Raw genomic sequence first — 72,089 nt, forward strand, 5'->3', positions numbered from 1 at the left:
TTGCCATCCACCAGGATTGTGCATTAGAAAAAAGGAAAGGCTGCTTGGATTTAGGCCTGCTCCTGGAAACTACAGGGCCTTGAACAGCGAGCCCGGGCTTGACACAGAGCTATTTCACTCTGGTTATGACCACTTTGGGGCAACTGTGGTATCCAAAGCAAGGAGAGCAAGTAAAGTACAACCTCCGTGGATGGCTGTGTCTCATCTGCCCTGGACTGAGTCTCTCTTGGTTCACCTACATGACTGATGAATCATGGCTGGAACGTACTTGAAGATTTGACCTTACAATTTGGCCGCGGACCCGGAGTTGGTACCCAGACCTGTCTCCAGGTGGAGGTCTGAGGGAGCTGAACTGCTACCTCAGAATCCACAATTCTCCCTTCCAGGTACTGCTGGGCTGGGGCTGGAAGGAGATTTATCTTCCTTGTGCTAGTTACCGGGATGATCTACGGAGCCTGTCACTTCTGCAGCCTGACTATTGACCTCTCGATACTCGGGCAACAAAGAAAGGTGTTTGCCACTTCATCAGGAACCATAAATCAATGCTAGCCCAAAAGACGAGGCTGCAACAGGATAACCCACCAGCACCGCATTCCTTACAAAGAAAACCTGCCTGAAGAACATGAAGGGCAGAGGCACCAAAGTGCAAACATCAAGCTAATGCCTGATGCCTTCATTCAGGCACAATATTCATCTCAGCCAGAAATTTTGCCTGGATGAAACTGAGTAAAGGATTAAGGATCTGGAATAACTGAGATGCTGTGCATACCCCTATACCCATCACACAGGGTGGGTATAGTGAGGCACAGAGATATCAGCAGTTGCCAAAGTTTCAAAGTGAGTCAATGAAACCAGAAATGTCCCTTCCCAGTTCAGTACTTGGATCACAGGGGCCACAGCCCCTTCTCTGATCAACCAGGTGTTGGCAGCCTCCGCTTTGAAGCCGTGATTCCTATTTAAAACCCAGCCCGTGCCACAGAAAAGAGTTTTTTCCTGATGCCTTCCTTACAAACAGGGCACGACGGCATGCCCTTCACAGGAGGTCAGGACCCCCACAAATTACAGTGCAGCTTGTAAGTTAAAATCCCAGCCCAGCTATTGAAATTCATACTCGTGGCTTCACGTTGCTGAAATACAATAAAAAGTTAATTGAATATCTCCTTCAAGGGCAGACCTCCTCGAGTTAATGTCAGCTTCTCTGAATGACCCTTTCGAACCACAGTTTTTCTTTTTTATTATGGCATGCCAAAGCCACTCTGTTGGAAAAAGGAGACGGCATGTGCCATGGAAAAGGAGAACTTAACATTCATTGAGAGAGACAGTGCCTTAGTGGAGCACAACTGGTAAATGTTACATTGCCACAGATGGCAGATTTATATTCCTTTCCCCCCACGGTCCTTTCTTGACATCTTAGGGGATCTAGACGTGCATGTCTGAAGAGAGACTTATATTTTTGGTGCAGGCTGGGATGAAGTTGTAGGTAGTTTTCAAATGTAGGCACCGTCAATTGGAAACTCAGCCCTTAGGGTGCTCAGGAACATGTTTTTAGGCACATGGAGGACGATTGCTTGGTACATTACAATGCCTTAAAGAAAAGATCTACACAACTTCTTCTCCGGGCACTACTTCCTTGGGGACATAATTACTACCGGTGCATTAGAGGCATGGTAGGCTCAAGGTAGCAGATGCCTGAAGGTAGCTAATCAAAGAGAGTATCCTCCAAAACTGGAAAGATTGATTGCATTACATGTTGTACCAAGGTGAGGCCAGAAAAGACCATGCACTCGATATGAGTATAAACAGAGACAGCTCCGAACCCGAACACTAGCTCTCATGCCATTTTATGGCTTTGGACACTGCCTGCAAATTCCCAACCTCCTGGTTCCCTCCACTGAAGGGTACTGAGCACACGTCTCTGCCTTTTGTCCCAACCTGCCATGGACAATTCTGCCGCAAATAATTTACTTAATTTCCCCATGGCAGCAATTTTTTTTCTTTCAGTTCTTTTTTTTTTACTTTTTCGGACAGAGTTGCTTAAAAAAAACCAGCAAGGGGAATATAAATGACATGTTCAATACAGATCAGCTCGTGGCTTTACAACATCCCAACGAATGTAGGGATTATCAAAAGTCCTTAGCACTGGCTGAGAACAAAAGCCCAGGGCACGCACTGTGAATGAGCTGATGTCTGTCATCTTCACGGAGCTTTCTTTCTTTCCAAAGCCGCTTCTATCAGTTTTTCCGCCTAGGTGATGACTTGATTCTGGATATGGTTTCTGGATACAATAGCCCCTTAGCAGCAAGGTCTTCAAGTCTGGCCTCGGGGACCACTTTTCAGGGAGAGAGTTATTCATGTGGGTACCAGGGATCCCACACAGTGGGCTTGCCACACACTGGGCGCATGTACACATGCAATGAATGCTATTTGGCTTATTATTTAAGTTGGTCTAATAAAAGATATCAAATTCACCCAAAGAACCTTGTCTGCCATTTGGCTATTTGGCATATACAGGTAGTAAATTTGCTGTGCAGTACACTGGACTAATATACTGCGTGGTATGCTTCTGCATGTATAGATGGTGATGCTTTACTGAGCAGTAGATTAGTCTACTGCGCAGTAAAGCATCTCATGTAGACACAGCCACTGATGACAGGCTGGATTTCACGTCCATTAGAGTCAGTGGAAAATTGTCATCAGTTGGAGTCATTGGCTTTGAATGGCTTCCTTGGTAGGGATGCCCACATTGATCTGGTTGTCGTGTGTGCAACACACCTGAGCTAGTCTTAAACCATTTAGGTTGCTCACCAATGACACTGAAGCCTGTGGCAGCCTGAGGCTCACTGTTTGCTGCAAAAACCCACAGGAGCTTGAAGAAGGGATAAATTAAAACAAAGGAGCAGGGAATACTTTAGTTTTAGGAGCCCACTGGCTTCTCAGTGCATGTGTTTCAGGAACAATACGTCAGAAAAAGAGGTGAAAGTAGTTAGCATGGTATTTAGCTGAGAACAAGGGATTTAACCTCCAACACAACAACTGCATGATTTCCTGCGAGTCCAAAGGAGTCTAGAGGGAGTCTAAATGGCAAGAACAAGAGTGCTGAGGAAACCAGAAGAAGAAAGTATTCCCTCATCTTCTGCTTCTTCCTAGACATGGCTGGATTCACCTCTGGGTTTAACACCTGACACCAAGAGTCATTGCAGGATCATCAGGTGACCTCGTCATTCCCAATAACCTGCCATATTTTTAGAGGATGTGTAGAGAAATGCCTCCTTCCCCACTGAGACAGAAGATCATTTGTTGTTCAAAAACACTGAAGTGGGTTAGGAGCCTACGTCCTATTTTCAAAAGCAAGCTAGATACATAGGTACCACATCTAGCCTTTGACAGTAGTCTTTAACTTTTGATAGCAGCCTTCTCCTCCCTGCAGGGGGTTGCGAAGAGGACGGAGCTGGACTGTCCTCAGTGGGGGCAGATGACAGGACAAAGAGCAATGGGCTCAAGCTGCAGCAAGGAAGGTTAAGCTTGGATATTAGGAAAAACTTTCTAGCTAGGAGGGTGGTGAAGCACTGGAGCAGGCTCCCCAGAGGTGGGGGTGTCTCTATCCCTGGAGGGTTTTAAGACCTGGCTCAACAAAGCCCTGGCTGGGATGATGGAGTTGGGGCTGGTCCTGATGTGAGTAGGGGGTTGGACTGGATGTGACCTCCTGAGGTCCCTTCCAACCCTCATTGGGCACATCTACACATCACTGTATGGGGATGTTATCACTGCACCATACTTTAGTGCTTCCTTTTGAAAGTACTAAACTACAGTGCAATAACCGCCCATCCTGCACTGTACGGGCGGCACATGCTTAGATCTCCCCTCTGCGTCGTTGTAGCAATGCACTATAAGCGGGGAGCACACCATTACAGCGATGTAGCTAGTGATCACGTGTAGACCCGTGTGATTGTTTTGTCACCATAGCGCACCATACAGCAACACAGTGCATTGCTGCATTGCTTTAGGGTGACGTGCTGGTGTGCCCATTGAGTATGATTCTGCGATCCTCAAAGGTATTTAGGCACTGATTTCCCATGGAAATCACATGAATACTTTTGGAGAACTGGGACCTTAGGCATTACTTTTCTTTGCAAGTCACTGGCAAACTGGCTTATAAGGTGCTTTTGAAAATGCTACCCAACATTTTGTTATCTAAGTTCAACTTAGCGACGTTACAGTGACTGCAGCAAGGCATACTTACGCACCGATGATTTTCTTCCCTTTTCTACCAGCCAGTGTATTAACGCAGGTAATAGAAATTTCAGGGAAATTAGGATGTGTATGTGTGTTTTATTGCTTTGTAGAAAGGCTCTATTTTTCTTTTGCATTTAGTATCTTTTTGCTCCACTTCCTCAGCCAGCAGCTTGTGCAACGCAGTGACTATAATCCATACCCATCTAGCTGTTATTAATTTATGAAGAGCCTAGCTCTGTGGTGTACCGTTCCCCGATTTGGAGGTGCTGGGTAGTCTCATCTCCCAGTGCCTTTAACTTGAACCATGGGCACTCAAAAGCTAAGATGGCTTTGTAGGAGCACGTCTATAGTGACTTAATATAGCAAAGGATGCAAAGATTTGTTTTTACCATGCTGTAAAAGTAGAGTTATTAAGAAATCAGCTTATAATTGCCCTCTTAATGATGCCTAGTCTTCTGCACTCACTCAAAGAGACACATTGCTATTGTACCTGGTAGAAAAAGAGCAGTCTCATTGACATACTTTATGACTTTATTAAAACTATGGATTTTATATTAATAACTATACCATCCAAAGCCATATTTTCCCAGTGAAGGAAATGTGTGCGTTGGTCTAGTTCCAAGATAATTTGTAAACATAAAGTATTAAAAGGCTCAACAATTCGAAAAGTTTTAATTGGAAACCCAACAAATTGCCTTGCAACATCTTTATGCTTCAATATGGAACTCTCAGATAATGAGGAGCTAATTAAGAGGCCAGGATTCCTTTTTTTTTAATGATATCTGTCTCCATATGGGCTCCTCAATTGCTCCTTGCAGAACTAATGAAGGTTGTGCAAGTAACAGCAAAGAAAGGAAAGGGATTTTCTTTAGCTTTAAGTATAATGATAAATCTCAGCAACAATCCTGGTGTTACGAGACAACCCCTCTGGGGCAGGTGCCTGAATGAATTTTGCTGAAGTTGATGGGGGCTACTTGCATGGATAGCTCCTCTTCAGCCTAGGGGGAGCAGTCGCCTCCTATATACACGTGTTTGAGGCAGTGTGTGTGTTTAATACGCCATCGTTAATGCACGTAGACTTTGAAATTCATGAGCCAAATTATCAGCTTTGACTCCTGACTATGTCTGCCTGTCTATGACTGAGCCTGTAAAACTGTGCTTGCTCCCCTGGGTATATAAAAGTCACCATCTGCACACACTGCCGTGTAGTTTAGAGTCAGTGCAGTCTTTGCAATTTCAGCGGGAGTCAGACACGTAAATAGGGATGAATACCTCCATAGCTCTCACCCAAAGCTCCTGGCTGTATTTCCAGGTGCTGGGGTAGTTTAGCCCCGCATTTTTCTGCACTTTACAAGGACAGGGGCTGCCTGTGAAAGGCACCAACGAGCTGATCTGAGACTGCAAACATTGCCCAATTATATAGCTTTGCTTCACAGATGTTAGGATCAGAAGGGACCTATTAGATCATTGAGTCTGACCCCCTGCCCTGGGCAGGAAGCTGGGGTCAGATATTCAGGCACGGTGCCTGCATCCACTGCTGGAACAAGCTCGTTGCATCACCCAACCTGGGTGACTATTTGTTGAAAGGAAAGACAGTCTCAGGAAATGCAGGTAATTCTTGTTCATGTCCCACTCCATGTTTCTAAGGCACTAAACTGCCCAATTTGTGGCTATCGCAGATCTGCAGCAATGCTTTTCCGTCCTCGGTGCTGAGAGGAGGGCTCTGCAATGCAATGTGCAGCATGCAGCGGGCGAGCAGTGCTGGAGAAGTATTCTGCCATGCATCTCGGGCAACAGTCGTGACTCACAACTATAGAGATTGGATGGGCTGGCATTTTGTTCGAAGGATGAGGTAGGGGGGAATGAGGAGGATGTTGAAGTGAACGAGCAGATTGGGGGACGAAGGCAAAAAGAAGCAGGAAGGGAAAAAATGGAGGAGAAACGTGTACAGAGACACGAGTTGGGAAAGAATGAGGCGTGGGAAGAAGAGAAAGGTGAACCTAAAGAAGGCAAGGCGAAAGACGGGTGCAAGATGGAAAGAGTCTGAGGAGAGCCTGTGTAATGGAGAAGAGATCATGAGAAGAGGAGGTGAAATGGGTAGACACAAGAGAGGAGACCGAGCGGATCTCCTCTCCTTAGCTAATAAGCATTAGGAGCTTTCTTAAGAACGAGCAGAGGGGAAGGAAGGCATCCCTAAATAGGTACTTTTCTTCTTCTGCCTCACTCAGCTGAGGGCAAAGTGCCTTCAAAACCTGGTGAAAAAAGGATGCCAATGTGGGCTTTCCCCACGTGGGAGGAGGAGTGATAGACACCCTCCATGCCCAAGTGCTTTGCCCCCTGGAAGACTATGGGGTAACGTGGTGGGGCACCATGGGAAACAGCTGTAGCAAAGGCAGGGAGGCCTCAAAACTCATGGAAGAGGTGATGTCTTTTATTAGACCAACTAGATACTTGCCATTTATGTGCATGAAAGGCAGGAAAGCATCTTTACCTTGCCAAGACCGAAAGAGGGAAGCGCTCTGCTGGGCTATTGCTCTTCCTTCTGATAAGGCGAAAAGCTCTTCTTTCGATGAAGGGCCATACATTCCCAACTCCCTAGAGGTGAGTGGGCCAGATGCATCGAAAGATGCAGGTAAACCAAGTATGGATGTCAAAAGTGGGCAAAATTGATGCAGCTTAATCAGTTATTCAGCTACAGAGCGGGGCCTGGAAATGGCTGGTATAGCCAAATGCATTGACTAGGCTCTGGAGCCTGCTTAGCACAAGGCACTCTCTTCACATCAGGTTGAAGCCTACAGGAATATTTAGCAAGGTGCTTTTAAATGAACCCGTGGCAAAAAGTTAACGTGAGAGGCTGGTTTCTCCACTGATGCAATTCACTGTCTGCCTAGGAGTCATGCCAGCAGTGAATACAACTCAACGTGCCTCATACACCGAACAGCGAAGTCACTTGTGGACAGACTGTAATCCTTCTGGGACCCACTTACCTTGAAATAGCTCATCAACTTGAGAAATAATGCACATCATCAAGTATATGGCCATATGGCATCTACTTCTAGAAGAGGCACAACAGGTAACAGGACAAAGATGCAATGCCGTTGACCACTTTTCTCATCACATTGACTTTGGGTGTGCAAAATGAAGAAAGGTATTCAGTCTTTGTAATGCTCAAGGACATTAAATGGATGCAGCTATTAAATGGACCACGCTAGCAAAAAGGATCAAGATGTGGTGTAGAGGCCAAAGTAAGGCATTGTGTAGCACACAGCGAGTGAGCTGTGCGAGTGAAGTATTCCCATACACACCTCAGGCAAGAATTGTAATTCAAAACTATAAAGTGAATGAGAAAGATGAAGAAAGAGATGTTCTGATCAACATGAACAATTGTGCAGTGGATGCATTTTTGCACTGAAGCATTGAGCAGGGATCACCTGTTAGTGCCAAGAGGGCAAATCCTTAATCTTTTTTGCAGTGATGACATGTTGCACGTGTTCAGTTGCCCGTGACTAGAGGCCTCCAGCTGTCTAAACCAGCAGCCAGCACCATCTCCCATGGCAAACCCTTTCCAGAGTTCCCTGCTAGACAGTTAAACAACGTGAAAGCAATGTATTGGCATCCACCTTACTTAACTGGGATGTTACATTGGTGACAAACCAAGCCATTTAACTGTTTCTCTCTGCTTCCTTTTTCAAAGAATGTAAACTTATTAGAGTAGAAACATTTCCTAGTCCTGCAGGCCCAGTCAAAGATCAGTACGGTCAAGGCACACCAACTTCTGTAGCCAATGCCACCAAGGGATACGAAGTGGCTAGTGTCACATATGACTATCTGGCTCCCCAGGCTGAACTACTAGGTTCCTATTTACAATTAAAGGTACATATATGAATGTATAGAAAGGACCCTTAACCCCTTTGGCCCTGGGACTCGTACTTAAACTAAGAGCTTTGAATGCCACAGGGCTCACAGATTCATTGCTGTGAGGGGCTGGAAGGGACCTCACGAGATGATCAGGTCCAGCCCCTCTCGCACTGTGAGTTCAGTTAATAGCAAAACAGAAATGCTTACAGTTTCTGAGCAGAATTTAAGTGTGCACATGACCCCCATTACTCTAGCAGCAGAGTATCTTCCAATCACCAGTGCAATTTATCTTCCCTGTAAGGCAGGGGAATATTATCATCTCCATTTAACAGGCAGAGAATTGACCGAGAAAGTGGATCAACCTGACTTGCCCAAACTGAGGGATAAAGTCAGTGGCTGATCTGGGATCCAAACCCAAGTGTCTTAAATCCTGGTGAAGTAACAAGTCCAGTAGGGTCCTGACATGAGTAAAAAAGAAATCCATTGGCCATTTCATTGTGACAAGAAGCATCCTCAACCTCTTCCCAGACTACCTTTCAAGGCTTCCAGAAGGGGTGTAGCACTCCAGCGTATAGCTTTTCCTTCTCCTTAACTAAGCTGCAGTAAATTGAATGATAGCTGCTGGTCACCAGAGACCCTGGAGAGTGTATTGCCGCACGGCTCTATGTCTCGTGGCACAATGAATCAGCTGAGCAGTGATCAAAATCAGCAGAGGACAAGGTAGGTTTTGGGCATCTGGAAAGGTTCTGCATCAGTTGGGGAAGAGCAGATTAGGGTGTTTGAGGAGCATAGAAAGGATCTGTTTAAAGACAATTCAAGAGCACTTAGTGGGCATGTCTACACTTCTATTAATGCACCTTAGATCCTGTTCAAAGGATGTAATAACTAATAATAAAGTTCAAATAAAGTTCAAAATAAGTTCAAATAAGGTACTAACTAAATGCACAGTACCTAGAGTTACTGCGCAGTAGCACCAGTGCACATTTTTTTAGTGACGCTTACTGCACATTAGCCTAATAACACTAATGCAGCGGGCAATTAGCAGAGTTTTTGCCATGACAAGCAACATCAAATGGAGCAGAGGGGCTGTGATATGCTCGGGGGCAATTGGAGTCAACCATGGGCCGTGAAGAGCATTGGGGCACCCTGGATTCAAGGCCTAAGAACAGTTTTACTGTTTTAAGCTTGTAGAAAAACAGTCAAATAAACACTAGACGGGGGTATGGAAACAGTACAGTCTCAGTCTTGAAGGTATTGTGTTTTAATCCCTGATGAATGTGATGGGCAAAGGGGCTTCTCCCACTGGTAAATTCAAATTAAGTGATATTTTTATTGTCTTGGTTCGGTTTGTTTTTCCCCAGGATACTGAACAGGATAGGCTCGGCGCTGTTGGGAACAAAAAAGTCCATATTTGCTGGCAGTGAATCGATACAGCATCAGCGAAGCTTTCTTTGCTGCCTCTTGTAGTAGAGACTGTATATATGAATTAAACCGAGGAGTTAACTCCTTCAAGCAATATCTACAGAGAAGGCTTGTGGCAGACTATACCCCAGGGGCTGAGCACAAGGCAGGGATGCATCTCCAAGGACTCATGAACAGTGATGAATACCGCATAACCTAAAACCAGAAATGAGTTGTGCAATCGGATAGAGCATCAACCTGATTTTCTTTTCTACATCGCTCAAACAAACAAGCATCTGAAATCCCCGATGCAGCTACCCAGAGCCAGCTATTATACCCAGTAGACCAATTTTTCCTATAGTTACAACCTTGGAACTACCATGTAAATCAAGCCAGTTGCACAGATATAACCGGGAAAAGAATTAGACACAATAATTTTCTGAAATTACACACGCGCGCACGCACGCACACACACAGAATACACAACAAATAAAGCAAGGAAGTCTCCTAATATTTTTATTGTTCCTTAGATAACTGTGGATAGTACAAAGTTTTCCTCTTAAAAAAATTAATTTCCTTCACACTTCCATATTCAGAAAGCTTCATGTGGGAATCCAACGCCACAGAATTTCCACGGAAGCTGTAACCATCAACCATAATGCTATGTATATATTATAACAGTAAGAGATTTTTTTTTTTAATTGTCAACATGAAATTGGTTACCTGTGTATAAGGGTGAACACTGATTTTTTTCTCTTTTCAGCAACAAAACCATCATTTATTAGTCCAAACTACGTCATTGCATTTACAACATCCATTGCATAAACTGGACATACAAAGTTTTGCCACCTCTGGTAAATAACAGACATACATTATACAATATATTTGCTGAATACATAAGTTCAAACAATATGGGTACAACAACTTGTTCATAATACATACTTAAACCATCGTGTTTAATAGTTACTAAGACACATATCCATGAGCTACTTTGGGTCTCAGCACAGTTAATCTAAGTGACAAAAACACAATTGAGAGACAGTAGCTGCAATGAGATGCAAGTAAAACTAACCAGTGTTAGTCTTAACCAGACACCAAGATAGCTCCTCATGGGTCAGCTTTTCCACTTAGAAATACAAATCACACATCCATCACAGCTGACCATGATATAGGAAAATGTCCATGCAACCCACACACAGAGAGAGAGAGAGAAAGAGAGAGAGTCCCCAATGATAAGCTTCCAACAGTCATTGCCTTACTTCTTTAGTATGTACTATAGCTTTTCTATTGGAACAAAAAAACAAAACAAAACCCAAAACTTAAGTGTATCTTCAAGTGCAGTTCCAGCTGCAATTACTCTTATTATTCTTAAGTCTATAACACAGGATTGGACTTCTAGAAATGTAGAGGTAATGCTGATCTGTCATATTTATGCTGTAGAATCAATCCTCCGTGAAGTTGTTCTTTATTTTGGCAGCTGTTTGTTTATTTGATTTATTTTTAAATAAGTGTGTTTCCTCGATATTAGTAATTTTGTTTGTTTGTTTGAAATCAGTTTCTAGACAAGACGGGACTACAATTCGTCAGACCTGATGACATGGAAGAGGGTGACATTGTAAAGTATTTGATGCCCGTTGTTCCAGGCATAGAGGGCGCGATCCTTGGGGTTGTAATCCAACATGGAAATGTGCGAGTATTTGTTTTGGAAGGGGATGTCGATGTACTCGTATGTGGAGGCGTTGGTCTGGTACGCGTAGTGCACCTTGGTTCCTCCCGAGTACCCGTTGGTGACATAGAGCGTGCCGCAGATGATGAAGGCCTCCCCGGCGCTGCGTTTTGGGTAACTGGTGTTCCAGGTCTGGAGGCTCTGCAGGGTGTTGGGGTCCAGCTTGCTGATAACAATGTTCCCCGCGTTCTGGTTGGTGGCGTAGACGGCCCACAACCCATTTTCATCCACCATGAGGTCAATGTCAGAGTGCCCACCCCAGGCGTAGTGGTACATGTTGTTGTAACCAGCATAATCCAGGCTACGAGTCTTGAGGATGGTTTCTGTTTTCAAGTCAAACCTGATGATTATGTGGCTTTGGTATTTGTTGAAATAGATAGAGCCATTATAGACCACTTGACCAGTGCCAGACCAAGGGTGAGGGAGTCGGTGAGAGGTGAAATTGTCTGTGTTCATAAAATCCGCCATGGATTTGTACTCTCGGACAAAACGGTTGTTGTGGTAGCTATCCATGTACCAGACCTAGGTGAACAAAGGAAACATGCGCTGTTATAAACAGACCAAGAACCATCATTATAAGTAAGCGGGGGGGATCTTTTTTTCCACCCCCCGTGCAAAGAGAGGTGGGGTTACAGGTCTGCAAATTTGCCAAAGAAAGGGAGAGCGATGCTAAAAGATAATGATCTGGAGGCAAAACTAGGGAAGCTTGTCTCAGAGAAAAGACTAGTTTTTCCCCTTCTGTGTCTTGCCACACTTGTGAGGAAGGGGGGCCAATGTGTGAAACGACTCTTGCTGGCTTCCCTTGTTCGAGGAGCATAGCCGGCTAGCTCAGCAACAGAGCACGCATCCTGCTTATTCAGAGAGCGGCGTAGAGGCCGGCAGTTATTGCTACAGCATCTTCTTGCAGAGACACCAAGTGTCCACAGGAATGCAAAGAAAATTGCAAAGGGGAAGGGCTTTCACTGGAAAGGGGTTGCATCTGGAGTGTGCCACCAATGATTAACACCCAAAAACCCCAGGCCCACCATCTAAAAACCAACTCAAGGAATTAATTTGTGTGCAAAGGCTTCCCAAGATGGCTTATATCTTCCCAGCAGCCTCGCAGTTTAAGCTGTTGCCTTGAAGTACCAGGTGGTTGTCACTGTCCTTTGAAAGGGCAATTAACATCTGACTGGATAAAAACCAGTATATTAGGCTGATGCCGCCTTTGCTTCCTGTAGGCCTCATCATGGCCGCATTTATTAAATAATATCATCTGTTGTGTGGAACTCCATTAATTTGGCATGCAGAAGAATATGAATGCGATCGCTCATTGTCACAGAAACGGATTGGGAAGTCCACATCGGTTTAAAAACCATGCATTCCTGCACGAAGAGCTCACAGCCAGGCTGCTGGTATACAACAGACACAGACATCAAAACCTCACTATTGTTAGGTTATTGCTGGACGGTGAAGATATTTTAAATTATTGCTTAAATGCCAGTGCACTAGGGACACCGTCTAGACTCTTTACAAAAGGCTTTAGTCATTTGCAACCAATGTTGAAGCAAATTACAAAGCAATATAGTTAGTGTGGAAAAGAGAGATCTGTCCTGTTAATGACATTTTCCATGCATCTGCCTAACAATAACACAGCTGCTTGCTACATCAGGAATCATATGAGCGGGAGGCGAGAAAAGAAATTAAATAGCAGTGAGCATGCATTTTTAGGGCACGGATTTGTATGCGTCCTTCAACAAATGTAACTTTGTACCGCCCGTCCTTTTGTGAGAAACCTGAGAAAAATCAAGTCAACAGTACCACTGTTTCCACGGTTATAATATGTCATCCATTAGGCAACAGATGCTGCACTGGGTGCAAAGACACATATACTCTGTGTGGCTGCTTATTTTAGAGTAGCAAATTAATATGAGATGTCTACAAAATGCTTGCGCAGCTCTTTCGACTTCCTGGAGCAGAGCCCAGCTGTGAAGTAGTCTTTGATCATGGGTAGAGGATACATGCATAGCTCTGATCCTCAATACACCTCTCCTGGAAGACCTGGGAAAGACGCTAGGAGGTCCCAGAAAGAGCAAGATCTTGATCTCCTGGCTGGCAGGAGGAAGCCTCAGGAAAACAGGCATCGAGTTTCCTCTTCCCAGGTGGAAACTACTGAGTTAGGGCTTCCATTCTTTGGATTAAAGAAAACCCTACATGCAACTGAATGTCCTTGGAAAGTATAGTAAGCCTGAAACAAAACTGAAACCCGAGTTGTGTTATTGCTCTGCTGCTCCTATTTCATTATTGGTCATTAAAAAATACTATGCACCAAACTCTGTCGGCGTTTTTTAACTGTAAAAGCAAAAGCAAAAACACTTGCTAATGCTAGCATTTGGAAGTGGCTGGATCTGATGAGATTTCATCCTCTGGCAAATGAGAGATCGAGAGATTGGTAGCATTGCCTCATGCCAGACACAGTGCAAGCGGACTTTAAGGAGGCTTCTCCCACACGTGGCTTCGCCCGTACATCTCTCCCCCAGACTTAAATCCACCTGCCGCTTCATTGGTGGGCTTCTCCCAGTACTCCCAGTCATCCCCTATTGTGTTCAATGATTTTACATTGGAGAGAAACAACTGACCATTTAGGGACCAGGGCAGAAGCAGCACACCAAAAACTCATTATACTTCGTGGCATAATCCAGATCTGACCTACAGTTCAGCCACCACTTGTTATCAGATTCACACTGTGCCACACAACCCTTGAATTCTCAGATTTATAGGCTTTAAATTAAATCAACTGTAAACTATATACACGATTTTTGCATGTTTATAGGCTTTAAATTGAATCAATTGTAAACGATATACATAATTATTGTGCATGTGTGTGTGGGCACATGCATATGTGTGTGCATGCATTTGTGTGCGCACATGCGCACACACATGTATCATCTGCTGTATGGACCTCCAATAATTTAGCATGGAGAAAAATATGAAGGCAATTGCTCACTATCAAGAAAATGTATTGGCAAGTCGGTATCAGTTCAAATGACTCGCTTCTGTTTCCAAGTTAGGTTACTACAACAGAACAAATGCCTTAAGATCTCACTTACTACTGGATGGTGAAGCCGTTTTAGATCATTCTGTAGCTATACGTTATGCATTTCTCAATTTATATTTATTTCTAGATATATTTAAATTTATCAATTTTGCGCTGCAGTCCACAGAAAAACCTTGTCCCTCTGCTAATTATGCTGAAGAAATACCTGCTGGGGAAAATTACCTGCAACAGCTATTGAAGAAGTTATTTAAGACCAATAACTTTGAGAAGTTGCTAGGAGGAGCAGAAGGCCCTCAGGTGGGGATCAGGCAAGTGATGGGAAAGGTAAAAGGCCTGATTCTCCTTGCATGGTAATGAGAAACAGGAGGAACTCCCCTCGTGTCCGTGGGCTGGGTGAACATCTCAAATGATAGCCCATGCAGCGAAGGCTGCATTCACCTGGGAGCGAAAGGAGAAGTGACGTGGGCAGAAAGTGCTAATCCTGCTCCACAGTTATGGTGTCCAGGAGGTTAAAGACGTGATACTCAACGCAACATGGATCCTGCATCATCCCATCCACTTACTGATTGCAGGCTCACAAGCCACTTCGAGTCGACCTGGCAAGTCATAGGCTGCAAATTTGAAAAAAATGCCAGCACATTTTAGCATTAGCGGGACCCAGGCGGGCCACAAAATAAAACAGGCCTGTTCTCAGAGCCTAAGAGCAGGTGAATAAAGAGCAGCGAGATACTGTCCTTCCACGGCACACATCCCCAGATCAGATCAAGCGATTAAATCTGTGTCGATTATACGGTACAAGAACATAGCGTCACAGGCTCACCGTCTCCGGCTTTAAATACACCTTGCAGCTTCACCTTGATGTTTATGCCGTGACAGGAGACCATTAACCGATGAAGGTCCTGTCCTGTTCGGCAGTCTCTCTCGTCACGTCCTAAGGTTGGTCCCAGCGATGCTTGTAACATGGGTGCCTGGGACCGAAATGAATTCCCGTCCGTGAAAACTCTGGATTTCAAGGCTGACTCAAACTCTCGGGGGTATGGCAACTAAGGAGCTTGTGTGGGCAGCAGGAAAGGGTCTGGAGTTGTTGGAGAGAGGGAGAGACAGACCATCTGCCTGTTGCCTGGGTGTGGAGCAAGGAAACGTCTCTGAAACGAGGCCAGCTTTGGCATCCCCTGGAAGGATCATCAGCCCACGGTCAGCCGCAAAACCCAACCAAAACGCCAACCGGCCAATGAGTTGGCTCTCACTCCTTGTTTTCGCTCTGCCTGTTCCCCCCGCTCTGCTTTTAACTGCTGCATTAATAATAGCGGATTTCCATTTAGCCAAGCTTTTTGTTGTTGTTGTCTTGGACCATTGTTTGCTTTGCCTCTTAGAAAGCCCTCGGCAAAAGCCTTGAGATATTTTCCATTCCATCAGTCATGGGAAGCCTAGATTGATTTTCAGCGAGTGGCTGGCCTCCTGCCTCCCTGGAATCGAAATTGAATGGTCTGAATAGAAAAGACCCAGGCAAACCAGAAACCTCTCTTGATGCAGCCCGTTAATTCTTCACAAAATTGAAGGTGGAGGAAGGAAGGGGACGAGAGACACGGGTTGGCCAAATGACATCATCGGCGGCGTAGGCAGCAAGATAATAGAAATTAATAGGACTTGTCAAACATCTTCTTCCCTTGGTTAGTAACAGCGGGCCCGATTCTCTTCAGCTGGGGTCTTCAGTCATCATAATACATCAATGCACAGGTCAACCATTTCCCCCCAAATGAAAAGCAAACCTAGACTGGAAGCATAAACCAGATATTGGGTCCTCCCTTCCATCACTTGCGTGGAGGTCATATATTTGCTTGCCACACATTAGAAAACGAGGGCGACTCAGATAAGGAGGGATTTTTTCCCCCACCCTTTTATTTAAAGGAATGTCAATTTTCACCCAAGCACTACAGAGCTGGCTCTTGCCATTAACTAGCTAAACAGAAATTCAAAATCATCAAAACAAACAGCAAATGGATTTTAAATCAAAGCTCCCGCTGAGAAGTCCTAGAGTGCTTTTGTGCTTGTAACACGCCTGCAAGTTTGCATTCAGGTATCCAGCCTGAAATAAAATTTATGGCCCCGCCGAGCCCTCTACAAAGGTGCTTTATAGGTTAATAAAGAAACTTACGGCTGCAGAGAATGAGTTTGATGGGTCTCAAGCCCATTGCTAGTGCCCAAGCATCCTCATCACTAACAATGCTGCGACAAGCGGCGCTAACCGGCGTACTTGTTTGACATTCTCAGTAGAGAGGACCAGGATTGAATAAACCACGGAAAATAACCTCTCCCCTCCCCGCTTGGGAACCATGCCTCTACATTCGAGGTGAAGCATCAGTGGTCAGATGTCTGATCCGTCTCTACCAAAGACCACACAGCAACGCTGGACAGACAGGACTCCCAGCACAGGGGTGTGCCAATCTGGACCATTTTCACATGCAATAAAATTTGCAGGAAAAAAACCTCAAAACGACTAAAGGAATAAATAAGCAAACCTGCCTTGCTGGAAGCAGAACAACCGCCTACAGAAATACAGAGACGCACAGCTTGCGGGAATGTTACCGTGCATGCCTTCTCTGATACCTGGGCTAAACCCCCTCTAGCACCTTGCTGGGGGACCAGCCAAAGAGGAACCTGCCCCGATATGATCCAGACACACAGTCCAGCACATGCTAGGAGAGGACCTTGTGCGTGTAATCGGTGCGGTGCAGATAGGCCTGCAGTGCTGGCATGGCCAGTAAAGCTCAGGGAGACATTATCTCTTTCCATCGTCTCCACTGGACATTGCCCTGGAGGACTAGCCAGGGCTTCAAAGAGTAACATCAGACATAACAAGCATGTGGTGGGAAGCAGAGGGTGGAGATGACAGCCTTACCTTGTTTTCACCTTCTGGAGCTAGAGGGTCTGTCATCCATGAGCCGAACCTTGATCCCGAGGTTTTTATCGTGATTGGGTCGCTTATTCCCGTCAGTTTTCCACAAGCTGTAAAATAGTGCAATGTTGGTGAGCAAGGCATTGAAGGAGCAACTGGGGTCTCGCACGCGCTTGTATTTACTGCAGAAACCATGTTGAGAAGGACCCAGGAGCTCTGAGGAGCAACACCAGCAATGGCACTGAGACTCGCTCATGTTGATGTGGCATCACCTCTCTCCAACTGATGGGCAGCTCCGTTTTAATTGAATTAAAGACAATTAGACCCAAAACAACGGTCAGATGCCCGTGTGTGTTGTCATTCCTCTTAATAACAATTTTCCTTATCATGTTTCCCCCAAGAAAACAAGCTTTCCTGAAAACGGCCCTGCTGCAGAATAGCAAATGAGGAGCAGAGCTGGCCAGGGTCAAGCAGCCAGGTGGAGAAATTAGCTGAATAACTACTGCTCATTTTTGCTATAATAGAGCTGCTAGAGCCGATGGGAGCAGAGAGGGAAGGCAGCTGCCTATTTCCAAATCAAGCCTTTTTCCAAGGAAGAGAGGGTGGAGATCTATGAACTATATCTACATAAATCATTCTCCCCCAGCAAAATACATGCATCGGTACATGTCTTCTATCCTCTCTGGTGCTCACCATCACCATATCTGAGGAGGCATATCCCTGAGAGCTTGGGAATTAACAGGTTTTTCTTGTTTTTTTATAGATGGGGACTTGAAATACAGTGAGAAGACAGGCACGAGGTCTGGTGGGGTTGCACTCCCAATCGGCTCCCCTTGACTTCAGTAGTGGGGGTCCAGTGCCCTAATCAGGACGTAAGTGACTTGTCCAAGGTCATGCAAGGAGCCTGTGGGAAGCCAGGAATCGTCTCCATGCCTCTCAATTCCTTGCCTCGTGTTACAACCACAAGGCCATTTTCCTTGCTTGAACTTGCAAGTTTGCCAGCACAGAGATGTTGCCAATCTGAACATGCACCGGTTGGACTTACAGTCTGTGGGCCAGGTTTTTAAGGATGCCTTAAGAGAGAGGTGTTTAACCACACGCTTAGTCACCTTGGGGGGGATTTTCCAAAGGAAAAAAAAAAAAAAATCGCTTAAACCCACTGAATGGGAATTAGCATGTCACCATTTCTGAAAATCCAGCGAGACATACACCTGCGTCCTTAAACGCCTACGTCATGCTCAAAAGCCCAGCCCTAATGCCTGTTCTGCTTCCTGCTTCTGTTCCTTGCATCCACCAGCCCCTGCCATGCTTCCCTACGCAGACTTAAAACCGTGTCCTCCTCCTCACAATTCACATGTCTGCAGTGCTACATTCTTAGCATCAGAGCTTGGCCAGATGGCAATTTATATTTACACTAATACCCAGAAGTTTCAGTAATGCTGCCACTCCGGTCTGTTGAAATCCCAGCATTTTAGCATATGTGCACACAACAATGACAAATGGGAAGACAAAGTAAGATGCAGCAGAAAGAAGTGCACGCTGAAGCTGAACGGACGGCTGCCACGGGAGCCATCCTGCAGTCGTGCAAAGCAGCTCGTGCAATAGCATCCTGGCGAGAAGCCAGGAGAAGGGAATATGGAAGGTGTGGTTCCCATTGAGCTTTCGAGTCCGTCCCCTGGCTCTTATCTTCAGGTGTTTCGAACCTCAGGTGCTTTAACTGAAAGGGGAAAGGCTGAATAATGAATTCAAGCATTTGCTTTTTCTCAACAGATTTTGAAGCTTGAGTTGAACCTGCATTGCAGTAGAAAGCCCCTGGTGAGTCAAGCGCAGTAATCTGGGCCTGGGTCTATAGATGGGAGTTGCCTGCAGTTCCTCAAAGAGTAATAGTAACATTTAATAAATAGCGCTGTTCTGGTTTTCATCAGATCAGGATCAGGCCCATTATTAGAGTAGATGTCTACAGTTTCTGGGATATCTGTTCTGTGCACGAACTGCTCCTTAGTGCAGTCTATGTAGCCACTGCTGCCTCCTTAGATATTCCCTAAAAGATATTAGGGATATCTCCCCAGCACAAGATATTCCCAAGGATACAAACGTGGAGCAAGATGTTTGACTTGATTTCAGCCTCTTTACACGGATAAAAGCACCCTAAAAAAGCCCTTGTTCTGGCTAGGAAAAGACACCCTTCTCAGCAGAGACACTGGGGATTGCAATGATAATGCCGCTGTCTCCAGACCCACTCCTAAGCTCTGACAGAAGAGAGATGCTAGTCAAAGATGGGAGAGGCTTAGGCCACATTTATGGAAATTCAAGGCAGTTTTTAACAGACTGGTCACAAAGGTTAGCTAAATTTCAAGAGAGCCCCTTGTACAAAGCAGGCACCAAGATGGGGCAAAGTTGTTTGAGCTTTCTTCCTCCCACTTCTCTTGGCTTGGGAGGTAAGGGCTGCACCTTTTACCCCTGGGACTCTCTGAAGCCCCTGTGAATGAACTTGAAGTTTTTCTTAATAAAGTAAACTGGTGGGGAACTGCATTAAATACCACCCTCCGCCTCTCCATCACCTGAACTCAAACGAGCAGCATGGGTGTGGGAATAGCTACGCTGACACAGCCCACACCATCCTTTTCCCACCTCCCTCACTCTTCCTCCTTGGCTACGTCTTCACAGACACAAAAGGCTGCATCCTTACCCCAGGATAACAAATGCACAGCAGCCATTCGGACCCAGACGCATGGTGGAGACAAAGCAGGGCAGTGCAATGCCCAGGTGAAGAGTAGGAGGTCAATCATTGGAGGGAAGATGGTGGTATTGTCCTGACCTGGCTACTAGAAACGCTAGCCCCGTAACTACTGAGTGCTGCTTAATGACTTGCTATTTAGGGAAAAAAACACAACACCATAATGCCCACGGGGAAAAAGCCAGGACAATACAACATTTTTGAGGCAGAACACAAGACTGGAAGAGGCCTCTTGGGCTATCATGCCCAGCCCCCTGCATTCACAGGCAACTGTTGAACCAAAGGGGCCACAAATCCTATCCATTCGGGCCCCACAGCTACCAAGCACTCAATGAAGAAGATAATAAGAGAGACAAGGGCACCCCCAGTTTATCGTTATTGAAGGTACCCTGTATCACCTCACCCCCCAGCAGAGGTGGGAGAGGAATGAGACTGAGCACATCCAGCGAGCCTAACACCCATCCAGCTAAAAAAGCACCTTAAAAAAAATCCAATGCCCCCTTAAATGAGAACAAAGTTTCCCCTCCTGCCTGTCTGTTAGGCTAGAAACTTCCCACCCACCGCCGAGGCAGAAGAATGCAAAGAGTTAAGCTAATAAGCACATAATCTCTAGCAAATTTCCCCGCGCAAGCCGGCATTTCTCTAATCGTAGATCTTGCAAACGCTCCCTTCCTGTATCAGACCACTACATTGCTGTTGCTTTATCTCTTCCTTTCTATTTCCCTGGAGAGAAGAGTTGTATAAAACCCATTGATTAAAAAAAAAAAAAGCTGATAAGCGTAAACTGGTGTTGTTTGCAACTAGCTAGGCTACAGCTCACTACACATTTAGCTGGAGGCACATTTATAACAGCTTCCCAGTGGGGCACTAGGGCATCTCTTATTCCAGGGCAACGTATTTCTTTCATGGCTTAAATGCGTCATGTGCCTCAGGTACAAATGGACAATGTCTAAACGGGATCCTGGAGCTAAATTGTCAAGGCTTCACTTCAGTTAAGACAACATCTGTCATTAGGTGTTATTGGTCTGGATGCACAGCTACAATCCTGGCATTATATGGGAGGATTTAAATGCCTTTTTTTCATTCTGGTGGAGATGCGTGCTACATTCATTATGCAACAAGCCTTTTTTTTGGGGGGGTTTTTTTTTTTGCTGTTTTTGCTCTGCGCTTGTAGTAGTCGACATCCATCCGTCTCGCAGGACAACAGTCGACGCCGAGTGAGACATCAGCTCGCTGAACGTAATCTGTGCTTGCAAGTGTTGGATAGAAACCAGGAGGTGTTTCTATGGAAGAGAGGGGAGAGAGGGGCAAGGACTTCCTCCACTGTTGGGTGCCTTCTCCCTAAGCACAGAAATGCCCTCAAGAGTGCAAGTTTAGCACTTCACACAATAGGATTCTTCAATGTCCCTTCCACTATAAAGAAATACTAAAGCAATCACGTATAATTCGTACTGCTACAGCCTCTTGTCTACTTCCTGGCTGCCTTTCACCACTATCCAACACGGCCTCTCCTCTACCGCTTTGCTAAGCCCCTCGTTTAAGGGGACTTCTCTTTGGCGTGCCGAACAGCTGTGTCATAACGATCCAAGGGAGGAGATCAGTTATACAAGATGCTGAGTGTTTGCCTACATAGCACGTTCAGCCCTGCTGGGCTCCAAGCAGCTGAATATCAGGGATCTGAAATATTCATAGAGCATCTTGGCCAACTGGGCCCTAATGCAGCTAATAAATAAATAAGCACCAGCAGCATTGTATGTTCAGGACCCCATCATCGTTATGTTTATGCTTCTCTGCATTCGCACTGATGTCTTTTGGACTGCGTATCACAATATTTGATTAAACCTGAATAGCCCCAGACAACCCAGCTCTCTCAGGGAGCCATTTATGGAGCTTAAACAACAGTAGGTCAGCCCTTCACAGGCTACTGAAATTACCATAAGGAGGACTTGATTCGGCCTCCACTAGCAATTCCTTGAAACGGGGAAGACAAAAGGTCTGAGAAAGAAATATAACCTCACACGCAGCGTGGCCTGGATTTATTCCAGTTTGGACTGATTATGGCTACTCCAATGTTTTTGGGTTCCTGCAGCCGTTCGCTTTACAGGAACGCTTCCAGATTCATGCCTTTGACCACCAACCTGACTCAACAAATCATGGTTTAAGGTTGATCTGAAGGGTTTCTCAGGGGATGAAATATCACTCTCATGTCTAAAAGGAGCCCTTCCATTAGCAATGTCTCTGCATGGGAGGACTAGGGCTTACCTCCACTTAGTCCTCAACAACAGCTCCCTTGTCTAGGTTTGTAACACGGATCACTTGCTATGAGCTAGCTTATACACCCAGTGATTCTGCTTGGCTGTACTAATGCCAACCAAGTTACAGCCCTGCCCATCTCCTAGGGATAGGATCTCCCCCGGGCCCTCCCATGCACACCAGGGTATCATGAGTCCCATAGTAGGGACTGGAAATCGTTTCATTCATATCCTGAAGGGTGACATTTCCTGGATACAGTAGCTGAGGGTGCGGAGATGTAGACAGTGAGCACAGAAGTACTCAGATCCTGCAGTGAACACTACGCAGTGTGCTGCTCACCTCTGCTTGGAGGCAGCAATGTGCATTCACCCAGCATGGTCTACTAGAGGCCAAGGGCCTGGAAGAGGTGGCAAGATACCAGCTAGGCCTCACTGAGCCAGAGAGTGATCATGGGATATCTCAAGACCACCCCACCAAAAAGCCAGTCAGACTTTGGATGTGAGCCTGTAAACCTAAAATCTTGACATACCTGGAAATAGGATAGGTCAACTTCAGCAAGACTGTACACTCTCTCCACCCACTTCCAACACAAATGCCTTTAGCACACAAGCAGTTAGAGCTGCCCTCTTCCTTTGCCATATAAGGCTGAGCATGGAAACTGGCTTCTGTTTAGCAACTAAAACAGCTCTGAACTGATTTTGCCTTAGTCTCCTGGCTGGGAGCCCTCTCACCTGAGTGATCACTAATCAACTTGCAGCTGGTCTGGCTGGGAGTTTGTGTGTGCAGGGAGGGTAAGGGACTGCACTCCCTTTTTCTGCCTTGCCCTAAATTGCACCTCAGCTGTATCTTCTTCTTTTTTTTCATCCTGAGACCAGTGCTCTGCTCTGCATTGAATCCCATTGCATGTGGGGTTGTGCATATTCTACTTTATCCCCTTTAAAGGGAGCATCAATCAATGCTAAAAGGGAAAGCATGGGTGGCGGGGGAGAAACCTAAACCAGCTAAAAGCAGTTGCTATGTCAGGCTCACCCTCCAGTTCAAGGAGCAACTCTTAAGTGATATTCTCTTGACTGCTGCAAGAGATCGCTTAGGAACATTAATGGAAACCTTAAAATCCCCACATAAATTGTGATCTTTAAAAATGTAAACAGAACAACAAACTGAATCTGCCACTATTGATTTGTTTTATATATATATGTTACATACACCCTCCCCCCCCAGGGTCAGGAAATGTTCTCAGCATCGATCCTTCAATAAAGCTTAGGAAACCAAAAAATTGAGAGGGAAAGGAACCCTGTCTAAAGCAAAAGGCATTGCTGCATGATGGTGCTTTAGGGCAGCATGGGAGAAGAAAATGGTGTTAAGCAGGAAATAGGAAGGGTTTTGTGAATCAAGGTCAGATGTCTGTATCTAGTGCATTCAAGCTGGCAGTCAGCATAGATCAGGTGTTTGGTAGAGTCTTAATAAAGCTGTACTGCAGCTACCATCCAGGTTGCAAGCTCTTTAAAGGAGGGCTTTATTTGTACCTCCCCTTCCCAAAAAGGGATAGCTATGATCCTTCCCTAGGGTTCAGATACAGCTAAGTAGCATTTGTAGAGCTGAGCAAATAACTCCTAGCAACTCATTCAGTAACTCTGGCCTCATTTTGTGCTGATGGAGTACCTGTGAATGTGTTACCTGAACCTAATCCATCACAATCTCTATTTCCACACTCTCTGCAGTGGGGAGGAGTGTTAGAAACTTGATCCATGAGACCTAACTGCAGGTGGGCCACAAGGGAGCATTTCTGGGGCAAATGCCTGCATGCACACATTTTAAAGTCTCTTTTTACCCTGCTTGCTTATTCAGTTGTGAAATTCCCTTCCCTGCAAACCCGAGCCAGTGCAACTCAACTGCAATGAAGTTCACCACCAATGCACAAGGGAGTGAATATGGGCCAAAGCAAACCCATCTAAGACACCAAGGACTCTTTGCACAGAACTGTCTGTGTAATTTACCTTGTCCTGCTTTTACAGGATTTTTTCATCCCAAAGGATCCTATGAACTGGTAGGTTTTCTTACCAGCCTAGGAAGCCACCAATGCCATACCAAAATCTGCAACAGGCTTTGAGGTGGTAGATGGGTCAAGTAAAAAGCTTAGGAATACCACCACAAATAACGCAATCCCCCTCACCTGCCCTAAAAATACATTCCCCAACCCATCCTCTCCCACCCCATCTTCTCAACCCCTTATCTTCAGCTCACCTCCCCAAAAGCCACACCTTTCCCTTAAATGCCTAGCTGAGTCATGAGACAGCCCTTAACCCTTGCCTGGATGATCTAGCCCATCACAAATTGCCAAAATATTTATAAATTAAAATGTACATTCAGGCATCACTTCAGCCACTACTGAGACATAACCAGCTTGGAGATGGCACATGAAATCAGTGGAGTAATGATGGCATACACCTGATGTGACATAGTGGGGCAGGGGCTATAGACAAGGAGGGGGACTATACCCAAACAAATGCTTTCTTAGCCCAACTGTATAGACCTAATAAGCAGCATGGCCTGCTTATTCCTAAGGGCCAGACTACATTGCAATCCCTGATTCAGTGCAATGGAAGGTGCAATAGGTGGTCAGCAAGAGCAAATGTTATCTTTTCCCCTGAACTCAGGCCCTCAGCTTTGGGAAGCCCTAGCTCTGGAAGATGCTTGATGGCTCTGGAGCTTCCCGGTTCTTCCCTCACATTGCAAAGAAAGTCACTTAGTCCCCCTACATCTGACGGAGTCACCTTGGGTTCCCAGTGTCAGTCCCCCCCGGCTCTGCTGAAGTCAGTGAAGCTGAGGATCCAGCCTCCTTCCTCTGGTCCATGCTACATCATCCCTGTCGGAGATGATTTATCTCCAGAGCTTTATAGTGCTGAAGAAGCATGTTCAAAAACGGCTTTTCCACAGCCTCCTTCAAAGTCGTCCCCTGTGACCCATCGCTTCACAGGGGATGGTGTGAATATGCTGCTGCAGCCTCAATAGACTCGGTTGAGGCTTTCAGGGAAAATAAGGACCTACTTATGATAAGAGGCTTCACAAATGTTTCTTTGCCAGCTATTACTGTTGCTCTCCTGGGGACGGGGGCTAGAGAGGGGAATCATCTCACCGGTGGTCGCATCCTCCTCCTGCAAACAGTTTAGCGACTGCCAGATTCTCAGGGGTGGGATATAGGCACAGTGCCTCTGAAGCCAACAGGGCCCTGCCAATCTATACTTGTTGATGAGCCTATTTAAAAATCAGGTTCCTCCAACCACATCAGACAGCTGAACAATGAACATGAATGGTTTTATATAAAGGTCCTAACACTTGCATCTCCCACTGACTCACCTGGCCTATGCACTTTTGCAACGTAGGCCACTCATGCTTTGGTGCCTGAATAATGCACAGTAATGACCTAATGTTATGTACCCAAGAATGACCATTTTGACTTTAACAGAAAGCGAATAACAAAGCTGCACGTGGGCGTTTCTTGCAAAATCGTATTTGCAAGCCTCCTTGCCAAGAAGCGTTTACATCCACTCATCCCATCTGGGAAGACAAACAATATCACATGGCTGTTCGGGCCAACCACAACTAGACAGCCACATTCCTAGCTCGAATATTGATGACCGGGTCCACAAAGGGAACGAGAATCAGTCACGCTATGTACTAAAACGCAACATAAACAATACATCCATTGAGGTCGTGAGTACGTCTGGGGGCATCGCGGTCTGTTTTCACCAACAGAAAAAGAGAGCAATTTTGATCAAAGCATTATTCTTTACCAGTTACTTGCATGGTTTATATGGGATGTTTCCAGTCTTTCCATTAATCTTTTTACAGTCACCCCATCTCTAGCAACTGGAAAATTTACCACCTGCTGAGAAGTAGGGCATTTTTACACTAGCTTTGAGTTTGAATACTGGCAGCCCACTTGCAGAAACAGCTGCGATAGGAAAAAATACTACAGCAGAAAGAAAACGAAGATACCCTCTCTTTGGTTCCTACAGCTAAAGGGATGAAAGGTCAGGAAAGAGCTGGCAGTAGGAGGGGGAGAGAAAAAGGGCTCTTATTCCTCGAGACAGGATGAAAACAGGAGAGGCAGTCAAAGGTATTAGGTCTGGAGAGAGGCTTTCTACCATGGGAAGAAAACTAGATCACTTCTATGTATTGTTTCCTCGAATGACACCTCATCTCTTCCTTCAAAGGGCAAGAAGTAAAGATTGCTTCGTCTCCAGAAAAGCACAGCTTCGTGCCTAAACCAGTCGACTAGACCTCTGGAGATGTGGGCTCAGTTCCTGGTTCTGCCACCGACTCCCCCGCTTACCTTGTCCCAATCAACCTGTCTGTGCCCACCTACAAAATAGGGACAATGCCACGTCCTTCCTCATGCCTTTTATCCATCCAAGCTTTGGTAAGATCCTGGGGGCAAATGCCGTTCCTTGCTGTGTACATATACAGCCCCAACCTCAGTCAAGACCTCCAGACATCACCATAAGGCAAACAGTAAAGCAACTGTATGTTTTTTTTCCATACATAAAACATTTAGGTTGAAAAGTGTTTTAGGAGCAGGTTCAGTTTTCAGGATACCACTGGTTTTAAAAATTGGGGGTCAACACTGAACTGATGCCACTTAACCTAGCTCCAGCCACTATGCACCAGCTAAGCCCCTTCTAAACTCAACATTTCCTCTCCACCAATTTCTCTAACGATTTCAGTAAAAGTGATTTGAACACCTGTTATCAAGAAGGACATAAATATTTGGGCACCTAGCACCCCCACTGACAGCCCCTAGGACCCATGCTTTTAAGTCACCTGGGTACTTCTTCAGCCATTGTTCCCTTCCTGGGCTTTTAATGCATACATTGACTGAAGGGTAACGAGGAAAAGCCTCAACCAGTTATGATAATCAATGTCTACATGGGGAGGAAAGCTTCCATAAAAAAGGTGAACCCCCCCCCCAAAAACAAGCAGAAAGCACCCCACGGTCAGAGACAACAGAGAAACAAAATGTTACCTTGTCACACACAATACAGTGATGAGATCCGATCCTTCTCCAAGTTACCTGAGAGCATAATTTCATATGTGCTACCGAAATAGACTGCAGAGCAGTTAATGTGTTTAGATTATTTAAACTGCTTAACAAGAAAGTCAATAATGTAAGTGGAAATTAAATCACGATACAGCTTGGTCAACAAACGTGGGGAAAAATCCTTGCAACAAGAAAGAGGGTTCAGAAACCCCTTGTACCTACATGATTATCCTTAACTCTGGGCCAGACCCTCACCTCTTTTACAGTAATGCTGTAGAAAAGAGCCACTGATTTCTGTAGGGGGTTGGTCAATGAATACCAGATGTAATGACCTGGTCTCTTTAGATTTCCCTTTCTAGTTACTTGGCCTAATGGAAGGGCTTCTACTCTTTTGCTAAAAGGAAGTGAGGAGTTGTTTTTCATTTTATATATACACAAACACAAGCAAATCATGGCCAGGAAATATTTTTTTCTAACCCATTAGTTGCTAGATGGAAAAAAAAGAAAAATCATCCCCTGCATACACATTACTTAAAATGTTATGCAAAGAAACCATGGACTGTCCTAAATCCAGGGAGCAGGAAGATTGGGCACTGATATATGAGCTGAATGGAGCACGTGTGTCAGCTGTGGATGACTTAAAATAGTCTGTGTATTTACCATATTTCACTGTCCATTTATGCTAACCTTGCAGAGTCTCAGATTTAGACTCAGGGTCCAATTCTGCAAGCACTTACGGCGTATGCAACCACATGAGCCTGTCCCATTAAGGACGCCTTGCAGGAGTAAAGTGACATATGGCGTAAGTGTTTGCTGGGTAAGAACCTGCTGGATGAGCTCATTTGTTATAGCCAGGGAAGGCACAAGGAGATGTCCAGCTTATAAGCACTATCTCCAGGTGTGATATGCACTTTACATTGCTGGTGTTTTGCCAGTGCCGCCATATTGTTCTGAGCCTACCTAATTTTTGCATGCATGCACGGAGCCTTTCTTCAAGATTTGACACTCTGTTCTGAAGCTCTTCGTAGTCATAGGCGCCAATCTCCTCCTGGAGTTCGTTTAGAACTGACGTCAGATTCTGGACCTCCTCTTTAAACTGCAATACCAATTTTGCATCGGCTTTGTACTCTTCCAGCACTGGTATCAAAGGCCTAAGTTCCTCCATTTTCGCTTTTATTGCCTGCAAGGTTAAAATAAGCTTGGTTCAGTGCTATGCGTGCAAAAATCTGCAACACTCTGTCTTGACCTGGCTGCTTTCTACGTGAGTGCCATGTTCATATCCCACAATTATTATTATTATTTTTAGCATTATTATTTTTTGGTCCAAATGGTGCATTAGAAAGAACATATTAAAACAGTCTGCAGAACACCAACATATTTGGGAAAGGCCTTTATTTGTCATTTTTAGAATGCAACATCTTAGGGTTACATGCTTCAGATCACATACACAAAGAGTTCTTTTTTTTTCTTTCCAAAAAGAAGAAAATTATATATATATGCATTGACAAGGGTTTCAAACTAGTCATGAAATGCATCTACAGTTGCATGCAAAGGAAGATCTCGGCTGTGGTTCAAGGTTCCTTAGTGAGATATGGTGCTAATTTGGAAAATAATCAAAAATAAAATGCATGGTGCAAAATGCTCTGTGGCCCTCTTTTCATGGTTACATGGGAGTGAACTGCTTCTTCAGTCACTGCAGCATTGAAAAAACTTTCTTTTAAGTTAGCCCTGTAAGCAAGAAAATGAAATACTGTTGAGGAGCTAGCTCACTAACCTGCCTTACATAGATATCCATTCATAAACAAATACTATTATGGTAATAATAATAATAATAAAAAAAAAAAAAAAGCACAATCCCAAACCACTCACATTTTAATGTTGGAGTTAGCAGAAACAAAATGCTGTGACCATTAGTTCAAATGATGCCCTAGCAGCAAATTATACGAAAATTCCTTAATGTTATTTAAGCATGCTAAAAAAAAAAAATATGAATAAAAAAATAATTCTGCAGAAATGCAGCCACTCTTTCTCTACGCTCACATTTTATCATTTTTCTGAAATGGAAGGCTGTGTTTCAAGATGTAGTACACAGCATTTTGTTGGCAGTGCTTCGCTCCATTAGACGACAACACCAATAAATAAGCATGCACCTACCATTCGTGAAGCACTGTATGGTAGGCCAGCTTCTGATCGCAGTTAAACCCATGAAAACCCAGTTCTGGACTGGCTTATTTTAAAATCTTTTTTACAATGTCCAGGGTTATAGTATCCACATGCCCTGGTGAGTAACTCTGGATTCACAGGGATGTGAATGCGATCAAAATCTAGCCCATGTGGGTTAATTTTTGCTGTTTTCTACTGCGTTCTATTTTAGATCAGCAAGCTTTTCAGCCTGCATTTTATGCTTTTTAAAATTTGTCCTCCAAAATGTGGGAGGACAAATGTAGCAAATTGTTAAATCAGAAGACTGCCAGAGGAGTTTAAGCTCTATACTTAAATTTAAGCAGTGGAATTCAGTTTAGAGACCAAAGGTAACTGTACACATCTACACGTGCACCCTAATGTGGATTAGATTATTTTAATGTGCATTAAAGCTTCACTAAAAACTATGTGCTTTCACTAATGCACATTAAATAGGCTAAGGCGGCTTACAATGCAGGGCACTTTTACACATGCTCCAGTAGCGCGGGGGGATGGGGGGAGTTTAATTAGAATGGCACTCGAAGCTGCTCTAATTAAAGCGCCACTGTGTCTTGTGTATCAGTGTCCCCATGCTTAGAAATGGTGGCAGGGGCACTTGAACTAAAGCTCATTCGACGAGCTTTAGTTCAAGTGCCCCCGCTGCCATTTTTAAGCCTGGGGACACTGATACATGAGACACAGGAGGCTGCTGGAGCACAGTGATTGCCATCCTCCAGCAGACTCGATTAACTGAGTCTACTCCAACACGCTGCACATTGGAACAGCCTCCACACTTGTGTATAGGCGCCCGGAGATACTAAATTTAATGCACATTAGCAAAAGCGCATTAATGAACTTGTAGGCACGCCCACTGAGAAGTAGTGGCTGTGGGAAGAGGGGGCTGGTAGAAATTTTCGAGAACATTCATATCAATCTTTTCTTTTTATTCATTTTTAATTCATTCAGCGCTTCAATGAAAATTGGCAAGTTAAAGGATTTCAACCAGCTCCCGATTTGGTTAAAAACAAGAGGGAAAGTTTCATGAGAGTTGCTTTGGACAGTTCCTCCCCACCCCCCCCAATTTCTGAGGGTTGCATTTCAAAACTTGCCCAGCATTTCAAAATTAAAAATTAAAATGAAATGAAATAAAAAGTGGACAAACTGTATTGGCTGGGCCAGTTTACTCCCACCAGAGTCCCTGAGAGTTTTGCCGTTGACTGTAATGGGAACTAGTTAAAAGGGCACTCTCTCAAGTTCTGTCAGTTGGGGCATCTGGACCAACCATATATAGTTCACATCAAACCAACCTTGCCCCTGCATGCCAAAATCATTAGTCTGCGACTGAACATGTTTTTGCCATTTGCTTCCACTGATGTAAAATGTGACAGATTAAAGGAAGTGAAACAGTTTAGCCAAATTCAGCCTTGGTTTGGGGCTTGCTATAATCTCTCAAAAGGAGCAGAAGAGGAAAGTATACCATTTAAATGGCACAAGGAATGCAGGACTATGTGATAGCAATGCTTGAACCCAGGGCTGTTTCAGAAGAAAAACAGGCCCAATCCATGACCCCACTGAACTCAGCAGGAGTTTTCCCAAAAACTTCAGTGGGGTCAGGATTTCATCCTGAATCCTTGCCCACTCTGACAACTATGAAAGATATTTGCTGCCTGTTTGACTCAAGTTCTTTAAGGTGAGAATATTGGGCTAGTTCTAAAAAAAATTAGCAACATACACACTGTTTCCCCACGTTCCTTTTTCTCTTTGTGCTATATTTCCGTGACCAGTAGGCACATGTAAGAAGACCCCTCTGCAAAGCATGAATGGAAACCCCTTGTATGCAGTCCATGCATGGAAATTCAGTTCATAGCAAGTCTGAAACTATTGAGGCAATCTGGATGAGAGTTTTTGGCTAAGGCCCACAGTTCAGGAGGCCTCAAACCCTCTCTAATGTGACAACCTGCATTAGGTTTATTGATCTAAACTGGGAGATTTGTATTCACTTCTGATAGTTTAGCCCATACTACAATGTGGAAGAGAGACAGATTCTGTAACCTCATTAGCAGGTTGGAAGATGTACATACCTTAAACTGTCTTGCCAGGTGCTGCTTGTGGCTTTCTTCCACTTGCTTGAACTTTGTTTCCAACCCCCTCATCTGGTTTTCCATCTTCTCAACATATTGCAGGTCTCTCTGGGTCCGCCTGTCCAACACCTCTATTGACTGAGACATGTTTTGCACCTGTCAAAAAAAGGCAACATGTTTATAGGGGGGGGGGACTAAAAAGCTTTCAGAAAAGCCAAGCAGCATCGTTTCCCTTATGATACAAAATTTTGACCTTTTCCCACTTAGTCAACAAAGCTAAAGAGTAATCAGCATATGCATTATTTACCAGTTAATCAACAGCATCTGATAGTATTATGGCCACGTGCTCCAAAACACAGCAAATTGGTTTCATAAACATTTATTCTGCCGTGCTCTAGAAAATAATCCAACAATCATAAATGCAAATAAGGATTGTAGTCAAGAATAAAATGCATTAGTCTTAATGGCCTCTTTGATAGGCTGAATCTGCACGCAATGCCTGCTTTTGCAGGAGGAAAGACTATTTGTTAAACAGAAGCCTATTTGCCTAAGAATGGCATTTCTATTCAGGTATAAATCACCATTCCTTCATGTACATAAGAGGTATTCATTGATTGCCTAAGTGCAAACTTTCAAATCCAGCTAGTAAAACCTCAATAGCCAAATAGCCTGGTCTTTGTTTTATTATTTGCAATATCATCCGTCACTAAAAATACATTGACTGGCAAGCAAAGGCGGATAAACTAGTAAATAATGCATTCATGAATCTGAGGTTTCTGATTGTAATGGTCACCATTTCAAGAACTTTTATTATTGGAATCAACATGATCTACCACCAACACCCTTAGTGATTTATGTGCCAAAAGCTGCTGTTACACAGTGATGTAAGTGCCACTTGGGTGTGTGAAGGGGAAATACAATTTGGCCCTTGGAATCTCAACTTTCATATGCTGTAATCATTCACCTGCACCTGTGGTGAGAGCACCAGCTGTTGGGATTAAAGGACAAAGGTCGCTGGGACTGAACAAGGTGCAAAGAAGAAAGCAAACAGATAATCAAAATGACCTGGTTTTAAAGAGGAGCTATCACCTGATTTATTAAAATATCCCCCCCAACACACCTTTTCAACGCTACCGTTGTTAAGTATAGCTCTTGCTCAGCAAAGCACTGAAGCATAGCCTTAGTTTATGTATTTCATCCTTATGCATGAGTACCTTGTATGCTGTTGGGGCAAGGACAGTCTTTTCAGGCTGTGTCTACACAGTCGCCTAACAGGGACCTGGTCTATGGTGCAGCTTCTAGGCCTCAGCATGATGCAAACATATTCATAATGATAAGTCCACTGACAACACTTTGGACTGCTCTTGCACTTGAAGTAATGCCTTTCTGAACTGAGTCACGTCCAGATCCCATTACCAACGAGAAGCTAATCACAACCCAAACCTTAAGGCAATATTGCTCTCTCTGCTGTGACTTCATGTTGCAAATAAATTCCATGAAGTTCTCCAAATGATGCCACAGCTAGCTCCCAATTTCACATTCAGTGGCTCATGGAATGAGGAAACACTGGACCATTTCAACAGTCCCCAGAGCCAGCATTTCCTCCCCTGAACGTCTCCAAGCCATTGAAGCTCATCTTCAGCTAGGACTGCGGAAATAACTGTGATCCCCAGCAGGACCTCCGAACACCTCTTGAGCTTTGTTGGGGACAGCCCAGCAAGACATCCTGATATCTGTGCATGTTTTTTGTAATGATTGGAGCTTCATTTCATCAGCATTTGATGACAGGGAAAATACGATAAGGATTTATTCAAATTATTATGGAGAACCTACACATTGGGTTTCGATGGTGTGGGACTTAGAAGGAGAAGTATCTTGTCCAACTGGGACGAACAAAATAAGGGCCAGTAAATCATGACCCTGGGCTCAGTGTTCAAAAAGGAAGAATTTCAGGCTGTCACCTCCTACATCCATCTACCTCTGTCCCTGCATCAGCAACCAGTTGTGTCACCACCCAAGACAAGCCCTTCACATGAGCTGCCTTGAGTGGGGTGGATGAGAAAGAGAGGTCAACAGCCCATGGTGCTGGCAATGAGGAGTAAGGCAATCATTTCCCCTCACTGGATGGGAAGGAATTTGAGGACCTCCTCCTAGACTGAGGAGGAAGAGGGTGGTTTGTCTACTCTCATTCCCCTTGCTGGGTATCCTTATCCTGCTGAGTCAACCAATCCTTTCTTGAATTAATCCGTATCCGCATAACAGAGCCACTTTATACATTAACCAAACAGAACTGGGATTAAGTTTAGGAGTCCACAGCATTGGGCAGATGAATTTAGCCAGCATTTGTTCCAATTAAAAACCCAACGCTGCACAAATTAATGCAGGCAAATGAGGACAGGGTGCTAATGTGGTAACATACGGTAAAGAAAGCTATTTCAGCAATGAGCTTGATGGAAAGTGCAAATCCTTTTCAGTCACTGCTAATAGGGGTTGAATTTTTTTTTGTTTTAAGAATCATTCATGGAGAGGCATTTTTAAAAAAATCAATGTCTTTGATTCTGGATCTTCAAAAATAAAGCACACTTTATCATTTAACGATCTCTTTGTTTTATCTGATTACCATATGAAGGCTTTGATTCAGCAAAGCACTTAAAGCACATGACTTGGCTTCCCTGAGATGCCCCATGAGTTTCAAGTTAAACGTGCGCTTGTGGGCTTCAATGGACTGAGGCTAAAGACATTAACTCTTTAATTTCACCCAAGTTTCCTTGTTAGGTTTCAAAGTTACCCTGAAGAACCTCAGCTAAAATGACTGTTTCTACCCACAAGCTGGCAATACACCTAGTCCAAGTGTGCACAGAAATTAATGTTCCAGAAACTGAATGGGATGGACAAGCTGATGGTTGTCATGGGGAAAACAATTTATTTTAACTTGGGGAAATGGAAAATTAATAAATCGTGCTTCAGATTCTTCTACTGGTTATGCCAACCTCGTTGACATTGAGTTATTCCCGATTTCTCCCAGGGTAACCGGGAGCAGAATTTGGCCTGGTGGCTCTAGGAAGGCACATACGCTAGGTAATACATTCAAAATCCTGATCTTGCTGATCTGTGGGCTACGCCCTTTGTGGTGCAGAGCACTTAGGTAAAAACAATCCATCTGACTCATGTGGGGGCTGAGCCCTTCATCTCTGGATATAAATGCAGGAGACTCTACTGCAATAGCTTGCAAAGACTGGGGCAAATTGGGTGAGCATCAGGACAACAGATTATGAGGACTCTCATCCACATCTGCAAGCAATGAGAGGAAAGAGGTGGCACTCTGGACTCTTCCCATCAGCAAAAGAAGGATCTCAGGGATATGATATTTAGGGCCAATCTTATGAAAGGAGTCTATAAAAGCCTGGCAATAAACTGGGGCAACATAAATAATACCCTAGCACAAGCACAAGGGATGAAGAAGAGCTATTTAAGTTAAAGGACAACACTGTCACCAGGACAAGTGCCCATGAATACATTTAGACGGAGATCAGAAAGTGTTTAACCATCAGAGCGACACAGTTCTTGAAGACCCTCCAGGGATGGTGGGGAGTAAACAAGCCCACCTTGCTGTAAGATGAAGAGCAAGAAGCATCAGAGAGGGCTTATTGGGATTTGATATACTTGCCTGTGATATCAAGGGAGTTGAACTGCTTGACCGGGGAGTTTCCTTCGAGTCCAATGTTCCTTCAGCCAAAGGATGAGACCAATAGCAGTCTCCCAAGCCTCTACCCTTAGTCTATCCACAGGGAACGATGCAGGGCTGGGCTGTGTTAGCTTTTGTTCCACCCTGCACTTTTTTAAACTCCAAGAGGTCCTTGGAAGGTGCTAACTACATTGGACCCTATCTTTATTTTTCTGTTAGTATCCACGTCGTTTAGAGCAGGGAAGCATTTACCAGCTTTGAACCTGAACCTCCACTGAATTGCCAACACCTGTGTACAAAGCCCAGCATTCAAGGTACTGCACTCTGTGAAGGAAGAAATCCCTTCTATTTCTCACTTGCATAAATAAGGTGATGCCCTGACCAGTTCAGAGGATGTCTTACTCCCTCCAAAGGTGAATAGTAGGTTATAGTGCTTTCTTTCTTTGAAAATCGAATCGAACCACTAGTGTACCTGTAACATGGTACGTTTCTTTGGGAATAAAAAAAAAAGGAGATGCTAGTTTTCTCATCACAGAATTAAGGGACTAAAAATGCTGGTCTTATGGGGGGGGGGTGAGGGGGGGCACAAAAATAGTTGCAAATCTTCTATGGGTGGTTAAAGGTTTGCCAGAAGTGCTCCCAGTCGCACTTCACTAAGAGGATTTTGTTACAGTGCTTAGCAAGTTCCGAGATCTGGAGCTTCATGTGAACCACTAGGACTTGCCCTTTTCTTTATAACTTCTCTTGTGGGTTGGTGTACATGTTAGCTCTAGCTAACAGGCTTCGAATATCATTCTTCCCTCTTTGTATGCGCTGGTAGTCACCCAACTGTTTGTCATCCAAGAAAGAAAATGATCATCTGATAATTCAGCACGGTCTTTCTTGGTAATGACCGCCTCTCACGTCTTTAATCCCATAGCTACTCTTCCCATTACAGTAGGGGTAATTGAGCCTTGTTTTGCTCATGTGAGTAGCTCCAGGAAGCCGGTGGATCTCTGAACTCAGGGCAATCTGATAGCTCAATGCTTGTTCCTTCTTAGCTCAAGGTTTGCTCTATTGGACAAACTGTTCTTATTTCTTAAGGGGAAAAAAAAAAGCCTCTGTGATTATTTTTAGAAACTCGTGCTACTCGCACTAGGAAAATTTTAAGGGCCAGCTTGCTCATTTCTCCATTAATATACTCATAGAGATTCAAATCTTTTAAGTGTAGGTTTGTAATCGTTACGAGTGACTAATGCATTAATTTTCTCTAAACATCAGGATAAAAATTATTTTGTCATGTACATAGCATGCTGGCACAGTGTTTAGACATAAAGGATAATGACATACCCAACACAAGAGTCCGCTTGCGTTAAAAAAACCCACCAAAAACCAAAAATCCAACCCAAAAAAACATAAAATGACACCATTTCCCAAGGAACAGAGTATCCTCAATAGAACCTATTACCCAGAAAATTTCCTGTTAGCAGGATGGGTCCTTAATGAGATTCTTTTGATCTTGCTGGATGGCGGACTATTAAAAACTAATCAAACGGGTGTCAGTGTTAAAAAGAAAACCACCAACCATCATTTCATCATTTGATGTTGATGACTTGTGCTGTTTTATTCAACCTTTCAAGTACCAATACAAGCCAAAGTGCACAGGCTTCATTTTCAATTCTAGTCCCCTCTTGTCTTTCTGAAATTCAGCCTTTGAAAATACTTGTGTTAAATTAATGAAAAACAATGTTATTAGGGTCAACTGCAGACATCTCTTCCCCCCACCTCCTTCCCACTGAATCATGCAGGTCCTGATCACGTTTCATAGCAGCTTCTGCAAGATCTCGGCATATACCCACATCCTTCATTACCAAGCTGTCTAGACACCGTATAGCCATGAATGAATTTACCCTCAGACCTGGGAGGAACGATTATCCCCATTTGCCCAGTGAGGAAATGAGACACAGAAAGACTTGCCCAAAGTCTTGCAAGAGAGTCAAGAATTGAGTCCAGATTTTCTGCATGTTACCCCCGGTCTTCAGTTAAGACCCACCCCTGCCCCTCTGGCCCTTCCATATTGGACTCCAGGCTGTTACCTTTTCTAATAGCTGCCTCAGCTGCTTTGTCCTAGCATCACGTGAGCACATCGTCTGTTGGGGTGCCACCACTGTGCATATACAACGTCCCTCGCTGTCTTGGGCAGAGCTGTATACCTGCCAGCTTTCCTCTGGGTTGGTAGGCAACACCTAATTGACACACAGAAAAGGGGGTTAAGTAAAGCAGGGGGACTTGCAAAGGGATAGCCAGAGCATGGGGAGATGGTACACGAGAAAAACAGGCATGGACCCTATTTTAGTGCAAATGAGCTATGGATATGTATCTCATGGAAGAAAGAGGAGAGGTTTCTCTGAACGCCCAGCTAGCAGGAGAAGACAGAAAGCATTTACAATGCAAAGATATGGATTTGGGACATAGGAGCTCTGTGCCTGGTAGTATGAAACAGAGAGCAATTGCCAAAGCAGGTGAATAGGGATGGGGCAGGGGAGACCGGGGGATGGTATGTAGCAGAGAAAATCAGGGTAGTAGGGTCTGGTTAGCCTGCTGCAACACACTAGTTGAGCGAGCCCTGAAGCACACGGTGGCTGGGCGAGAGCTGATGAATAAGATGCACTCAATTCCTCCTTGACACGCCGAGAATGAAGTGCATCCCGAGCTAAGAGGGAGTTTACAGCCTCCTTGGAGCTAAGCTGTAATCAATGGACATCTGCAGAGCTCTCCAAGATCCTGAAACAGGAAAATTAGCCTAGAACAGTAAAAGTCCCCTTGCATTTTCACCCCCCAGCCCCAAGCCCCAACCAGCCCTGACGGGCTCCTCGCCAGCACTGCAATATTTTGGGAAGGGTTCAGCAAATCCATGGAAGGGGAATCCCAGACTCATTGCCTGTGAAAGCCAGCCAGCTAAGGAGGGAGGCAGCCTTGCGGATGTAACCAGCCTCTCCAGCAGGGCTTCCATAATGCACCGATGGAAAGGGAAGCCAGCAACCGAACTACGCTCATTTTCCAGCCCTGTTCTGCCCCAAAAGCACCGGTGATCTCCATTCCCTTTGATCACACAACATTTTGCACGATGCATTATTTAATCAGAGCCTCGTCTCTGATCACTTGGAAAAAAGCAGCATCCCCAGGCAAGGGGTGGGGGTGGGGTGGGAATGCTGTTTTGATCGATTAAATATATTTTCTATAACCTTGCAAACAGCCGAGCCGAGACACAGACGCAGGGGCACACACAGAGAGATTCTGTAAAGCGGTCCAAATGATATTGGGTCAATCCTGTTCTGGCAATGTGGCAGAAACTACCCACTTCACTCCCAGGGCAAAGACGTGCTGCCTTCAATACTTTTCATCTTGAAACAGTGGAGCTGTAACATGCTACATCCTTTATGGAGACAGAAGCTTGCAGCCGGGAGGTGCGAGCTGTCAATGCCTTCCTGTTCAGGGAAGTAAGTAGGAGTGTGATCCTCAGCCAATTCCAATAGGTAAGAGCAGAATCTATAGTCTCCTTTCAGGGGAAGGAAGTGGAGCAATGAGACCCGGCTGAAATATACTCGCAACTTCTCCGATGCATTTTCCAGCCAGTAATGACTATCGATTGGAGGCATGCGAGTGCCTCAGCTCTGGGAAGGGGACCCTGTAGCGCTGGCGGGGGGGACCTCCAGACTTGCCTTCACCCCCACTATTTCTGTGCAGGAGACTGGTGCCTAACAGGTTACGTAACAGGAGGGCCAGCTAAGAGGGGCATCACAGCACGGTTGCAGGCTGGCCAGGGGACAGCCAGCCCAGCCCAGCCCAGCCTGCAGGGAACGTGCCCTTACCGTGCCCTTCCTCTAAGGTAGCAAATCTGCACACACCCAACCCAGGGTCGGACTGCAAAACCTGCACACACCCAACTGGGGGTCAGACTACAAACCCGCGCACACCCAACGGGGGTCGGACTTGATCTCATGGGTCCCTTCCGACCCCAAATATCTATGAAACTGCCGGCAGCTGCAGCCGAACCCAGTGTCAGGCACAGACCCCGGCTCCCCTCCCCACAAACACGCCGGAGAAGCAAGGATTTTTGCAGCCCTGCAAAAGCCCATCCAACACGCCCCAGCCCTTGGGATGCTCCCCTCGGGATGCCGGGGGAGCAGGAAGATTTCAGCCCGAAAGAAAGGTTTGATTTTTTGTTTCCTTCCAACTATTCCCCGTGGTCTAAGAAGAGAGATGGGCTCTCCCCCCCGGGGGGGGTGGGAAGCACTTGCCTTCCTGCAGGGCGCACACCGGCCAGTGCCCCCCCACCTCCTGCACCCGCCCCCGAGCTCCTAACGCCCCTGGGCACTCACTCCCGTGCTCCGGTCCAGCGTGCCCCCCGTGGCGGCGGTCAGCTTGGTGGTGTTGAGCCCCACGAGCGAGGGCAGCGTCTGCGACATCCAGTTGGTGATCATGGCCATGGTGCTGAGGACCACTCCGATCTTGAGCAAAGGCACCGACATGTCTGCGCGCCGGGCTCATGCCCGGGCGGGCGCGGGCTGCGCGAGCCGAGCCAGCCGGGCAGCCGGGGCCCCGCCGCCGCCGCCGCGCATCCCGGCCCCGGCCCGGGCAGCGGCAGGGCGCGCGGTCAGCGCGGGCGCGGGCAGCCCGGCGCCCCGCTCCTCCGCCGGCGCTGGCGCTGGGGCATGCCGAGCCGAGCCGAGCCGAGCCGCGCCGCGCTGCTGCCGCCGCCGGAGGGGCGGTGGTGGCGGCGGAGGAGGGATTGGGAGTGGGGGAGAGGCCCGGGCTGTGGGCCCACCCCCTCCGCCGCCGCCTGGCGCCGGCTGCGCGCCTCCGCAGCGCCCCCTGGCGGCGGCCGCCCGCCCTGCCCCGGGCCCCTCTGCTGCCCCCGGCGGGACAGGGGTGTCGCTGCAGGGCCGGGCTGCGCGCCCGCGCGCCTCCCCTCAGCCTCGGAGGCCGCTGCCGTCCCGGCGTCTCCCCTGCTTTCTGCCCCGCAGCCAAGAGGGGGTTCATAGCCGGAGTATGGAGCAAGGCTGGGGTGAGGAAAGCTGTCACCGGTGCTGCCATCTCCCGTACTTTTTGTGAGGAGGGGGTTTTTGCCCCTCAGCCAGAGCAGGGGGCAAGGCCGGGGGTCACCTCCGCTGCCACCCCTACATTTCCCCCCCACCCAAGAGCCAAGTTTTGTCCCTGATGCAGCCTCACAGGCCTGCCGAGGCAGCCGAAGTAGGGAGCAAGGCTGGGGTACGAAAAGCTGCCGCCTTTGCATCTCCCCCCAGGTAAGGAGGGGGTTTGCCCCGAGCCAGCGTCACAGGCCTGCCCAAGCAGCCAGAGCCAGGCGGCGAGGCTGGGCTGGGGAAAGCCGTCACCTCTGCCACCCTGCAGCTGCTGAGCAACGAGCTCCCAGCCGGCCTCCCACCCCAAGCGCTTCCCGGCTCCCTCCACGGCGCCTTTTCTCCCGGCTCTGCATTGCACATGAAAGCACCTTTCAGATACCGACACGCACCGAGCAACAACACGCACCGAACGTTTTCTCCGCGGATTCATAACCTCCGGCCAGGCTGAAAATCCGGCACCAGCATCCGTCTTATTTGTGCCAGGCTACCCTTTTCCCCCCTGCCTGACTTCCCACTATTGCTGTTCCAGAGGAAGTTCAGCTCTCCTCCCTGCCACCCATTAGAGAGCGTCCAGAGGTGGAAGACCTCCAAAAGTGTTCCCGGCTTCTCTACAGCTTGGGCCAGAGAAAGCAGGTGAAGGCGATAGGCAGCTCGGTGAAGGGGAGAAGGATCCATTATGGATAGGGTGGGACAGCGGGCATCTGACAGGGGCAGCTCCAGTTCTGAGTACTTCTCCACCATCTTCAATTCTAAGTGGGTCGCCAGACACTTCCCTGCCTGCTGAAACCCCTCTAATTCTCAGGAGGCATTGCGTTGTTTGTATGACAGCCGCTTCCTGATCTGGGATTGAGGTTCGGGGATGCTGGGTGCTGTACAAAAAGGCAGCTGCGTCTCCAGAAGGATTACAAGCTCGGGGCAAGATACAACAGGCAGATGTGGGGGAACAAGATGAGCTCCACCTCCTCCCGCGGGTTTTTGCAATTGCTGAGTGTGGTGGTGAGGCCAGGGGTTTCACAAGTATATAATCATTTCTACTGCATGAGTCTGAGGTTGATATCACACCAGGGACAGCATCCTACACGTCGCCCAAGGTGAGAGTCTAGGACAGCGGTTCTGAACCAGGGGTACATGTACCCCCAGGGGGTACGCGAAGCCTCACTGGGAGTACATCTAACACAAGTCGAAGGGCCTAAAAAAGTCTTGACAATTTGAAGAGTCTTTGTATGAGTATCTTGCTGTTTTTATAATACACGATTACACGTAGCTTGACATAAAAATTAATTTCCCATTGAAAGGGGGCACGTGAAGTCTCACTCTGAGACCAAGGGGTACATAGACTGAAAAAGGTTCCGAACTGCTGGTCTAGGGCTTCAATGAGGGAGAAACATCACATAGCTGGGGTTGCTAAGTTCCTCCTGGAAACCAAAGTTGGCATTCTCCAAAAATGAAAAAGCTTGATCACCTTGAAGGTTGACACGTACAGTCATAACACACACCAGGCCAGCACCTCAATTGGTCCAAGTCCCTGCAATCGGTAGAGCTACACAGAGTGACACCAGCAGAGGATCAGGCCTCTTGTGTTTTAAGAAAAAAATCCTGTATTGTATTCTTTTGCCCAGCTACGAAGCAAACTGTAACTAAGGTGCCAGATGGATATTGCATTAGAAATGGTGCTGGTGACATTGTCAAAACATTTTCCCTGAAATCATCTTTCCCATAAGGAAACTGAACTCATTCCAGATTAAAAATGAAGATCTTCTCCAGAGACTTATATAACTTTCTCAATGACTTCAGAAACCAAGTGTCCCAATAGAAACCCTTATTTCTACCTTCTCTTAAACATTAACCCGGGGTCAAAAACATAAGTACTAAATGCAAAAGAAAGGAAAAAGGGATTACAAAATGAATCCTTCAGTCATGACATACAGCCATAAAGGTGTCCTCCGATGATCAACCCCTATGCTTCCTGAGAAGTGATCAGAGCCATCAGTCAGAAAATAGGCATCACAATCTCTCTGCACCTCTCACATTTTGCAGTAGCAAAGAAAAAAATTCATCCTGTTCTTTCTCATTTAAGAAAAAGAAAGCTGTCCCATCCCCTCTCACTGCCTTCATGGACCTGCAATGCACAAAGGTGCATGAGTGCAGGGTCACTGCTTTGCTTGCATATCGCAGGGAGTCAAAGGGGCAAAAGGATACTTGGCAAAAGGATAGTTTCTTCCAGAAGTGGCAATGCAGAACAGGAGCTGACATGCATGTTATGCAACTCCATGGCCTAGGAGTTGATACAATTGTTGAATTCTAGTGCCATCTTCTAGCAGAGATGGGTATTTCACTCTGCTTCTCCAAAAGGGTAATGCAGAGGAAGGATGGATCTTTGTGTTAAAAAGCACTATAATGCAATCACTCATCTCTCATCCAGCCCCTTGGGGAATCTTTAAATTATTCTGAAATGGGTATTTTAATGCATGATTCACCATCTGTCTATGGGAGCTGGACACAAGACCTTGAGAGCAGAACATAGACCAAAAAAGTTTGGGTGTACTATCCGATTTTATCTCAAGTTTCTGGATCGGATTTATACAGATAGAAGCGAGGCTCCTCCGCTTCAAACAGCAAGGAATTTTTTTTTCTATGTGGTAATTCCTTAAATCATCAGTCAGTATTTCAGTGTCTAGTCTGGTCTGGCCATAGTATCTGAGCACCTCACCGTCTTTTCACCCGAGCCTCGCCAAGTGCCTGTGAGGTAGAGAAAATGCAGTTAATGGCACTGTGCAGATGCACACAGGGGCACAGGCTGCCACCCTTATTATGGCATCATCTTTCCATGCTTTCCATAATGGGCTAACGCTCCCTCCTCGGTCATGCCTAATACAGGGATTTTCCCATAGGAACCTCCTTGGAGAGGCATTTGGAGTGAGCAGGCCTCAAAAGAAGGAGCAGAAAGCCTGTCTCCACCTGGCTCTCAGATGAATGAAACAGCAGATCTTCGGGTCAGCCTCTGGCTTTTACAGGGTAAGTGCACAACCCCCCAGTCCAAAACCATAGCTTCAACTCTCACTTTGGAGCACCGTCAGGACACATCCCCAAAGCAGGAGTGTGGGGAGGGGGAAGGAAGAGGGAACAGGACTTTTGCCATGAAGAGGGAGATGGGGAAGTGTTTTCAGTGAATAAGTTAACCGCTGTGCACACAATCAGCAAGACCCCTGGGAGAGGAGCGAGGGGTGCCGTGCATGAGTGCTGACCACTCAAATGAGGGTGGGACAGGGTCCAGTCTCTGGGGAGAGCCAGAGCTCGAAGGAACTTGCAAATGGAAACATCCCATATGCAATTCTCTTCTCTCAGCCAGAAGGACCCTGTCTTCACAGCCAGGCCTCTGCTGTTCAAGATGGGCCTGACCCAAAGCCTGTCGATTGAAGAAAATGAGCATCAACTTCCACCTCGCTCAACCTCTTTGTCTCACATCCCAAGCCTCGCCTCATGTCGGACTCTACCGCTGCCTTAGCAAAGCTACCACCGACTTGCACGTGTCTTTGCTGGAGGAGGAGCTGAATAAACAATGAGGGTTCAGGCCTCGGTGGGTAGGACTGCTCATACTTCTGGGCTGCTGCCATTAAATGCACAATGAAAAGGCCTTCTTGAAGTAGGAGATAAAGGTGTCCAGCCCTGGAGGCATTCCCTAAAGTGAACCCTTCCTCCGACTCTCCCCCCCTCCCCTTTTTTTATTTTTTTAAGGAACATTTTTTGTGTGCTAAGTCAAATCAGCCAAATCAATTCCAAATCCATGCATGTTTTTCAAGGACCATATGTGACTTTGCTGCTGGCAAGCATCCTCCACCCTGGTCCAGGGTTTTAGATATTTCCAAATCCTTTGGTATGCAATATGCATCCTACATGCAGGCTCCCAAGAATTGCTTGCCCTTTGCCGTATGGCCACAGGAGCAAGCTAGGGAGGAATCTCTTATTTCCATAAAATTGGCTTGTAGCCAAGATCCTCCCATTGGGAGCAGGTCTGTGGGAAGCTAGTTATGAGGCTCTCGTAGGGTGTCCTGTCTGCAAGCAGACAAGGGTGCATCCTCTACACGGTTCCATTTTAATTGCATAGTATTTCACCTGCCAGAAGAGGCCGGACAACAAAGCGCTCATGTCCATACCAGGTGGTTGTCACGGATGAGTGGGAAAACAGCTTCTTTTTTCCCCCTCCACGGCACAAAAATCAAACTAGTAATTGGCATCACAGTGCAAATCATCAGAAACACTCTAGGTTTGTGCCGCTGACACCAAGATCAGCATTCGTCCCAGCCATCTCTCAGAGCAAGACCAACGCGTGCCCCTGTGGCAAGTCAAACTTTGGCATCAGAGATCTTGCAAAACATCTCCCGGCTTTCTGTTTTCCTCTGCTTCTACGCTACTCTATTCAGAACAGGTTCTTCCACTGGGCTTAACTCCACCCCATTCAAGTGCCTGACGTCCAGTCCAGTGTGATACCATGTAAAGCTCTCACTAGTGCAATATTTCTATCATTTCAGTGCTCATTTGGAAATCAGGATATGAACTAAAGCTCACCTCTCGTATTCTAAACACGGCGAAGGGAAATTATTAGATCTCAACATACTTTATTATTTAAAAATGGTACTGGGGGAAAATGCGTTCCACAGGTTGATTCCACTGGGGATACGTCAAGGTTGATTCTCCTTCAATGCACACAAATAATTGCATTTTGATGCTATAGCAGGAGCAGTGTTTTAGAAGGCTTTGCAGTGGGCAAAGCTTTTGCTGTTAGGCAAAACAACACAGAGGAGCAAAAATGTGCCAATGATCACATGGAAATTCCCTGGAAAATGCTGAAAGAGGATCCACCACCTAGGTACCCAAAGCCTTGTTATAACCTCTGCATACAGCTCCTTGCCTCCATAGGGATGACAGGCCAGACCTTCTGTCGATATAAAATAAATACAGCTGAGGACATGGCTGTCTATATGGTAATCAGAGGCAGATAAACTCATTCAAATCAGAAGACTTCTTCCTTTCACAGACTCTAGAGAGCTGTTACCTAGAGGAGGGTAGCAGCTTTTCTTGGGAGCAGACTTTCTTCTTTCAAGTGTTCAGTAACATAAGGGTCTTATACAGGGACGTCAAAAGAACATCAGATGCCCCAAACCACTGTGGACAATTCAATGACTTGATGTACTGGTTACCTTTACCCATGACTGGCTCTGAGTGCCCCTATCCGGACCCTAAATCCATTATTTATAGCACATCTTGACACCAGGATTGGTCGTATGTAGAGAAATTGGCCCATCAGAGATGATGGGAAAGTCATACAGGTATACACAGTTCAGTCCAAGAGGGAGGCTTCCCAAAAATTGCAAGCTGTAGAAGCAGCTCCGTGCAGTTTTCAGCGACAAGAGAGGGAGATCGGGCATTGGGCGTCAGCACTTCAGGAGAGCGCTGTAGGGTTTGCAACGCAAGCATTGCAGCATGGTTCTGGAGCACAAGCACCAGAAAAGTGAAAGCAAGTGATGTAGCTGCTAGAGATGAATGAATTGCAAGAACAAAAATCCTGCTCTAATGGCTGACGCATGCAATAGAGGCAGATTTGTCCAGCTTGAATGTCCTAAAGGAATCATCATTATTATCATCCAAGTGACAAAGACACAGATCTGAACTTAGATAGGAACGATTCTCAAACTGTTTGGGCAATGCACTCCCTTTGTAGGGTGGTTAACATCACCAGTGGTGTGTTGGATGACTAAAAAGGGAACACTTTATGGAACCGCACTGCAAAATCTTCCATAATGCAGAAGATAGCGGAGAGATCCCGAGGCTGCATTTTCCTTCCTTCCCCCTCCAGTAAGATTTCCCCTTTCTCTGTTTCTGCTTTCCCCCTAGAAGTTTGCTACATACCCCAGAAGAGCTGTCCTTGAATTCAGATGGGAAGGGGTCCACCAGCCTGAGAGCATCCTGCTAGGGTGTCTCACTAGTACAAAACAGGACCTGGCCCTGAGAGAGCAACAGGCAGCACTTATACTTTTCGCAGTAACCGCTGCTTCTATTAGCTTTGCCGCGGTATCTGAAAATCACCACTCGTCTGATTGCTGCACTGTTCATCACACAGGATATGGGCTTACAAAGAGGCTCCTTGTGTCTCTGCGTTTTTCTTCTCCTGTTGTGTATTCTACACCTGAAGTCTCCTTGATATTCATCATTTCCAGAACAGCCAATTCTGATGTCACAATGAGCAAATTACTGCTGTAAGCAGAGAATCAGCAGCAGGAGAAGATTGACTCCTAGGAAACAAAAGAGCCTATTTGCATGCATAGGTTCTTAGTAATAAAGAACAAGGAAAGAAAACAGCACAACCTTCCTGACTCTCATCCCCCACCTCCCCAAGCTGCTAGTTCATTTGAAATTGTTTAATGGAAAATCCCACTAACGAAGAAGGTTTTTCTCCCCAGACACGATGCAGAATGCATGGGTTGGACAGGAACTGACCTACAGGGCCAACATTTTTCAACCATGGTTTACAAATCTGCGCTTGCATTTGTGTGCTGGAAGATGGGTCTTCATCTCCCTCTTGTGGCCGGTCCATACAAGAGGTTATGAGTCAGCCTGGATTCGGAGGTAGGAGAAGATTTCAGACCTACCCAAACCCCACTAACATCAGTGGAAAGACTCCTTGTGATTGCAGTGGACTTTCAGCTCAAGCCCTTTGGGTCAAAAACTCATGCTCAGAGGGTGGAAGGTTTGGATTCAACCCATCCTGTTGTTCCAAGCTGAGTCAGTGGCACGTGCAGAGTCTAAAAATATATTTATAGCGATGGCAGTTTCAGGCACAAATTCAGGCAGAATGTGATTTGCATGTATCACATTTAGGCTTTTTTGTGCGTGCGTGCATGTAAATGCAGGTGCAGATACGGAGGCTGGACTTCTGCAGTTGGCACTGACCATGCCCTGTGCATGGCCAAAAGAGACCACAGTGATCTTTTTGCCTGACCTCCTAAATGCCCTGAATTAATTGCCATTTAAACTAGACTGTCTCTTTCAATAGGATTTCTGGACAAACAGCCAAACCAGGGAGGCTGGGTGGTAGAAGGATTATTTCTTATTGCAACCCTAGCAGAGTGCTGCACCTCCCATTGAGGAAGGCATGGCAGAGCCCTGGCTGCAGGCAGTTATTCTGTGCCACACCTAGCATGAGATCCAGCACTGTGCAGAAAGCTAGCTTATGCCCTAGGTACGTCGCACTCCATTCAGGAAATGCAAGACATATATAAGGCTTTTTGCAAACCTTTGCCCTGGGATGAACTGGAGCCTTCCTGTCCCAAAAGCATCATGCTCCAAAACCAGGCTGGGTTACTCCTCCACTTCACAACTACAGTAATGTCCTGTGTGGGGCAATGTCTGGGAGCAGGGGGGTCACATGGCAGTAGATCCATTGGTATGATGCCTGTAGGGTTTCCCACAAGAGTCCTGCAAGCTGGTAAAGAACTGGGAGTGAGGGGAAACAGCCCCTACCTGAAGAAATCCTAATTAATAGGGAGGATGTGATGGTAAAATGATGCTCACATGTATATGGCGAGCAGTTACTGTGACAGTGGATGTAGACCAATACTAGAGGTGGGCTGGATGGGCACCAAGAACAACATTTTAAACACAGAGTCTGGGTTCAGGGGTCTTGTCTCGCTCTGATACAGTTGCAAAGCTCAGTGCTGGACATGAATAGCCATTTAGATTTGAACACTTTAATGTTAGGGAGTTTTGGGTCTAGAACTCTGGCATGAGCTCCTCTTTGGCTTCACAATATATGGTATATAAGTGTATATACACCAGTGAAGATAAATCTCACTCCATACCCAAAGGGTAAGTTTTCTGATGGCAGAACAGCCTTAAAGCAAGTGTTTTTGTCTCAGATCTCCCAAATCCTCCCAGTGAACCACAGCACACATACTCCACCCAGCACTGCTGGGGACCCCAAAGAATGGTAACTGGACCTATGCAATCACTCTGAGCTGCTCTCAGTCAGGGAGTTAGAGAAGTAAAAAGGAGCACACACTCTGCTAAAAGCAGAAGGAAGTTCCCCTTCCCACCCTGACTGTGGAAACGGTGGCTCCCCACTCCTCCCTGTCCCCAGATGTAGCTGAACCATGTGCAGGACCCCGCTGGATTGTAAAAGGTGCTAGATGGACTGAGCAAGGGGAGAAAGACTTCAGGGTTGGGTCTTTGAGTGGGCAGAGATGCTGGGTCAGTCCTTCCAATGGCAACAGACTGTAAGGTAAAATTCAGGGCCTTGGGCTGTTGTCCTTGTGCCTCACACCCCTTGGGAAGTCAGTAAGACTTTTTGTAGGGAGGCAGGAGCTGTTGCTTGAATAGGACAGATGCCCACTATGCTAAATGCCCTACAAACAGGACAGAAGAGCATGCATAGCTAGGCAATTCTTTGCTCCAAAGACCTTTCAATCTAAGTACAGCTCACTAGGCAATAGTTAGATATAGGTAGAGGGGGGGAGAAAAAGGTGATATTGAGGCAACGATCCCAAAGTGCTTCACAAACTCTGCATAGGTGCAAACCTGCAGGCCCCATTTGTGTAAATGGGATTTTGATTTCAATGGGAGTTTGGAATAAAGTCGACATAAGCGATGCACCGTACATTCAACAGCATTGAACTGCAGGCAGTTTTGGGGCTGAGAATAGCATGGTGCACAGTGGCCACGGGAAGGTTAAATCGCTGCGATGGACCATGGGGCAGCTCCTTACAAGTGGAAGGTGCCATATGATCTTTACTGTCCAAAAGGAGCGCAGAGAAGTTTTGCAGCTAGAAGTATATGCTCTTGGTATAATTTCAGAACAGAATAATCCCCTTTACCGGTCTTTGCTTTGTACTAAATCTCCATTTAGCTAAAGCTGCTCTTGACATCAAACCCACAATATAACAGCAAGCGCCAATACATGTCAGAGCCTGTAGGCCTGATACTACCCATCTAAAGCTAATGACTTTTGCAATGATTTCAATGGCTGCAGAATACAGCTGTAATGCAAATGATTATAAGGTCAGCTTTTTTGTTTTGTTTTTTGTTTAGCATCTTCCTTGTAGCCAAAATGAAATGGAAGGGATATTTCCTGAGAACTCCTCTCACAATCCCCTTTTAAGTTAAGAAATATGTATGCTGCACTTTGGTGTGTGCCAGTTGCTTTCTATTATGATAATAAAGACTGGACTTTGGGAAGGGCAGGAGGAGGGAGACACTTTTCCAGAGAAATTCTTGGGTTTTCACTTGCTTAGGATCATGGTCTGCTAGGTAGAGCAGCATGGAATGAGATTCAGGACTCCCAGCTTCTAGCCCTCCTGCAAGGGAAATTTTGTCAGGAAAAAGTGCAGCAGACCGGGAGCTGGGGCTCCTAAATCCTGGGCCTGAGTGCTTAGGAATAAGTGAGGTGTAGCAATTCTAGCCTATAAGAAATGGGAAGTCAGAATACCTGCATGCTCTAGCTCATACAAGCTTGTGCTGCATCTGTCTATGTAACTATATATATGCACACACATACAAACACATTTCTGTGTGTATGCACACACACACACACACACACATACTCTCTCTCTCTCTCTCTCTCTGTCTCTGCACATCTTGGCTGCTGTGGTTTCCCTGCTTTGCCTGTGGCAGGTTCAGGTGTTAGGTCTGTGTGGTGTCAGGGTTGATGGTCGTCTTATGAAGAGTCTGGATTATGGATTGTACAGGATGGTTTACCCAGGAATGATCCTGCCTCAGGCAGGGGTTTGGACTAAAATCACCACTAGAGGTCCCTTCCAGGCCCACTGCTCTAGGAGTCAGACACACACACACTTTAGTGAGTCTATAAGGGGCAAATCTACTCTGCCTTCTAACTGGACTTCAGACTAAGGTGTCTAACTACATCCATCTTCCTGGATGCTCTTCCCAGGTTTGCCTCTGACTCATCATACCTCAGTTTACCCACATGCAAACACTAGGCATATTGGCACCTTCCTCTTTTGTGCCTGACGATCTTTAATTCATCCGTGCTTCCAAATGTCTCTGAGACCCTCAGCTGAAAGCACAAGGCACTGCTTTCTCTTTCGCACTGTTTCACATCCAATGCTCATCCAACAAAAGGCCCAGCCTAATAATGATTAAATAATGAATCTAAGAAAGACTATTTTCTATTTTCTGTTCTTCCTTTTCCTGGCATATCCAGAATCACATTAGTGCCTGTCATCAGCATTATTATGGCCCTATGGTTCACGGCTTCGTACTAGCAAGCAGAAGCCTCAGCTTATCATTCATAACTGAGAATTGGCTTCTTCTACTGTCAACGCAGCTTACAGTCCTCATCTATCTAATTCAGTTAGATAGTAATTAGTTTTGTATTACTTTACACAGTGATGCTAATACTGATTACAAGGCCTGATAACTTGAGTAATAAATATGACCCAAGGCTGAAAATTACCTTTCTCTTTTATTGGTGAAAGTTGAAGTTAGTGAAATGAGACACAAATTGGTTTATGAGATGAGGCAGCTGCCTCCTGTTACAGGCTGCAGGTTTGCAGCTTAATCCTCCCCATTTCAATGTGGCTGCACAACAGGGGAGGGAAAAACCCAGCCATGACGCTGAACATTTGACAGTCCCCTAGCTCGCTACCGCTAGGCTGGCGCAAGCTAATTCAGGGGTTGAGTGAGAACACAATTGCACAGGGAGTATTTATGGAGGAGTGAGAGGAGTAACCATCCCTCTTCCTGCCCGCCTTGGGAAGCTGAGAGGCACATGTCTCTCTGCCACCAGTGAAGTTGGTGCAGTCACAAAACCGTGCCTCTGATTCTCTCCAGCACTGTATCACCACTGACTTCAATGATATTGCTGCTTTATCAGTGAACCAGCAAACTCCCAGCTTCGGGCACTGGGCAGGGATACAAACACCCGGATGGATATGACCCTTTGCATTCACCGGGATGGGATTTTACAGGTTAGTTGGAAGTGGCTTTTTTGCCAGTGCCCACCACAGCTGTGACCTAAGAGAGTTCACCGCATTACTCTGAAGTCAGTCAGAAGGCACCTTTATACAGTAACTAAGGGTTGTGTGTGTATATCTATCTATCTATGTATACATAGATATAGGTATTATATATAGAGATATCTATCTATCTATCTATCTATCTATCTAGATAGATAGATATATGGAGAGTGTACAAGCTTTCTTGAACTCCAGCTCACTTTCATCAGATGCTGATGATGTGCCCTAAGAAACATGCTTTTAGCAAAGCTCCCTTTGACCTCACTGGGGAGCCCTAAATATTTAATAACTTCTCAGTCCCAGGAAATCTCCATTTTTCCTGTGACGTGATTTACTACTGGTTAAATAAATTATTACACAGTGAAGTCTGCCTAGATTGGCACCCTTAAAACTTCTGTAGGGTTTTCAGGCAAATTCACAAGGATGTCAGTGTGCATTTTCATAAGTGACTCAAGCATGCCAAATCAGGACACGGGACAGAGGCTAGGGAAAGAGAGAGTGATGAACTTGCACGATCACCTTTCTCTTTTACACTATTTTACACTCAGCTGACTTAGATGAAATGACTCCTGATTGATACAGGCATGAGAGCAAAATCAGGCTCTGTGTGCACATGTCCGTGTGCATGCGTGTGTGTGTGTGTGTGTGTAACCCTTGGGGGGAAGATCTGAAAATAGCATAAACTGACAGTGCTCTACTGAGGTTACCTGAGGATCTGCCCATCTATCCATCTCACCTTCCAGAGGAGCAGCCAAAGACAGCAAACCCTCAGCAGGTGTTTCCCCAAACTGGCATGACTATAGACAGGCTTTTGCTGCCCGGTGCTAATAAACACCAGGGAACAGCTACCTGCTTAAATCCCAGAAGCACTGGGTTTGGTTCTACAAATCTCATGCATTCAACATTCAAATGAAATATTCAGCATTTCCTCTTTGGATCACTGACCTGGAAACATTCAAAGCAAGATGCAAAGTCAACTGTAAGAACCTAGGCAGCCAACATACACCTCTGAGCATTCAGAACAGTTCTATAGGGAATTAGTCCTAAAATGAAAAAAAAACAAAAACCAACCCCAGTGTAATAAAATTCAAATCCAATTTTAAAAAGAGGGATCAAAGGGCAAACTGAAGTTTCAGTAACAGCCAGTTTTATGTCCCTGTATTCCTGATCCCTGCTGTTTATACTAAGCTCAAATTCCCGTCACACTTTAATAGCCCTTGGCTCCAAATGTGACTAGGAGCATCCGGGCTGAACCCATAGCATCAGCTTGCAAAGTCCTGTGCAGTTCAGGATATGAAGCAGGCAGGAGCACAGCGAACCAGGCCTGGGCTGAAGCCACTTGTGACTGGGATCAGTCAAGGCTCTAACTCCAGTTTAGGGCATTGAGATATTGTCAGCGGTTTACTTTGGAAACGACTGTCTCTTGCCAGGAAATTCTCCCTGCTCTGCATCCACAGCACTAAAGTGATTCTCTGCAAGGGACCGTGCTCGTTCTCCCTTGTCAACTCTCCCCCCACGCTCCTACAGGGACACATTTTCTTCCCGCTGACCTGAATGACGACAGGTCACTTGAGGGAAGGGTCCCCGACTCCTTCTGCATTACCGCCGACAGCCGCTGACTCAGAAATAGATCTCCCCTTAACCATGGCCCAGCTGGGATCTCTGGAAGGGGCGGGGGAGCTGGGAGAGAGATTCCTGGGCATGTGATGGAGATGTTAATTTGTTGCTGAATTAAACGTGGAAGGCGCTGAACTGGGCGGTGCCTGAGATGAAAGGCATGCTCGGGGATTGCATCTGGCAGCTGTGCTAAAGAAAGGAGATGCTAAAACTCTGGAAGAGATCTGCAGAGGCACAGGGCTCTCCAGGGGATCGAGAGCTCGGTGAACCCACTCCTGTACACTCCGGGTGCCTGAGGTCAACAAGGGAAGCCAAAGGAAGGCTCACCCGACACCCAGCCTTTCTAGAAGCCAGGTTTTATTTAAAGCCAGTGGGCCAAACCCTGCTCCAGGTCACTCCACTGAAATCAGCCAGGCCTGAACGTGGCCTAAAACTGCCGGCTGGAGTGCACGGATTTCATTTCCCCCACGTAAGTCAGGACCAAAGTTTTAAACATAGCATGGAGGTGGGGGGCAGCATCCGATGAACCAGCTGCCCAAACTCTGGGCATCCTTGGAAGAAAATACCGGATGCAGAGACGATGGGTGCTGCAAAAGGAACGGGGGTCTGGAAGCAGCTCAGAGAAGGTGCTTGCTGGATCCAAAGTTATAGAGATTTTCCCCATTGAAACCCCCCCCAGATCCACATGCTCTCTTGTCCATTTGAGAGGAGGCCGAGGAAGGGGGAGCAAGGAGATGTGCGAGTAGCATTCAAGCCCCAGCTCGCTGGCATGTGTTGTGTCAGGAGAAGGCAGGCGGCTGCTTCTTAAGGATCCACCGCCTGTTTAAAGCAATTCCCATCGATTTCCCTCTGCTTTGTCCAGCCTAGCGCATGCGCACAGTCCCTGGAGTGTATTCGCACACACACAATGCCTTTATATTGGTCAGTCGCTTCTAGGTTTCCTGTCTTCCCACCCCTTCCAATTTGCAAGCAACTTGGGGTTTGGGTTTTTTTCCCCCTCTCCCAATAACCTCCACATACTTTCTTTTCTCTCTTTTTCTCTTTTTTTGGAACAAGGTGTTGAGCACAGATGTTCCTTTGGATGTTTCTTCCTCGTAGCAGAGACACTCAGAAACACTTGGTAGGTTAAAGGAGGCTTTATCCACTACCTCTCAGTATCCAGGGCAGGGACAGAAGAGCTTATTGTTAGCCAGATAAAAAAGCATATATACATAAAGCATCCAGGATAAGAGCCCAGCTGCTAATTGGTGCCACACTGAAAAGACTCCATCTCCATTCCTATTTATAGCTTCCCCCCCTCCTTCCAGGCAACAGTACAATTAAATCCCACATCCTTCTGTGATCACTTTTGTTCCTTTCTGTGAAAAAGCAGAAAATAAAGACACCCTTGTTTCTTAAAAGAAGTCGAATGGACTTTTATTTCCACTCTGACCACACAAACACAAAAAAAGCCTTTTGCCTCCCCTTCCCCCCCACCAACTCAACAATTGCTGGGCTTGGAAAGTACAGAAAGGCAACCAGAAAAAAAGGGAAAGAGTGTGTATGTGTGTGTGGACGATCAGCCTCAAGCATGTCACAGATGGACACATAAAGGGACATTTAAATGTCATGTTAAATCAGTGCAGCTGCCCCCCACACCAGCAAATGCATCTATGCAAAGAGAAGGGAGGAATCCAGCAGAAGCGATTACAGTGGGGAATCACACACTACATATAGAGGAAAACACAACATATATAGGCAGACAGAAACAGAGACAGATCCTAACTTACCAATAATAGACTTTCCCCCCACCTTTTCAGGCTACTTTCTCCTACTGCACACTGCAAAGTGATGGACAGCGCACACATTCCCATTGACTGCCCATTCACAAGCTGGGAATTCGACTGACCCTGTATTAGCAGCCTCATCTTTAATGATATACTTTTCAAAGGAGCCAACAACCAAGGCAGGAGGGATCTCAGCAGCCCTGCCTGCTGAAATGCTGTGCCAGGTGATAATTACTGAATCCCTGCACCTCTCTCTCCTGGTGAAACAAAAGGCAGGCATATCACACTCTCCCCAGCTTCTCCTCTACCTGAATTTCAACTTTTAATTGAAGTGAGTGTGCCTAGGGGGTGGGGGTAGAGTTATACCCAACACCCCCACAGACTCTGGTTGAAATCAAAATCCACAGCAGATCTAAGACTATGAAAGCTGCCTCCCCCCTACCCCCCTTTTCAGTCCAATCTGCCCACTCCACACACCTTATCCATCCACCCCCACTTCCCCCATGCCCTGCACTCCCCCACATCCCTTGCCCGAGCTACAGGAGAGGGATTTGATGAATGACCTCTATTGCGTGCTACCAGAAGGAGGGTGGGGGTGGGGGTAGGAGGGGGGGGGAAATTGCAAAAAAGATGCAGTTTGCTACACTAGTTTCTTTTGTACTCTATAGCTTTAATAGAAAATGGCGTTAGGGGAGAGAGAGAAAGAAACCTACTTGAGTTAGTTCTGTGCCCATCAAGATGAGAAAGAAGAGGCTCAAAAGCTTGCTTGCAGGTTGCATCTCTTGCACACAGGTCCAGGCACCTTGCATGCAGTTCCCCCCTTTCGACCTGGGTTATTCTTTTTCCCCTGCGTTGATCACTGTCTCCCTTGCTTCCTTTCCAGTCCTTTCTTATTATTTTTTTTTCTAAAAAAAGAAATAATAATAATATATATACACACTATAATTATTCTCTCAGTGGCTTTCAGCACCCCAAGAAGGCAATGCAGGAAATCTGCTTAGTCGAGCCTTCACTTTGCATATTTATTGAGATTCCAGTTTCTCTTGTCTCCTCTCCGTGCTGGCTTTCTCCTTGGCTTTTAAATTTTTTTTTTAAATTTTTTTTTTAATGGCTCCCCTGATCAAAAGACATTTGCGAGGAGAAATTCAACGGAGCACGAAATGGTTATCTCTGCTATTGCCAAAAGTTTGCCTTGAAAAGGGGGGCTGATGGAGGGAGGACAGGGATTAAAAAAAAAAAAAAAAAAGGAATTGGAAGGCAGTGGCTACTAGCAGGGGATGGATGTTTGAAACAGGATGTGACATCAACAAAGGCGGGGGAAATTTAACTAAGCACAGGGAAGGGAGCAGGGGGGGAAATAGCATCAGGATCAAAAATGCAGCCAGATGAAAGAGGAGGAGGAGGAGGGGTCAGTTCTGATGCTGGAGGGGCCTTCCGAGCAGACAGCACTGATTGCGGAGGACCGTACGGGGATGCGTCTCTGCCTGAATTTCCCAGGCAAGCCCTGGACCAGCTGCAGCATGGGTTTTGCAGGACCAGACCGACAGTGCACACCACCGAGAGGTGATCCTAGAGAGAGAAAGGGATGCCAGGAGAAACCGGATGCTGCATTTTGATGGCAAAGTGTGTGTGCGTGCAGGGGGGTGTTCAGCCTGTGGGTGGTTTTATAACCCCCTGCCCTTTCTTCCCATCTTCGAGGACCCAAGGAATTGCAGCTCCTGGGTGGAGCCAAGCTCATTTAAACTTAGAAACTCAGTAAAATGGGTATATTACATCATCTTTACTCCTCCCTCTCCTACATTTCATTAAGAGGGAGGCTTTTTAAGTGGGGGATGGAGGGAGAGATCCAATCTGGGACAGAAATGCCCAAACCCCACCCACAGGATATAAGAAAAATGTAGGTGCAGTGTATATAGGTCAAGCTAAAAATGGTAAATAGCTTCCTATTTCTGCAAAGCAAGGTAGAACCCCCCCCCCCATATAACCATGGAGGGAGGGAGAAAGATTTCTGTGTTATCACACACACACACACACACACACACACACACACACGCAGGTTGCCAGCATTGCAGAGGATGTCAAAACATGCCTTAAGGAGTTAGATTAGGATTATCACTGCCATTTTCCAGGTGGGAAAGTTGATACACAACTTAGTTGCTATCCTAACTTTTGACATTAAAAAAAAATCATCTACCAGCTTCCTTAGTAAGAAACTTCCTCTCCTGGATTTTATTCCTTGGTGGTTCATTGCAAAGACTTTCTACTTTATTCAGAAACTTCTGGTGTGGCTGTTTTCAGAGACAAGATCCCCGACTCTATAGACTGTGGATCCCATGCATGACCCCCTCCTCCCCATGTTCAGTGGAAGGGTGGAAAATCAGGACATGGCAACATAGAGTATAATTTAGCAGTGATGGCTGAAAGCAAATTGGGCGATGGATTTCAATGCACGAGGGCAGGAAACATGGCCAGCAACATTTTGGGCCTGTGTGTTCAAGGGCAAAGCATCACAAAGGACGCATCTACACGTGCAATGAGTGTGATGTGATAAACTCTGGTGCATTTTGCGCTGGAGTACACTGCTCCCAAATGCAGCATTTAAACGTGTGCCCAAGACAGCAGCACTTTGAGCTGGGGCAGAGCAGCCCTGGGCTGGCAACAGCCTTGGGGAGTCAACCCTGGGCTCTGGATGGTGATGTTGGGTGGTAGAGGGGCTGGCTGGGGCACAAGGGTGCCAAACTGTGGAAGCAGGCAGCTCCCCCCCCCCCCCTTTATCACCCTCATGCCCCAGCCAGCCCGTGTCACTATTTACACATGCATTTTAGCAGAGTTAACTACTCCGCCTGAGATATTACTGTTAGGAATAGTACTAACTTACAGCAGAGTTAATTAGTTTACTGTGCTCTAATACTGGCACATGTGTAGATGGTGATGCTTTACTGTGGAGCTAATTAGTGAACCCCAAAGTAATGTGCATGGGTAGATGCACCCAAAGACTGATAGCCTCTTGTGTTCTCATTCTCTGGGAACTTCAATGAGGATGCTGTGTTTGGTTCTGGACAATCCTTCCCTAGAAAGATACTGAGAAAATTCAGTTGATTATGATGGGAGTCAAGGGTTCAAGGACCTGAGCCTAAGTGATTTGGTCAAGGTCATAGAGGGAGTCTGTAGCAGAGGACTTGAACCCAGTCATAGGCTAGCACCACAGCTAATGTCCTCTCCTTCTGCAATGAATGAACAGTGCCAATTTAGAGCAGCTGGGAATCGGGGCCAGATTAGCAGACAGCCCCGTCCCAGAAGGGAGGTGGACTAGCCTGTCTAAAATGATTGTATTATATTGCAGCGTACACCAGCTAACACACTTTCCACAGCAAACAGCCTGAGACTATTCCTATTAACCCTTCCATAAAAAGCCAGAACATACCTGATGCTATTCAGGAACTGCTACCGTCAATACTTAAGGGTTATGGGCTGCAAGTCACATTCTCACTTCACAGCTGGAGCCCACACAACTCTAAGGAAATTGGAGAGAAAACATCAGAGACAAGCAATAAAGTCAGCCTGCCACACCACGTGTCAACACGGGATGAAACGACAGAACACGAAACCACCGGCTTCACCTTGCACTGCAAGTGTCTGGGAACCATGCTGTGTGGACCCAATTTTGGCATCTCCAAATAGACGTGGAAAAGAAACATTACACTCTGACATATATATACGCCTTTGCTAAAAACTGAAAAAAAAAGTACATTTTAAAAATCAGTTGGTGTGCGCATACAACGCCTATGCCTTTCTATCCTCCGTTGCTTTTGTGCCTATCTAATGTCATTGACATCCCTGATGTTGGCGCTGATCTATCCCCAGGAAAATGTGAAAAGAATCAGGGCAATAAACTTTTTAATATTTTTTTTAACTACTAATTTGTGTAAAAGTGGCCCCTAGAGGTCCCAGCTGACCTCTAGGTCTCACGGTGCCAGGCCCTGTACATTCACAATTTCTTTTTACTATGTACCACAACGATCTGACAAGGAAAGCGTTTATGTTGGACACAACATGGAAAGGAAAAGTGGCCTAGAGAGAGGAACTTCCATTTCCTGTGCCACAATGCGGATCAGGTGCTGACCTGGGAACACACCCAGGTCTCCCAGATCCTTCAAGGCGGTGTTCCCAGCTTTGAAAACAATATTGGCAAATGAGAAAGGGGTCAGAAAAGACTTACACAGATGAGCCCAGGTCTGGAAAACCTTCATCTTTCCTTGGAAATGAAGCCGCTCTCCTATTCTAGGACACATTAAGGGACCCACAGCAAGGGGAGGCTCGGCAGAGGAAGAGTTTGGGTTGCTTTTGCTAAATTTGGTGCTCCTGGAAGGTCCTAGATCAGGACCAAGGTCCTCTATTGACCTTCCAGCAGCGTCAACTGCCTCTTCCTGGCTGAGCACCACGATGGACAGGAGGTAGCTCCTGTTTCACTGATTTCTCAGCCTCTCTGATCACACCTGAGGGCCAGGGATGGTGCTGCTTTCACCTGTCTGCCAGGAACACAGGCATCAAGTTCACTTTGCAGGAGTCACTAAGCAGCTACAAGACAGGATCCGGTTTTCAGCAGCGACTTGGAAGCTCCACGGCAGAAGCAAGAACAACCCTCTGGGCTCCTTTCATTCTGGCAGCGTTTTTTCCCACCCCCCTGCAAGTGAAGGACCACGCTGGACTAGATTCAACATCACATTTGGAGCTGAAAACCGTCTCCCGTGACTGACACCTGGCCCACCCAGTTCCCCTGGCGTGTTGAATGCGGGCTGCAGCATATGTGAAACAAAATTGCTCCTCTCGCAAGGCCAAGTCTAATCATACCCACTGGTGTTGGTGCCCCTCCTCTTGGCCAGATGGCTGCTGTTAATTCACGTTGGCCTAATTCCCTTTCCCCTTCACTACTCAAATTTTAGACAACCCCCTCCATTTTCTCCTCTGCAAGCAGTCCAACAGTGTCCCTCCTCAAACTGGTTTTGCAGTCTCCTTGTGCTGCCTGTTCTGCCTCCACAAGAGGCTCTTGACTCAGCCAAGCGGCTAATGTTAACTAGCATATCCTGGCTTGGACAAGCTGGCTTGTATCCGGCTAGAGATAAGAGACCCCTGGATTGGTCTTGGGACCAATCTTATTTCATATTTTTATTACTGACCTTGGCAGAAATAAGTAGCAGGAGTGTGCTAGGGAAAGCTGCAGGGAAGATGCAGCTGGGAAGCAGACCAGAGTACCATGGAGGACAACTGGATGACCTTGCTGACCAGATTAAAAGAAATGGGATGAAATGTATGCCACAAAGTGCAAGGTTGTGCAGTTAGGGACAAAACTTGAGGGATTCTGCTGGAAATTGGGAGCTCATCTGTTGGAAGGGAAAAAACCCAGGCCAACGAGTCAATCACAGGCTGCCTATGAGCCACCAAGGCGATGCAGCTATAGAAAAAGGCAAATGCAATCCTAGCAAAGTAGTCATCCTGCCTCCAGCAGACATGGGGAAATGCCAATACCATTAAATAAGAAACTAATGCACACTCATATGGAGCATTGCATGCAGTTCTGCTCATCCACATTCATGGCAAATGAATTTGGTCTGGGACAGGAGCAGGGAAGAGCGATTAGGATGATCAGGAAAAGGAGAGTCCATCCTATGAGAGAAGTCCAGAAGAAGTTGGCTTGTGCAGACTAACTGAACAAAGGCTGAGTGCTGCCATTATGTGCATTCACCAGAGAGAGGAAAACACTGTTTTGGAGAAGGGACAGTAATGGGACAAAGATAGATGGGAACACAACGGAGCTTGATCCATCTATGAAAAGGAATAGGTGACATGGCTGTGTACAAGAGCTGGACTCATTTACCCAGGAGGTCACATCCATTCCCATGTTCCTAGAAGCTGCCTAATTGTACGGTCAAGGAAGGAGGAAGAAAACCCAGCAACTCCCATGAACAATCACAATGAAGCAATACAAAGCAGATGAAATAAGCCTACGGACTCATGCAGGCTGCTAAACCTCCACCGAAGAGCAGGGATTTGCACTCACAGTAGCTGGATTTGAGTGAGCAATTTAGAGAGAAAATTTATCATACTTTCTCAAATCACCCAGTGTCCCCCCTCGCTTCTAGAAATTTTTTTTTGCCTTGCTCACATGGCTGCAGGGACCATTTTCTATGCTGAAAAGTATTTTGACTTGGGTTTGAAATGAATTCAGGCTACACTGTAAAAGTACTGCCGCCGATGCCACATAGACAATAATGAACAAAAAAGCCAAGGAGGCTAATTAAAGGATTCACTTAGGAATACTAGTCTATAAATATTTCTCATCTCATCCCCAGCTCACAAGTCTTGTCTAATAAGCAACTCCAGATACCCAGCACCCCCCTCATGGGGTTTACTGTTTATGCTGACATTTCTCAGGCTGTTCCCTAAGGGTTGTCCAGTGTCCAAGTGACTTTCCAAACTGACCCAAATTATTGATCTTCTGTCTGAAAAAGTGTCAAGAGAGAGGAGAAAGGTGGCTGGCAAGAGCTGAGCTGTCAGGGGACCCTCACACTGTGTGACGGGAGAATTTGCTTCAAAAAGGCCATTCCTACAAGAGCAGTCACTCTACATGGAGCGATATTTTATCAGCTTGCAGTGCTTAGAGAATCAGTCCTGGAGGAGACTTGTATATAATATCCCCGTGTGTACAGATTTAACTGGGAAAAACAACACGGGAGCATGTTCTCGTCTTTGGGGGGCCTGAATGTCATGGCACACGGACATTTTTTTCAGTGCCATGCGACCTCCTTTTCTTTCTGTGTGATGGACCATTGAAGATGGTAGACCAGAAATAGGGAGAAGAGGTGGTGCTTGAATACAGGATGCCGATTCAGGCATTTACAGCTGTCAAGTTTGCAATCAGCTCTTGGTTCAAACTTCTCGTGGACGTGCAATTGTAGCCGAGATACTGGGAAGCATCTTGTCTGCCGCAGGATTAGGTGGCACTGCATTTCTAAAGCATCACCTCCTCAGCAGCACCCTGAAACATAGTGTTTTGTTTGCACGTAGCCAGTGATCGCAAGAGAAGATGCCTAGGCTCTTGGTTCCCTTTGGCAAGTCATGGGATTGAACTTTCCTGTGGCCCTGTTGTGAGCCTGGACCGAGTTTTAAGTCAAAGTGAGCTGTTTTATGGTCTTTGCCAAAATCCTCCGAGAACTGCATTTTTTTTTTAAACAGTATTGACACAAAATGCGTCAAAAAGTGGCGATTCTGCTAGCATTGCATTTCTAGAAGTGTTTCTAACACTGATCAATATTATCATCCCATAGTATCTGCCTAGATTCCTTGCGTTTTATTATAAGTTCTTTGGGGCTGGGATCATGTTTTGTGCTTTCTCTGGGCACGTCTCCACGAGATGCTAAATGCATAGGAAACTAATTCTGCTGCGCATTAGAATCACGAAAAGACCGTGCATCAGCACGACTGCACCAGTTCCTGTGCATTTAATTAGTACCTGTTATCACTGGGACTCGACTTAATGTGCAGTAGCAACGGCAGATGAATGCACGTGTAGAAACGCTCTCCTTGCACGGCACCTAGCACAAAGAGGACATGATCTACGATTAGCGCTCCCAGGTTTTATAGCAATCCAAGGAATAAAATATAAACGATCCCATTTCCTCCTTTTTCTTTATCAAAATGTATACATCCCACAGCAGTGTAAGTAGCACATTTTCAAAGGGGGGGGGTGGTGAGAAATACCCAAGCAGAAATCAATAAATGAGCGTGTGCTCCTTTAAGAAAGGGCTTTGTTCACCTCAGGCAAAGTATCACCATAATGGGATGCGGCAGTTGCTACGGTAACAGCACCAACATCTTTTTTCATGAATAGTAAAGCCATTTGGCATGGAGCAGTAAAGCCCACATACGTTGCCAGTGCATATGTTAGCACTGCCCAAGGGTTACTTGCATTTGCTGACTGTATTTTTCCCCCTGAAAAGCAATTATGTGGCTATGTGCATTAATTTAAAGGGTGTGATGGCAGAGCAGCTAAGACACCTCTTTATGGCTTCAGGAGTATGGGTTCAGGCCTTGTGCCAAAGATCCCCCACTTTCCCCTTAAGTCAACCCAGCTGTTAATGAGTGCGTGGCTACAGGCTGAGCTGTCAGAGGCAGCGGGACAGAGACACTAGACATATATAACATTAGCCATGTTAGCCTGACGAGCTGGGGGACCGTCCAACTGGCTGACGCGTGCATTATTTATATACTCCGTATTTGTTTCAGCAGTCCCTTAAAATAGAGAAACCAACTAATTTCATTGCATTTGGCCACACGGCATCAGAAGTTACCACATTCTCCTCTTCAAAAACCCCCAGCACTTGACCCTGATCTGCACATCGATCTGTGGCTGCTTAAGGTGAAAGAGAAGATTAACAACATGTCAACTAATGCAGCTGACATGTCTCAACGCTGTTCCTATTTGGACAGAAGTTGCACGTGGGTCCTGCAGAATATTTGGTCAAGCCAACATTTCTTTTCCGGTTGTTCCTGCCTCTCAGATCAGATCTGTGGAAAACAAGGACATCTCTTGTGGACATCAAGGCAACATGTTGAAGGTGAGGAACAGCAGAACTGCTTCATTAGGGAGTTTGAGAAAAAGGCCAATGAAGAAAAATCAACTTGGTTGGACATGCTACGATCTGTAGACTCAAGGAGGGTTCAGCCACGTTGGTGCCTGCCTGGATAGCTGCAAGAGCTATCTGGTAACAGGAGGAGCAACCCAGGGCTCTTTTAATGTATAGAAGCCTTTAGGTTAAGGCAGACCAGGTTCTTTGGGTAGATGTGAGATCTTTTATTAGACCAACTAAATAGTTGGAAAAATTGTTCTTTGCAAGCTTTCAGGCACAAAACACCTTTCTTCAGGCACAAGGAAAGTCTGAAGAATGCCTGAAGAAGGGTGTTTGTCCCCAAAACCTTGCAAACAACCATTTTTCCAACTATTTAATTGGTCTAATAATAGATATCACATCTACCCAAAGAGTGGGTGGGGTTCACCCAGATCAGAGACCTCCGAGCGGGAGTGGGTAGGCCCCACTGCACTGGCCGAACACATGGGTCTGGCCACAGAGTGAGCATCCTGCTTGCGGATGGTCCAGGAGGTGAAAGCCCTCTTGCCTGCCGATGCCCTTGGCCATTTAGAGGGAGTCCTGTAAGAGGGTGGTCCCTGCCTACCCCCTTTCCCCCCAGCCTGGTGGAGCTGCTGGTGGGGCCCGTGCTCTGGCTAGCTCTCCCTGCTCCACCATCTGAGCCGGCTGGGAGGACGTGCATCTGGTCCACTTCTCTACGGCCCACCAGTGCCAGCTCTACACGCTCGTCCACCGCACACTTCATCATGCTGCCCTCGTGTCCTGCCCGGATACCAAGTGGCGGGACACCCTCGGCGAGGCTGAGGATGATGGACCCCATGGACAGAGTCTGCATTTCATCCTGATCCCACGCACCGCTGGGGACCACTGGTGTACATGGCATACTTTAAGACGGCTCCCGACACATGCCCATTTTGTGGGCAGAGGGAGACCCTGACACACTGGTCCTGGAGTGCACCAGGTTGCAGCCCCTGCACCTCCTCCTCCAGAGCCTCCTGCTGAGCTTCTGGCTGCACTTCCCTGCACAGGTTTCTTTTTGCACTCCTCATCCGTGACCCCACCAAGGCCCGGGGCCTCATGGTCAACCTCCTCCTTGCCAAGCTGGCTGTCACAGGAGGCTCTGGCCAGGAGGGTTCCCAGGGACTGTGGGGCCTTTTTCCTGGGTTTAGTCCATTTCCACATCTGAGCAGATACCACTGGGCAGCAGCCGCCGGCTCTTTGGCTGCTTTTGAGAGCTGGTGGGCGCTGGCTGGGGTGCTCTGCTCGGTGTCCCCCGAAGGCTCACTCATTTTGACCCTTTGACTACACTGACACTTCCTTTTTTCCTTTTTTGTTCCAAGCAATCAGTTGATGACTCAGTCTCCATCGCTGCCCAACAGTGGCAGCCAAAGTCAAATAGTAGTCTAGCCCACGCCTGTTATCATCAAATAGGTCTACCAAGAGTTCGGACTACTTTTCTCTGGGGTAATGTCATTGAAGAAAACAAGGCTAACCCCAACAGTGAGACTAGCCCTTTGTTTTCACATCAGTATGGGGGAAGTGGATAATTACCTGCATGAAAAAAGGGCCAGGTGAGGGGTGGGGGTGTTTAGGAACTGGAGATGGGAGCTAAAGTATGAATTTATCTGTAGTGGAAACACCTACCTTTTAGCTAGCAGTTTCATCAGTAGCTCTACAGGTGTGTTACCAAGAAGTCCGTCTTGTTATCCCCATTGTACAGACGGGGAAACTGAGGCAATGGGTGGTAGAAGAGCAAATAAACTTATTTAGAGTCAGGGTAGAGCTGGGAACAGATACTCAGCCTCCAGAGCACCCATTCAGCACTCCAGTCAGCAGCATCACGTAGCAGACAAACGCAAGGGGAATATCTAGCTGTGGTATGGGAGCAGAATAGATGGAAGTTGGAGGACAAGCTATTTGATTAGTCACTGCCATGCCTAGGAGCAAGCTAGAAAGAGCCGATTGGTAGAGAGCAGCACAGCAGAGCAACACATATCTACCATGGATGCCTAAAGTGTGCCTACTCCGCTGTAGCACTTTAGGGCAGCTTTGAAGGGATCTATTTATCCATAGGAGCAAGGGGAACCAACTCAGAAAACCTGGTGAGATGGAGGGCAGCCAGATGCTGGTCCCAAAGTGCAAGGGGCAGAACTGTCTCCTTCATGCTTTCCTCTCATCCCACTGCTTCCACTTCTAGATATGGGATCAGAGAGGTGGCTTTTTTCTCCTGGAGCCTCCATGCACACCTCTTCCCTCCCATGGATCAGCAGCTGTGAAGGATCGCACCGGTATAAAGGATCCAGGTCATGCTGGTGACATGAAAGAGAAAGGCGACATTTGTATTGGATTGTTGCTTGGGTCAATCAGAAGGAAGAAGTAATAATCATTACTATTATTTATCAGGACAGCAGTTGGAGGCGCTAAAAAAGATTTGGGGTCATATTGCACAAAGTACCAAGATGCAGTCCCTGGTGACAACCTAATGAGAAGGTCAGACAAAGAGTGACGGGGGATACACAGGGAAAAGGGAGGAAGTAGGACTTCCTCAGGGTCATTTCGCAGATCTTTGGCCAAGAAGGGAAGAGAACCCAGGACTCTTCATGCACATCCCACTGCTGGGACCACTCAATCACGCTGCCCCTTTGCGAAGGGGTCATGAATCATTCCTTTAGCCTTCTTGGCACATGCCTCAAGCTCTCTGATGAGCCAACTAATTCGGGTGGTAAGGGAGGGCGGATGCATGTACCAATCTCCTGGGACTTGGCCTAAGGCCATCTCCCCTCTGGATGCATTTGGTCTATGATAATGAGAGGGCAGAAAAGCAAAGGAAGCCAGGTTCCAAGGCCAAATTTTGTTTCATCCATAAGGAGAAAGCTGCAGAGATTAGTGTCTACAGGGACATTGGGAAAGATGGATATGCAGTTGATAAAACACTTATGATCCAAACCCGAAGGGATGCAAACTGGCAAAAAGCCAGTGAATTCAGTTAAGCTGCACTGGTATACATGACCTGAAGTCTCTCCGTTGTGGATGGGATAGGGCTATTTTCTCTGTTTTCACCTGCTGATTGGCTTTGTCTGGGTGCAAAATGCATCTAAAAGACAAAGACAGAAACAAGGAGGATGCACACTCCCTTCCGGAAAGGTGGCTTGCTCATATTTTTAGGAAGCATATCTTTTTCTCGGCACTATTTCACTTTCCTGTTCAGAGGTGGGCTGAGGAGCAGGTGATGCCAGACTTCATCCCTGCAATAAAGCTTTAGGGAAGCAGAGAGCAGGTCAAAACCTTGGGAAGAGTTAGAGACACAGTAACACTAAGCTTTGATGTTGGGGAGAAGAAATGTTGGAGTACGTAAAGGAATGAAGACGGGAAGGGCCAGATCAGAAAGAGGACCTGGACAAGATGGATCTAATGGCAACCAAAGGGCCTCTGTGTGATGGAGATTATCTGGGAAAACAAACCTTGGTGTGATCCATGACTTAGCATTTGGGGTTCGGTGAAGAACGGAGGTTGCCTACAAATCGTCCATTGGGAAGACCTTGAGAAAAGCGCAGTGGTACCTTGGTGCTGGTTTTCTGGTCAGTACTTGGACAGGAGACTTCCTATGGAAAAATAAGGTGCTATGGGGGAGAGGCACCTGCTCACTATGAACACTCTCCAGCGGTCAGTAATAATTTCTTGAGTTGGCTGACACTGCTGTTCTTCGCTGGGAAGGAGAGAGAAAACCTGGTGGCAAAGACACTGCTTGAGGACTCCTGATGGATCCCTGGCTCTCACTTCTTGGCTGGCTTTGGGAGAGTCATCTTAATATCTCCGTGCCCCACTTCCCTGTCTATAACGTGGGGTTAAAACTGTTTTCTTTCTTCTGCTCAATGCCTTTGTATCATGAACAATGGAGACAGTGCACCTGGCATCCTTTAACTGGACCCTCTACGAGTATCTTCAGTAGGTATAATGTCAGTGATAGATGTAGAGACAACAATCCAGGCAAGGTTATTTTTAAAATCACTTTTTTTTGTTGGTTTGATGACTTGCAATATCCCATTGGTTCTTTCTTTTGACAAAACTTGGAATGACCTGGGCGATGGATTTGTAGAGCTGCCTTCAAAACGGGATGAGAACAGCAAATGTGTCACCCTCCCAATCCCACCAAGCACAGAAGGAGAGGCCCACAGGTTGGAAACGGCTCCGAGTCCTTGCTCTGTTGCTGCATAAAATCCCAAGGGACCCCTCTGTGCAGCATAACCACAGCCGTTACATTTGTGGGGAGGGGGATACCGATTTCTTACAAAACTCCTTCCCTTTTTCCGGGTTGCCATGCACGTTTCTTGCAGACGGCCTTCCCGGCTAAGCAACTTCCTACTGGTTTTACAGGTGTATCCAGAGTTTACAGACGAATGCACAGCGTGTACCATTATCAGATGCTGCCTTTCCCTTTGTGAGCGAGTGCTGTTGTGTTTTTATTCAAGTCCAAGCCTCAGAGTTGGGGATTCGGTGTCATTGCTTTCAAATAGCAGAATGCATCTTGGTGCTGGCCTCTTCGTTTTTTAAATGATGGCGATTTCAACAAAAAGGGGAAAAACCACCCAGTAGGCAATTCCAGTCTAGGAAGGCATAATTACCTGAACCATCAAGCCACACATCGCTGCTCTTCATTGCTATTTTAAAGTGGTTTCCCCTTCCTTTCCACCTGATGCATTCTATTAAAAAGAAAACAAAATACCCATTAGCATTTCTTTTTAAAGAACATGTTTGCAAGCTTCGCAGCAGCCTTGAACTCTCCCAAGGATCAATGCATCACAATAATCAACTCCTTCCTGGGAAGAACCCCCTGCTGATTTCTAAGCTTTTTACCACCTGCGGAGATGCACAGATTTTTTTCCTGCCCACCTCAGTCAAACAAATGGAGGTCAGGAAGGATAATTGCTAATGTTACAAGCTCAATGAGATGGACACAGGCAGAAAAGCTTCCCTAGCACAGCTTTAAAGAGTCAGATCTGTTAAAGAAATAACACCCTTCTCTCCAAAATTGTTGCTCCCTTAGTAAGTCTGCTTCCTGAAAGGGTATAGGCTTCAGAGGTTAAGATGTTGGGCTAAGAGATAGCAAGGTCATTGCAGATGGCACCTCTATTTCAATGTGTTTTTAGGTATGTTGGCAATCGAGTCTCTTAATAGGTTTACTTCTTTGCCCTCTGTTCTTTTGAAGCGCTTCTGTTGGATTTCTGTAGTTCCTGTTGGATACGTGAAAAGTAATATTCCCTTAACAGGTGAATTCATTCAACTGGGGTCTCAGGCTTATTGCAAAATGCCATTTGCAAAAGATTAAATGCAGGGCTGGGGGGACAACAGGGAAGAGTGAGAACTAAAAAGATAGCAAATTAAAATGAAGCATGCTTTAATTTCCAGCGCTAAGGCTGTTTCCAGAACTAAGCACAGATAGCAGCTCACATTACTGAAAAGAAAGGAAAAGAAAAGAAAAAAAAAGAAAAGGAAAGAAGAGTGTGGTTGTGCTATTACGAGTTCAGCATTTTATCCAACTGCTAAGGACTTTCACACACATCTTTTCCCAGGGCCCAGATTGCATATTGGACCATATACCCTGAAATGTTTTTATTTAATTTGGGTCTACATTATGCTGCCTACATATGGTAGCACACACATTTCATTTTACGTAGCAGATGCTACTTTCCTATCGAAGAGGCAATATATCAGGCGTATTATAGTATCATTTGGTTTAGGGTAATGGCAATATTTTTAAACTCTGATTAGCTTTATTTTCTTTATAAATATATTTTAATCCAGTCTTTGCTGCTGCTGCTGTTCCTTTCGGAGATATTTATTGCTATTGGATTCTTTATTGCAATCCTTTAGTTAATTGCAATAAAATACCCGTTCTTTAGTTGGATGTTAGAACAGGCAGGATCCATGCTGGAAGAGATAACAGCAGACAGGAAAAGGGAAGTTGCACCTGGAGTTAAGAAGACTTTTGAGAGGCAGAAAATGAAAAAGGCTGGAAAGCAGAATGTGCTTTCTCCATGAGCCATGAGTGATTTTACAGATGGCAGAGATGGGGATAATAAAGCCATTCTCCTAAAGCATCTTGAAAGAGATATCAATCAGCCTTACTTTATACTATTCTGGGTGGAGACAGCAGCCCATTTCAGTGTTAATTAGAAGCTGTTTAGAGTATACAAGTGATTGCAGTTTCCCTGACCTCTCTGCTAACTCACCTCATTGTCCCTGTGCTCAACTGGCATCAATCAGGTTCCTATTTAAAGCAACAATGGCAAGTGTATTAAGTTGGTGTAGCCCCAAAGATCACCAGGGGATGATATTTGTTATTAACTACCTTCCCATGGGCTGGATCCTAGGCTTTCACTCTCACTTTTCAAACCCCTTTATAGAAATAACACTTCAGGTTTGTTGCGATTCTTTTTTAAGAAAAGCAGCAACTGGCGGTGACCTCAGTATCTCATATGGTAAATGCCAGACAATGTGTTTTTACAGTTATATGATGTACTTTGTACTTCATCACTTTTTATCTGAAGCAGCGTTTCATAGTTAGTAGGGTCAGAAGGGACCTGAGCAGATCAAGTCCGGCCCCCTGCCATGGCAAGGTTTTCATCCAGCCTCCTCTTAAAGCCCCCCAGGGTAGAAGGCAGCACCACTTTGCTTGGAAGTCGGTCCCAGACCCTAGCCGCCCTGACAGTGAAGTCGCGCCTCCTGATATCTAGCCTAAACCTCCCCTCTGCCAGCTTGTGACCGCTATTCCTGGTCACTCCTGGCAGTGCTCGGGGGAGCAGGGACTCCCCCAGTGCCTGCTGGTCCCCCCTGACTAGTTTGTAACAGGCCACTAGATCCCCCTTGGCCTTCTCTCGTGGAGGCTGAACAAGTTCAGGTCCCGTCACCTCTCCTCGTAGGGCCTGCCCTGCTGCCCCCAATCATGCGCGTGGCCTCCTCGGGACCCTCTCCATGTTGTCCACATCTCTCCTGAAGTGCGGTGCCCAGAACCGGACGCAGTACTCCGGCTGCGGCCTGACCAGTGCCGCATAGAGGGGGAGGATCACCTCCCTGGACCTGCTCGAGATGCATCTGTGGATGCACGACAAGGTGCGGTCGGCCTTCCTGACCGCGTCCCCACACTGCCGGCCCGTGTTCATCCTGGCATCAGTGATGACTCCAAGATGCCAAGAAGGGAGATCCCAGCCTGTAGGTATGGTGCTGGCTCTTCCTTCCCAGGTGCAGCACCTTGCACTTTTTTGGTGTTGAATCCCACCCATCCTGTTCTTGTCTGCCCACCCCTGTAACCTGTCTAGGTCTGATTGCAGCCTATTCCTCCCTTCCAGCGTGCTCACATCCACATCTTCGTGTCATCAGCAAATGTGAACAGGTGCTTTTTACCCCCTCGTCCAAGTCACTGATGAAGATGTTGAGCAGTGCGGGCCGAGGCCCGAGCCCCGGGGGACCCCACGGCCCACACCCCTCCAGGGCGAACATGCCCCGCCACCACCGCTCTCTGGGCACGGCCCTCCGGCCGGTTGGCGACACGTCTGACTGTGCGGGGGTCGACACCGCAGCCCCCAGTTTCTGAATGAGAACGGGGTGAGAGACGGTGTCGAAGGCCTCCCGAAGGTCCAGGAAGACGACGTCCACTGCTCCCCCTGCGTCTAAGGATTTGGTGACCTGGTCGTAGGCGGCCGCCAGGTTGGTCTGACAGGACCTGCCGCGAATGAACCCGTATGGGTTGCCCCTCAGCATAATCTCCCCCCAGCCCCTCGTGGACATGCGCCAGGATAACTCTCTCAAAAAGCTTGCCCAGGATCGAGGTAAGACTGACTGGCCTGTAGTTCCCCAGGTCCTCCTTCCTCCCCTTTTTGAGGATGGGAGCCACGCTGGCCTCTTCCAGTCCTCCGGCCCCACACCAGAGCCCCACGAGGGCTCGTACAGCCGTGCCAGGGGTCCCGCAATGACCTCAGCCAATTCCCTCAGCACTCGGGGGTGGAGATCGTCTGGACCAGTTGATATGAACACGTCCAGTCCCGCCAGACGCTCCCGGACTAGATCTGCCCTGACCCTGGGCCTGGGTGCGCCTCCCCTGGGGCCTGGGGGGGCCGGTGGGGGGCTGATCTTGTCCCTGCTCAGGAAAATGGAGGCAGAGGAGTCGTTAAATAGGCTAGCTTTGTTGTCTGGTGTGACAACCAAATTTCTCAGTGCGTCTTGCAGGGGCCCCACGTTACCCGGTGCCTTCTTTTTACCCCCCGTGTATTTAAAAAAGGATTTCTTGTTGTCCTTGATCCGGGAAGCTAGTCCCAGTCCCATCTCCGCCTTGGCCTCCCTGACCCCCCTGCATCCCCGAGCCACCGCAGTGTAGTCCTCCCTGGGGGTGGCCCCTCCCTGCCATCGGGGGTGCGCCTCCCTTTTAGCTAGGAGACGTTCCCGGATCCTTTTGGTGAGCCACGGGGGCTTGTGCGCCCTCCTGCTCCCTTTGATCCGTGTTGGGATTACCTCCCTTTGGGCTTGGAGGATCGTCTCCTTGAGGAGCGACCAGTCTTCTTGGACACCTGGCTCCCCCCCGCCAGGACCTCAGCGCTTCCCCGACTAGTCTCCTTAGCTCGCTGAAGTCCGCCCTCCTGAAATCTAGGGCTGCTGCCTTGCTGCCGGCCTTGGCCACCTTGCGCTGGATGGTGACTCCCAGCAGGCGATGATCGCTGTGGCCCAGGTGGCCGAGCCCCCGCAGCCCCCTCACCGGGTCGTACCCATGGCCAGCACCAGGTCCAACAAG

General features: G+C 46.5%; 1 protein-coding gene across 2 annotated transcripts; it reads right to left on the reverse strand.

Annotated features, from left to right (window-relative positions):
- Positions 1-9,995: 9,995 nt before the first annotated feature.
- OLFM1 (olfactomedin 1) lies at positions 9,996-55,883 on the reverse strand. Of its 2 annotated transcripts, none has more exons than XM_090021828.1 (6): positions 55,376-55,883; positions 37,205-37,354; positions 31,445-31,600; positions 28,143-28,362; positions 17,155-17,261; positions 9,996-11,740 (listed from the first exon to the last, which is right to left on the reverse strand). In XM_090021828.1, exons 1-6 carry the CDS (start codon positions 55,469-55,471, stop codon positions 11,066-11,068), a joined length of 1,404 nt encoding a protein of 467 aa, XP_089877954.1. In that variant the 5' UTR covers positions 55,472-55,883; the 3' UTR covers positions 9,996-11,065. The 2 variants fall into 2 exon arrangements, with proteins under 2 accessions (XP_089877954.1, XP_089877953.1); XM_090021827.1 differs by lacking the exon at positions 55,376-55,883 and adding an exon at positions 39,491-39,902.
- Positions 55,884-72,089: the final 16,206 nt, after the last annotated feature.

Source organism: Crocodylus siamensis, chromosome 11, assembly GCF_052110815.1.
Source record: "Crocodylus siamensis isolate JL-2025a chromosome 11, ASM5211081v1, whole genome shotgun sequence".
In the NCBI taxonomy this organism is placed as follows: Eukaryota; Metazoa; Chordata; order Crocodylia; family Crocodylidae; genus Crocodylus; species Crocodylus siamensis.

Bases quoted from the DNA above. Each gene is read 5' to 3' on its own strand.
- OLFM1 (XM_090021827.1), bottom strand. From the start codon at position 39,640: ATGTCGGTGCCTTTGCTCAAGATCGGAGTGGTCCTCAGCACCATGGCC. The intron at 37,355-39,490 runs GTGAGTGCCCAG...TGTGTCAATTAG, and splicing joins CGCTGGACCGGAGCACGGGA to GTGTTGCCTACCAACCCAGA. The intron at 11,741-17,154 runs GTAAGGCTGTCA...TTGTTCACCTAG, and splicing joins CTCCAGAAGGTGAAAACAAG to GTCTGGTACATGGATAGCTA.